The 61531-nt window shown below is 35.7% G+C and overlaps 2 protein-coding genes across 2 annotated transcripts in view; one reads left to right on the plus strand and one right to left on the minus strand.

The window, feature by feature from the left end:
* Window positions 1-2813: 2813 nt before the first annotated feature.
* EDARADD (EDAR associated via death domain) lies at window positions 2814-20278 on the minus strand. The gene is made up of 6 exons (XM_026669423.2): window positions 20036-20278; window positions 18357-18415; window positions 16923-16962; window positions 10677-10765; window positions 7147-7195; window positions 2814-3875 (listed from the first exon to the last, which is right to left on the minus strand). Exons 1-6 carry the CDS (start codon window positions 20064-20066, stop codon window positions 3499-3501), a joined length of 645 nt encoding a protein of 214 aa, XP_026525208.1. The 5' UTR covers window positions 20067-20278; the 3' UTR covers window positions 2814-3498.
* A 16599-nt stretch (window positions 20279-36877) lies between these two features.
* ERO1B (endoplasmic reticulum oxidoreductase 1 beta) overlaps window positions 36878-61531 on the plus strand; it is a 24939-nt gene continuing 285 nt past the window's right edge. The window contains exons 1-16 of the mRNA XM_026669416.2: window positions 36878-37279; window positions 40900-41019; window positions 42271-42354; window positions 44334-44375; window positions 45528-45610; window positions 46332-46405; window positions 50429-50549; window positions 50641-50687; window positions 51518-51529; window positions 52771-52797; window positions 55025-55117; window positions 55224-55470; window positions 57393-57462; window positions 58299-58385; window positions 60023-60156; window positions 60922-61531. The exon at window positions 60922-61531 is cut by the window's right edge and continues 285 nt beyond it. Coding sequence (XP_026525201.1) covers window positions 37169-37279; window positions 40900-41019; window positions 42271-42354; window positions 44334-44375; window positions 45528-45610; window positions 46332-46405; window positions 50429-50549; window positions 50641-50687; window positions 51518-51529; window positions 52771-52797; window positions 55025-55117; window positions 55224-55470; window positions 57393-57462; window positions 58299-58385; window positions 60023-60156; window positions 60922-60982 — 1413 coding nt within the window. The 5' untranslated portion in view covers window positions 36878-37168 and the 3' untranslated portion in view covers window positions 60983-61531. The remainder of the gene's footprint in view (window positions 37280-40899; window positions 41020-42270; window positions 42355-44333; window positions 44376-45527; window positions 45611-46331; window positions 46406-50428; window positions 50550-50640; window positions 50688-51517; window positions 51530-52770; window positions 52798-55024; window positions 55118-55223; window positions 55471-57392; window positions 57463-58298; window positions 58386-60022; window positions 60157-60921) is intronic.

The raw sequence follows: 61531 nt of genomic DNA on the forward strand, positions 1-61531 counted from the left end.
ATCTGCTTGGTTTTAAAATACCTGGCATATCACACACAAAAAAATCATTCCTTGTGAAAGTAAACAAATAGACTGTTCACTGAAAGAGCTTGTAATGGAATGAATTAAGCATTTTAAAACAATATCTGTTTATACGACTGTCTTCTCTGAGATGAAGTAAGACAACTGGAAGTGATTGTTTATAAGGTATGGCAACATATACATTATGCTAAGAAGAGACCAAAGTCTATAGATAGCTATTCCAAACCAAAGAGTTCTTTTGTTTATAATTACTATACAAGGAGCAAAAGACTTTGATTCTCAGTGAGAGGGTAAAACTCTGCATTCAGATCTTCATTTTAATAAGCCTCACTATATCCTAAACAGAGTGCAAATTCTAGGGTTGAGCATCTTCTTACGATAGTCTTTTAATGACTGAAATGCATATCTTAAATAGTTACAACAAAGTAGTTTAGAAAAGTAGCAGTAACTCTCTTAATAAAAACAAAAACAGGGTGAAAAAACAATTTTCTTCTAAAACTGTATATCAAAAACATTTAACAAACATAACAGATTGATGATACCAATACATACACAAAAATGCTTTGAACTCAGATCCATTACAAAAAAGGAATATATTAACAAAATTAGAAGTTTTAAAATTCAGCGTACTACTATAGTAGTAATAGAAAGTAATGCAATAATAGAAATGGCTTAATTTTCAAGCATAACTTTAAAGAGCTACAACTATAAAAACATGTGTTGCAATTAAGTATGCTTGGATTTAGTAGAATAGCCTAAAAGCTCAATTCCCCATAAATATTCTTCCTGATAGGAGCATTTTTACTCCAATTTTCAGTGACATTTTCCAGAGTGTATCATATCTGAAAATATTTCAACTGAAAACTCAGGTCTTTTCACACTTGAGATAGAAGCTTGTTGGAAAGTACATTTAAGAATTTAGGTTTTAGGACTGAATTCCTTACAATGAAGGTCTTGAACTCACATTTTCTTATAAGTTATATTCTAAAGCATGTGAGCAACTCTTCTACATTCCAGCATACAGTGTTTTATTTGCATTTTATGGTTATTTGTAATGAGATCAAACAATGTCTGAGTTTAACACTGAGCTGGCTTTCTGCATGCATTGTTGTGTGCTATAGAAACTAATGTGTTCACTATGCTAAGTGACTCCAATTCATTTAAAGATTAATTTCTGATAATATTTCAAAAGTATCCCTAAAATTATTAATAGATGATTCATAATATTTCATTATAATATTGTAGAGAAGATAAGTGCTTTGTGATACCTTGGAGTAGCACTAGTTCTCAAACTGTCTCTGAAAACATGTTTGAACATATTTTCTAATTGCTAGAGGGAATGAGCAATTCCAATTAACGTAATCACTCTTAAAATATTTTAATATATTATCCACATTTGAGATCTAACCACTTCAATTCAAAGGCAGATAGAGATTCTGCATACTCTGAAAAAAAGCACCCATCAAGGATTGAATCTTGATAATTCTATGATTTAAGTACACACTGGTCAGAATACTATTTATCTTAAAATGTGATGCTTAATACGGCACAAATACACTTAATTAGTATGATTATTATTATTGTTAAATGACTTGAAACACAGATTGTTGCAAACATCAGAAGAAAAAAGATTTGAATAATCCCTAACATGATAGATAATTTTAAAATGCAGTCTTAAATCAAGGGAATATACTTCTTGGTCAGAGATCTTGATACTGAAATTAAGCTGACAATTAATTGTGTAACAGATTAAATAAGGATTTGAAATGAAGTTACAGATATGTTTCAGAGTTGTGAGGTTTTATTTTATATTTTCTTAAATTTGAGCTTTAAGATCAATTTGGTACAAAGGAATTGTTGCCAAATACATGTTCTTTGACTGAAGCACCATCTCCTGCAAGGATCCACAAATACAAGTTTACATTTTAGTTACCATTTAGCCTAGTTTAGAAAAAGGGAAACCTTGTTACTGCTATGATAAACTTCCCTGACCTGCCATCCTCCAGGTAAGTCGGGCTATAATGACCAACATCTTTGCAGATGAGCACTACAGTCCAACACATCTGGAACACAATGGACTGAGGAAGAATGAAACTGGGAGCCAAAAACACTTGCTGATCTGCCACTTATCTGATCTATGTTCTATTTTTATTCCGGCTTTAAAATTATGATAGGGGCACTGAAGCTGCATTCATATATACAAATGGATTAGGTATTCCTTGTCAGCTCCAGATTTTGTCAACTTTGAAAAGATGCCTTCAAGAAGTTTTTCCTCCCCATCTAGCTTCGCCATTTTTAAAAATTACTGTTGCTCCCATCTATATACTTGTCCCTTTGGTTTCGGTCTGCATTGGGAAGGGTGTGTTTGTGTATATTCTTCACTTTATCACTCAGAGATGGCAGGAAAGTGGCAACAAGCCAGAGAAGTTTGGCAATTGCCTGGTTTGGCTGTTGCCTAGGGTGCCAAATTTTAGGGCATACCAGAATTGAAAAGATTTATATGCACAATAGAGTATAAAATGCATCTTTCCTCATTGTATTACAACCATTTCTTTCTATACATTTCAACAATACTTATGCACAAAGTCGGTTGAGTGGTAGTGAACATCACACCAATCAGGCATTGCAAGTTTCAAAAAAGAAATAATTATTACAGCTACAGACCTCAGGAAACTAATAATATTACCAAAGCAAGGGAAAAGTCTGATAGGAAGGTACTGAACAATGACTATCAACTTATCAAAGTTATATCCAGAAAAGCGCATTCTGTGCATCAGCATGGCTATTCAAGAGAGAAATATAATCATAGGTGATGCCACAATATGACTTTGGTTAGGGTGCCAAAATATCTAGAATTAGCCTTCCTGAAAGATGCCCAACAATGCCAACATCTGATGCTATATTTTTACAGTGTATGATTAAAAACATGGCTTATTTCTGTACTGTTCATATATATCTTTGGGTATAAAGTTCTCCCTTTCAGATGATGTCATATGAGACTATCCTAGTTCTGATTTGCAGTATCTTCTACTGGTTTGTTCATTAACAAAGGCAACCTGGAAAAGGGTAGAACAAGACCAAATGGACAGGTACAGGCATGGATTATTCCTTGAAGAGGACCTCCCTTTTCCTTCCTATGTTTAATTTCTATACAATTTCCAGTCAGAGAGAAATACAGGACAAAGACTGCTAAACAGAAGTAAATTATTATGCAGCTATCCTATATAGCATGCTGATAATTTTCATTGTTCTCTTATTGCTTCAAAAATCTGAGTACTGTAGACTTTGACATCTGTAAAAGACATTGACTTGATTCATAATTAAAGGTCATCCCTATCACTACAAATGGTAAGTACAATTTATGCTGTAAAAATAAGTATGCTGTCCTCTCCCTAGGAAAAGAAAAGACCTATGCACACCAGAAGTAAAGTCAACCAAGCCCCATTCTTGGTTTTCCACATTGTCATTTTTTCTCCTTTAAATGTTTTTCTGATAGGCCCCATGGCCTCTTTTTGGCCATTCCTTCTCCACCCATTTCTGAAGTATTTTTTCAATATCAACTCTTTGATATAATTTACAAAGCTCAATCAGCTGCTCCACAGTTCTGTCACTGTTCCGTAACAAAAATTCCAAGGTGGGACTCTGTTGTTTCTGTTCCAGAAAACACAACTCATCATAAGTCATTCCCCATTTGCTTGCAAAGTTTCTCCAGTTTTTCACTGTCGGGTGCGATGGATCCAATTTGATTCTCATCATATACAGCAAGTCCTCATCATTTAGTAGATCACCGATGGTTGGCTGGTGAGATGTACACAGAGAGCAAGAGCCATTTTCTGTACATGACTTCTTCAAAGCTAGAATTACAATTATATTAGGGAGTTATTCCACTGTTTTACATGCTTCATATGTAATAAGCCTCGTTCATGATGAGCTAGACTAATTCATTTCCCCATTTCCTCTCTCTACCTTCCTCTTGTTGCATATCCATTTGAAGCAAATATTTCTTGTTTCTTAAATTACAGTTTCCCATTTGAAATGATATTCTGATTATAAAATTGGCTCATTATATCTGCATTGAACCATTGGTTACTATGTGCTCCCCAACTAAAGAGGGCACTGATCTTTACTACACAAAGAGCAGATAGACATGTGAAACACCTGCATAGAAACATCATGATGATTTATTTTATATCTTTAATACTGTCCCCCGGGGTAAGATATTGAGACCAATATTGTCAGTACTCATAAGACTGGCTTTCTAAGATTACAAAGAGAAATGTTTCTTGGACAAGATGTTTTGAAAACTGAAACTGTTAAGAGGCTGGGCCCTGGATGATGTACCTGTAAAACATGTGCTTTAACTATTTTGCTGAAGCTACCTAAATGAAAAAGCACAAAGATTATTTTATAATGCAAAGCTGTGCAACTTAGGGTAGGCCCACGCTGTCCTTTATATTTGGCTTTTGGAAAGTTGTACCACTGAGAGCAATGGGTAAAGGTAAGGCTGGTAGTCTATTTTACTAAGCGTTACATTAAAGCTTCAGTCAACCAAAGCAGTGATGAGCAGTAGAGATCAATTTTCATGAGCTCATCTGTCAATGACCATGGTACAGGTAGTCCTCGACTTACAACAATTTGTTTAATGACCATTAAAAGTTACAACAGCACTAAAAATGGTTACTTATGACTGTTTTTCACACTTACGACTGTTGCAGCACCCCATGGACATGTGATCAAAATTCAGATGCTTGATAACTGGTTCATATTAATGATGGTTGAAGGACCCGGGGTCATGCAATCACCTTTTGAGACCTTCTGACAAGCAAAGTCAATGAGGAAACTGGATTCATTTAACAAATGTGTTACTAACTTAACAACTGCAGTGATTCTCTTAACAACTGTGGAAAGAAAGATTGTAAAATGGGGCAAAACCCACTTAACAAATGTCTCTTTTAGCAACAGAAATCTTGCGGTTGTAAGTCAAGGACTATCTGTATTGTAATTTGAAATACCGGTATAAGAGAAGTAAACAGTCATAAATATGACTTAACAGATACAATGAAAGAAAGAAAAAATATATGGTATGCCAGTGAAACTAAGGAAAGGAGAAAATATGACTGATTTCAATGAAGATGATCTCGGAGAGTGGAATATGGAGGTTTGCAAGGAGGTAGAAAACTATATATAAAAATATTTTTATTTTACTACTGCAAACTACATGTACTACATGCAGTACATAGACTGGTATGTCTGTCTGAAAGTAGGAAAAAAGGTATCCAGAAGAAATTATTACTGCATTCCATAAGTTGATATGAATGAATGGAGGAATTTAGAGAATACTGTACAGGACAAATTATGAGATGAATTATAATAGAAGTATGAACAAGGAGGTTTGTTGGATCAAATATGTAAAAAAGCTGTGAAGAAAAAGAATCATGTAACAAAATGACATGCAAAAATGAGTATGAAAGGTATTACATAAAGAAAAAGGAAATTACAAAGAATGTAGTTAAAGAATGCAAGAAACAGTTATGATGTCAAAGAAAATGCAAGGGGATTTTGATAATAAGCAGCAGAGTGAATGGAACTAAGAATAAAAATGATGAAATGACTTGGAATGAAAGTGAAGCAAGGGAATGCTGGAATGATTTCTTTAGAGATTTGTATTGATATATTGTAGGTTAAAATGAATGCTATACATTTAAATTGAATATAAATTGAAAAATAATGAGGAGCCATCAATGCAATGAAAATGTTGAAAAACTGTAAGACTGTAGGTATAGATGGTATAACTGGAGATATGTTAAAATACTGTAATTAGATTATGGAGCAGTGTGCAAATTGATACATGTATGTGTGAAAACTGCATCCGGGCCAACTTGGCTAGATGCTACTATAATTTCCTCACACAGCAGGATATGTGACTGTATATGGAATTGAGAACAAGGCAAAGACACAAAAATTGAATGCAATGGGAATGAGATATTTAAGAAGTGTATAGGTTAAACAAGAATAGAATCACACAAAAAAAGGAAACTGAATGAATGTATACTGTATATAAAAATGATTGACCAGCATGAAAAAAACTACAGAGATGGTTTGATTATATAGAGACAAAAAACAGGGGCTAAGTTGAAAAAACATCCTCAAAAGCAGACAAATGAGAAGTTTAAAGAAGGAAAAATTATGTATGATGTGATACAACATGATATATAATTGTGATTGAAGACTGTCATTAAAGCAAAGATTGTAGCATGCAAAAATATGGTGAGGTAAAATAGTGGTGATGTAAATGCATATAGTTAGGAGTTTTTTGTTTTTGTTATCTCTTTCAATTCTTACCTTTAGTTGCTACTTTGCATTCTTTTGCTGTATTTTGCATAATGTTGCTTAACCAAAAGGGAATAGTGGAGTATATATGTAAATTCATTTAATGAGAACTAAATTAAATGAATTACATCTACTTAATCTGATTACTTAATCTTTTTTTTTAAAGCCATCTTCTGTCTCATTAAATTTTAGATCAGTTTCCCTTGAGATGTTTTTAGTAAACTATAGTTGGCTTTTAGATAGCTAAATTCACCTGAGAGTTTCACAACACACTCTGGAGTAGTATACCATAAACTGTGCATGCAAATACAGTTCAATTTTAGATATTGAACAGTTTCATGACAACTTCAGGAACTGTTCCAGAGACCAGATGGCTTTTGGGGGCCCTATTTGGCCTCATGCACATGAACTATCCTTCTAAGTCTAATCAACTATCCTTCTAAGAAGCTAGGGTACCCACCTAGAAACGAAGTACAATAATACCAAACTTTCTTAAGGTTGCAATTTTCCAAGGAATGAGTTCCTCCTCATATTGTCATCCAATCTCAATTTTGTGCATATGGACTTTACAAGATAATTTCCTCATTATCATGCAATCATCAAGCCTGCTCTTAAAATCATTTCCCTATATCATCAGAGCACAGAGATGTTGTGATAAAAGGATCCATCTTGTCAACCATTGTAATGAAAGACTATTTCTTTCTACAGTAATAATTCCAAGCATCCTACTTAGAATTAAAAAAAAAAAGCTGGAATCAGGCAGTAAATACATTTTGAAAATGTGCAGGATGTTACCTGTAGGTGAATCACCAGCACAACTTTGAGTGTCATCATCTTCTTCTGGCTACAAACAAATACAGCCTTGCGTTAATGTCATGATACGAATTGAATTCAACAAATTATGCACCTTGAATCTAGAAAAACATGTCATGAATATCTCTCAAGCTTTGGAAAGGTCAAACCATTAAAAAAAACTAAATACTTTGAAGAAACTGTATTTCTATAGAGGAAGATTATCATAAAAGAGAGTCAACTTAATTCCTGAGTTCAGAAGGATTTTATCATGGTAAGATAGCCTTGAAAAATCTGCAGCAGATGCTTTTGCTATTACAAAAAAACCAACAAGCTTAGATGAAGAGATTTCCCTCCCCGCCACCCGCCCTCCCTCCCTCCCGCTCTTATTGCAGCTTTAAAGATGAAAGCAGGTGGGGTTTTTCCCTTGAGATATTTTCAGTAAAGTACAGTTGGCTTTTGCATAGCGTCATTCACCTGAGAGTATCACAGAGCACTCTGGAATAGATCATAAACTGTACATGCAAATACAGGTAAAGTATGCAGTTATATAATATGCTGTAACCAGACACCTTTACTTACCTATACTTAACTGCATTAGTACATCCATTCCAAAGAAGCCACATAGATAATTTATGTGGCAAGGCCATGACAACCATGTATACAATGCCTAATCTGCCTTTTGAGCTTGATCACAATTTGGAGATGAGGCAGGGAGAAACCCAACACCTTCAACTTAAAACCGTTTACACTCCATGTTTAACTGCACCAGGCGTAATGTTTCTGCAGTACCAGTTAGGCTAAATAGTGCATACTTTATACCTGAAATATTATACATGGTTTTTCCTTCTTTTCTTTTCTTTTTATTTTCATCAGTACTGCTTAACCTTAGGTGACTTCTTTTAGTTCAAGCAAAGCAGGTTGCCAAGTTAGTCAAAATGAGGGCCACATCAGTCTTTCAATGGCATGTGTTTTTAATTTTCTTTCTTTTTTATCACCAAAGTTAAAATACAAAACAGAAAAAGAAAAAAAACCAGATTAACAAACATATAATACTGACAACAGAGAAAAAATACCTTGTGTAGAAAAAAAATATCTTGTGATTCTAACATTAAACATTAAAAAAAAAATCCATCGCAGCTGAATGCTGAAAGATACATCAAAAAATAATATATACGTATCGGGTCTACAAATAATTATAATAATTATAAATGTCCCCATCCACTCCAGTCTTTAAATGGCATATAAAATAATGGAATAACTGATTTTGAAGGGACCTTCTAATTCAACCCCTGCTCAGGCAGGAAACCTTATGCCATTACAGTTAAATGGTTGTCCCATCTCTTCTTTAAAACCTCCAGTGTAGGAGTACCCATAATTTCTGGAGGCAAGTAATTCCACTGATTAGAGCAGGGGTGTCAAACTCACATCGTCACAGCATCATCATGTGATATATTGTGACATTTTTCCCCTTCAATAAACTGGGAGTGGGCGTGACCAGTGTGTGACCCATCCAGCCGACAGGCAGCGAGTTTGACAGCCCTGGATTAGATCTTTACCTCAAAACAGAGTGAGACAAGAACCCAAAATGAGCATGGCCATTGACAAAATCTAAAATATGTGAAAAATACAATTAAAGCAAAGAGCTTATTTACTTGAGACTTCAATAGATAAAAAGTATAGATTATCTAGATTTAAGCATAATATTGAATTAGAACTGTAGTGATGATACAGTTGGGAAAGTTAACACAGGAAGGGGAAAGGAGAGAATAATTTGATGAGAGGGAGGTTAAAAGGGCATTGTGAGCCCCCACCTGGCAAGGCTCCTGGGGAAATTAGGATTTGTCAATCTGATAATCATTCATCTGGCAACATTATAGTGTGAAATATGGAAGTAGAGGGGCAGAATTAAAGAGGGTGTATCAGGAAAATAGAGAAGAGGCAATAACACAAGTTATAGAAGCAGGAATATAATACAGAGGTAACACTGCAATATATTCATTTTATTTTCAGTGTTAAGACTTAAACAGTATTACTTCATGCACACACAAGAGAAACTATTAGATGATTTCAATAATCCTGATGTTTCCAGGGGGGGAAATCCTACACTGCAACTTGTTCACTATGCACAGATTGCAAAGGTAACTAAACTAAGCAATACTTGTAAAAAATAAAGTTTCTATTTGTCTTAGAATTATAATTTTTATCAGAAGCATCCAAATTTTTCTTAATTTTTATTCAGTTTGATAAAAAAACCATTTGACAAACAAAATCAAATTACCGTCTGTTTTTGGATAGTACACACCATCCAAGATACAATTGTATTGAAATATTATTAACTATAAAGCAATTACATTTAACAATTTTGTTAAAGAAATGCCTCTTAATAAATTGCAAGACCAGACAAAACTACAAATTTGTCTCACATGTGAGGGAAAGTAAGAAAATCCAGTATTGCCTAAAGGCAGAATATGGATTCCGCACATCTATTTCACTACTTAAGGGAAAAGAAAGAAGAGGCTGCAGCTAGAATAAGAATTTGCAATGCTCAAAATACAGCCAAAAAGGTGTTAAGTAAAATAACTAGGAATCAAAGCAGCTTGGTTCCTTTCTAGTGCTAAGCTGTACTATGTTGATTGCCTTTGGCTTGGGGCAAAATGTTGAACCCACACAATTGTGGTTTTAACAACAGATTGTTGTTTCAATTATCCTGTGGCATATGGAGTTGTATGAATGTGGTCAATAAGTTGCCAATGCTGCAAGAAATTTGTGGGCTGTAATTTTTTTCCATGGACAACTTGTGTGCAAACTTTTCATGCTTAGGTTTGCATTTCCTCAAGGATTTCTTGCTACATTGTAATGTGAATCTCCTACCTCTTAAGTTCTTAATTAGGGCCCTCTCTAGATATTTATTTACTAAAATATCATCTACTCTTATCTATTCTTCCTGTTCTAGACAGTTTACAACATATGGAACAAATCATCAATACAATAAGAAAATCCAGCAATAAAATCAAGAAATAATAAACAAAACAATTAAAAACTATTTTAAAAACCCTGCAGTTGCCATCATGTAAGTCTGAACTCTCTCTTAAAGACTGTTTTCTTGTCATCTATCATTTGATAGGTGCACACCTAACTTTGGGGCAAGCCATTTCAGAGGGAGGATTTATTATGAGAAAATCTATCTTGAATCCCAGCCTCCTCCTGTTTTCTTTCAGGGTGGATACTCAGGGCATCCTTTCTTTATTTAATAGTATAGATCAGGCAGATTCTACATGAAATAGATGGTTTGAAGATAACAAAGTGCCAAATTGTAGTATGCCTTTCCTTCACTCAAGGCAAAGAGTATCTAAAATTCAGGATTTTTTTCGTTGTGTCTTCTGCCCTCTTTCTATATTGTACTTCAGTCTGAAATAAAACTTTCCGCACTGACTTAGAGTAAACTGGGGAACAATACTGAAAAAGTCTTAATGTTGAAAAATAACAATAAATAATATTGACAAATATAGCATTAATAACATTTCAATTACCTGGTGTAACAAGCCAGAATCTGATGTTAAGCTTGTAATGTTAATGGATGAAATTTCCAAAGTCACTTTTTCTGTTTGATATTCTTCATCTACAAGGCAAATATTCTTCAATGTTAGTCAGGTTTGGATCTCTTGATCAAAATATTTCTAAAAAGGTTCTGTAATTCAGAAAGATTACAGTGCCAATTCAAGTAATGTATCAGAGCAAGAAAGAAAGCTGTAATACAGGCATACTGTTCCATTCATAAAATTTAGCATAACCAGTGATGACTTGCCTAAAATTCTACATACCTAAGATTACAGAAGGAACTAACCTGTGGGCACATTATCAACCATTGGCTTCCAGAAAGGATGTAATGAATGAAAGCCCTGTGTTTATACAGAATAAATAAGAAATTGCTAATCTCCATTGTGCTAATCTTCTTTCCCCTGAAATAAAATACCATATATCCCACTCCCAAACATTCAGTATGTCACACTTGCCTACTAGTCACCAACCAATTACATTTTATAACTGGCTTCTATATGAGTTGCAATAATTATTAATGATAACATTTATCTGAAATGTCATGTAACATTTCACTGGCTTCATTCCTGAATATCTAGTTATCACTAACAGGTACAAGAACAAAGCCAGATCTTTTAAATTGCCTGGGTGTGTCCATATACAATAGTTAAATCCAGAGCAATTTCAGGTCTAAGTATAGCAGAAAGAGAAGAGAAAGAGGGGAAAGAGGAAAAAGAGGAAAAATAAATTGCTGCTGAGACAAATCTTATAAAGATCAATCTTCCCCAAACTTGCCACAGTTGGGATTTACTCCAATATGTCTAAAAACTGTTATGGTGTCAATTTTGAGAGCTTTAAGTCCAAAGATCTGGAAATGCCCAGTTCAGGGAAAGCTAGTGTAGACCTCTAGGATTGGACTGTAACTTCCTGAATACAGTCTGCATATCTACATGATACCACTGGAGAAGACAGAACTAGATCTTCTTTTCCATAGTAATGATCTTAAGTCTACCTTCTAGTACATGTAATAAATATGTTACAATGACAATCGTTACAAAAACAAAATATTTAAAAACCTTAGACAATACTGCTTTATCAGAATAAACATTCATATATGTACAATGGAAATTTCTTCAAAATAATTATCTCTCTTAAGTGATTTCTCTCTTGCAGTTCTTTAGTTGTTTATTGATTGATTTTGGATACCATCTATATTTTTAGAGTAAGATGGGTTGAATTAGCAAGGACCATATCTAAAATATTACAACTAAATTTTGTGCTGTATGTCTGGACATAAAGTAGTTCCACAATTGTATGAAGTGACTGATGATATTCCTTCTGCTTCACACTATATTGATTCCTGCTTTGATAGGGTCTCTTAGCCTCCTGTAGACACTTTCAGTATCAGAATGAAATAAAAAAACAGGTGATCCATGTGCAATCCTCTGGCTCCCAGCTAATTCTTGGTTCCCAAAAATTCTTCTGTGCTGGATGTCAGAGAAAGTAGACACTGTAGTAAATGTTGTTGTGGACAGACTCAGAACAGAATCCTCCAGAAGTGCAGACAACTGCTTTGAGCAGAAAGCATGCCATCAGTATTCCTATCTATTCCCTCAATTTCAATAGCTGGATATTTAAGATTATTGGAAACTTAATACCTTAATTAGATCCCTAAGGGCGAAACAATTGCATGAATGTATAAATTACATTCACAACTTGCAAAAAATCACCAAAAGGCCCAACTTCTGAAATAAAACAAAAGTCTGGGATACATGGCCCTGAAAGATGAAGTGAGTTTAAATCACAAGGATGTGGGATATTTGCAGATAACTACCAGTACTGCCATACGCTTAGGATAGATTCATGATGCAAAAAATAGTATTCAATGGAGAATTCCAAATATTGCAAAGTATAAGAATTCATCTGATGGAGATGTAAAATAATATATTTTAATCCTCAAAGAAGTAGAGGTAAAACTTTCACAAAGTGACTTTATAAAACATCTTAGCCCTAATAAAAAACTTTAGGTTGTAGAGATCCAAGGCTTTATCTTTCTTCTCAAGGAAGTAGTGTCAGGAACACGATAATTGCTCCTTTGAGTATGAATTCCTGAAATTCCAAGCACCACACAGAGAAAATGAGGGATAAGTGAATTATTCCCACTTGTAGCTGAGTGTTGAACTCAGTGGTATAATATATACAGTATGCCCTATGATCATATACAGAGATTCATAGGATTGTTGTGTTTTCCTAAACTGACAAATGTATACAGTAGTAAACATCACAAATAAAACATCATGAGCTTAGGAGAAAGAACAATATTTTCAAAAATTGTCTGATTATCATCTTGGCACCTTTTATTAGATTTTGGTCAGTTATCACCTGTGCAGCCTAGTTATCTCTTATATAAGGTGTATAATATGAAAGACTTTGAGAGAAGCAAGTCCTGGATTAAGGATGATCCTTTTGAGCACAGACTGAAATTACTTTAATCTTGCTGCTGCTGTTATCCATCTGTCCACTGATGAAGCCCACCCTTCGAAGAGAGGGTTTTCAATACAATTCATAATGTTCTGAGAAATTTTTCATGAGAAAGACTAACAGACTTCAGCAAGCTAAGTACAAGAAAGACAACCATTAATTGTCTTGCTGTTGGCTTGGTATTTCATAGTATTGACCTGCCTCTTGGAGAGAATATAAATTTCAGAAGAAAATAGTTGTGGGAAATGACAGAACAGAAAGGTTATTGACAATGATGTTAGCTAGATAAGCCTAAAGGATGTAGTGCCAAAAAGAAGGCTGCTGGGAACTTCCGGTTTGCTAGCCTTCGGCGGCGGCAGGGATTTGCAACCGCGCGATCCCTGCTGCATTCGCCGCCAAGGTTCCCCCGGTCCATTTGGATCTGGGGGATATAGCTTCCCCGTAGAGGCAGCTGAAGACAGGGGGGATCCGGCAAGGGGTTTGGGGTTGCCGCAAACCCCCTCCCCAGCCGGCTAAACTCCCTTTTCCCGAGGCGGAGGAACGGCGGTCAGTAATGGCCGCCACGAAGAAAGCTGCAGCCGGGTAAGCAAGTGCAGGAGGGAGAAAGCTGGAGAAAGTGAAAGGTGCTTTTTACCGGGACAAGACAGGAGAAAGTGATTTGGAACCTTGAAAGCTGTTAAGGATATATTGTTCCTTGTGAGAGCCACAAGCTGCGAATACCCTAAAGGGGAAAGTTTTTTTTTTTCTTTGTTCTACTCTCCTTCCTAAAGTGACAGCGGGAAAAAAAAATCTTTTTGGCTGTGAGTGGGAAGGGAGAGTGGAAAAAAAAATCAGAGCAAAATTTGAAAATAAGGAGAAGATTGCCTAGAATTGCAAAGAGTTTAAAAACTTCCAAAAAATATATTTGAAAAGGATTTGTGATTACTTTAAACTCAGAAAGAAAAAGTGAAGAAGAAGAAGGTATTTAAAAGAAACAGTCTGTTTGGATTGTTTAGTGATTTTGGAACCTTTGGAAATTATTTCTGATTAAATTGGTTGTTTGGTGGTTGTTTGGAAAAACTTTTTCTCTACACAATGGCATCACCTGTGGATGGATTGGAACTTATATATCAAAAATATGAAAGAGAAAAACAAGGAGGGGAAGATGGACTTGGCACTATTTTTCAATACTTAGAAATGGCGGTTTATATTTATGCGAAGCAGAATGAGGATGATGGGGACAAAGAAGAAGAAGCCATCTTTGATGAAAAAAGGACTTTGATTGGAGACGGGAAAAAGCAAGAGAAAAAGGAAAAGAAGTCTTTAAAACCTGAAAAAACAGCCCAAAAAGAGAAGAATAAGGTGAAAAAGGGACATTATGTTAAGAAACAACAGAAAGGGGGAAAGCAGAATAAAAGGGAGGTGGAGAGACAAGGGGTTAAAGAGGACAAGGAGAAGAAGAAGCAAGGGAGAAAGGAAGGGATGAGAAGCTCTAATGGTGGGGAGCAGGATATTAAGAAGCAAAAGTTTTTCAGAGATAATGGATAGATCTTATTGTTAATGGGATTCTAGAAAGGTACATAAGATTGCATTTTTATATCTGTATTTAGAAGTAATTATAGAAAATTAGAAATAATATGTAGCTTAAAATGTGATAAAATATCTAACATAAATAAGTGAAATTTTTGTTAAGAAAAAGAGAGTACTGTAATGAAATATGATTCAAGATTGTGATGTAGGGGTAATAATCGTGGAAAGCATAAGTGTTCCCACAAAGGCATAATATTCAATTGAAATGGATAAAATGTTTAAGATATAAATGATTGTTAAAATTAATGATTAGAACATGGTATACTAGCAAAAAAATTTGTGAAATGAGATTTGAAGTAGAAGAAGGAGGAACATTTCAATGAAATATTGAGCTATAATATGTGATGTGGGGGGGGGATAATTATGGAAAATAGGGCTCTCATAAAAGTATGTGATTTAATTGAAAAGTAATGAGTTAAACGTCTAAGATATGAATGAATATCAATATTAATGAATAGATTTGTATTATTTTTGATAATATAGTATAATTTTAGAATGTACCAGACAGAATCCCAATGTATGTTATGTATTTTATATTAGGTACTATAAATATAAGGGAAAAAGATAAAGGCATCATCTCCATATAGTGTACAGGAGAAGTATTTCTTCTTTTTTTTAAAGAAGAAAAATAAATGATTGGCTGGAATAGAACAGATAAAGAATAATATATGAATTGAGAGGAGGAAAAAAATTGAGAAAATTTAAAGAAGAGGAGAAGTTATATAGAAAATTGAAAATGTTAATAAGATATGAAATGGTATGTAAAATGAATATGAAATTGAACTTGTGTCTGTACCAAGAGTTTTAACCCGGGACTAAGCAACTTTCAGAAAAGAGATTTTTTATGCTTTTATGTTTTGTGTTTATGTGTATTTATGTATTGTTTGTCTTGAAAATAAAACTTGTTTTTTTTTTTTAAAAAAAAGACTGCTGGAATAGGTAGTGTGATTCTTTATATCGGATTTCTTTCCCTCAGGATCCACAAGTTTTTTTTTTCTTTACTTGGACTGAAATGGGTTTATAGTTGAATGCTTAAATAAAATGTGTAGTTTCTTCCATCAGTTCTCTATACTGTACAACATCTATGGAACAGAAATTAACCAATGCTGTGTGCCCTTTGCAGATTAAAAATAGAAATGGCAAGACAGGTATGATAAATCAGCATCCAGAGTAATCTGGAACCAGGCTTTTAAAAAATCTTTGTAAATAAATAAATTAGGAGCCTAAGCACCTGCAAGCATCAAATGGAATGTTAGATTATCCATATCCTTTGAGTGAATAATCCCCATATCTAATGACATGGATAATTGCAATAAAATGAAATTTGTTTTCTAACATCAATGCAGTGTACTAATTGCCTACGTTCAGGTGCACTGTGATTAAGGTTGCTTGTTCTGAGCGGGGAGAAGATGAGATGGAATGTTGATACTGAACTTCAAACAAGCTTGGCTCACCACCTCCATGAGTGGTATCAAAACTGGAAGATGGGCCTGGATAGAATACTCCTTCCTCCTGCTATTTTCTCCATAATAACAACCCTCTGAGGTGAGTTGGGCTGAGAGAGAGAGAGAGACCAAGGTCACGCAGCCATCTTTTATATCTAAGGCAGGACTAGAATTCACAATCTCCTGGTTTCTAGCCTAGTGCCTTAACCATGAGACCAAACTATATCTATGGTGATGGAATTGAGCTACTAAGGTGAAAATGAACGATGGAGTGAAAACCATAAGATATTTTCTTAATTGGTGGATTCTTGGCCTTAGAAGATTTTGAAGGTCTCAGAATTAATAAAAGCTGGGAATTTCAGCAAATATATATGGAGTCAGTTTTAGAAAATTATGAAGTCTATGACATACAGTAAGATTCACTATTGTGCCCTATCCAGAGATGGTATTCAGTCGGTTCAGACTGGTTCTGGCATACCAGTAACAGAAATTTTGACTAGTTCGGAGAACCGACAAATACCACCTCTGACTGGCCTTGCCCACCCGCACCCGCCTTACCTCTCCAATATTCCCTTGTTTTTTAGCCCAGTTCACCAGCATTCCGACAGAGGTTGGTCTCTGAGCCCTGCAGCTCAAAGGTAGGAAAAAAATTGGAAACCAACCACTGACCCCATCTAATCCAGTTGCATATTACAATATTTTTTTTACAAAATAAGAACTGCAGTCATTGTTTTCTATTTTTACCTTTGGGTAATTCTGTATCTTGGACAGGATACTTTTCTATCTGTAGAAAAGAAGCATATTTTTATACAATTATTTTAGATACATTTTGAAACACCAATTATTTTGACCTATTAAGTTCTTTGTTCTGCTGAATTTGTAACCTTCCAAGTCGAATAGTCTCTCCCAGCTGTTCACTGAACTTGCCAAGTATTCAACAATTCACATGCAGTATTTATCCAGTCCCAAGTAGGAATAAGGAACCAATGAAAATTTATCAAGTCCCTTATCTGAAAGTTTAGCAGACATTATGAAAAATGTGAGATGGGTCTGCCGGTAAAGATGGCAATCTCACACCAAATTTTCCTTCCATAATTTGACTCAGAATCCTTTCACTGAATGGTTTCTAACACTTTCATCCCTATAAGATTTTGAAGTAAATACTTTTAAAGGGAGTGATTCTTGACGACCAACTTCATTCAAGATTCATGACACTATAATAAAAATACAAATAATAAAACCACTACAGAGGTTCTCAAACAAATCTTAGATAATGCAGTTGTATAATGACTCCAACTGCATTACTCACCATTGAGTTTTCTGGTTACAACTCTTTTTTATCCACACAAACCAATGGAAAGGGAATGCCCATTTGCCCATCTCTGAATCAACAAAACTATCTAAGTATGAATCATTGATTAGTTATAGTCATTTTCCTTCTTGATTACAGAGATTAACACATAGTGCTTTCTTTCTAGTTGTTACCATTTCAAGTAGTTTCATCAAAAAATAGGTGATTATTGAATAAAAGAAGAGTGCACAGCATCACTTTATAGAGACCTGTGTAACTGGATGAAACAGGCATTAACTTCCCATTACAACACTTTCTTATTATATTAAAAAACAGACAGAATTCTATAGTTTTTAGAAGTCTGAAACTCAGAAGTAACTAAATATTCTCTTCTTCAGCATTTTATGCAGTAGAGAGATGCTATTTGTGTGGCAAACTAATTAACTATTGGGAAGATCTCAAAGGAAATGATTGGGTAGTCGTGTCGCTAAACTTATTTCAGAGCCTGTATCTTGTCACATTTTAATTACTGAGCTTTTCTGTGAGTATGAACTACTATGCACAATAATAGAAACCAACAAGTAAAATAAGTAAATTAATGACCTAGTAGAAGTAATGTTTCCTTTGAATCAGTCTCAGCTTCTAATAGCTTCATGGATATATCTATATAGTTTTATTTGCAACATAAAAAATGTTGCCAATGCCTTCTAGTAGGATGTTTGTTCAACTTCACATTGTAGTCCACAATCCTTGCATTTTCTGGTAACCCTCATCCAAATGTTAACCACTCTGCTTAAGCTTTTCAAACTTAGTCAAGGTCAATTAGGTAGAATCACTTAGCTGGGAAAATAGCCACTACAACACATTCACAAAACGACAGTACTTACATTTTCTGAGGATAAAGTGCTAGGGTCAGTGTCTTCTACTGGTTCTTTAATTGCTTGATCTGCCGGAAACAAGCCGAAAAAATGTTATTAAGTTTACAGTCATCAATATTTTAGAGATATTTATTTATCTGTGCTTTAATTGCCTAATAATTACATACTCAGTTTGCTGCAAACCCCACAACAGGGATTCGCTTCTGGTTTATTTTATTTATTTATTTATTTATTTATTTGATTTGCCAATTGTTTACAAGATAATAAGTATAAGTGTATACATAGTTGTGAATACATGAAAAGGGTACATATAAGAAAAATAAAAGAATAAGAGAAACAATAGGACAGGGACGGTAGGCACGATGGTGCGTTTATGCACGCCCCTACAGACCTCTTAGGAAAGGGGTGAGGTCAATAGTAGACAGTCTAAGGTTAAAGTTTTTGGGGTTTGGGGAAGAGACTATAGAGTCGGGTAGAGTATTCCAGACATTGACCACTCTATTGCTGAAGTCGATTTCCTGCAAAACCCCACAACAGGGATTCGCTTCTGGTTTATCCCAATTGAGTGAACAATTCTAAAGAAAATGACTTGCTCTTGCATGTTCTTGCATAGGTTCATGACAGATGATCATCTGTCAGTTCAAATATAACAACTTTGCTCAATAAACAATAGTCTGGAAGCCATATTAAATAAAAAACAGGAAATATTTTTATTAGTTTTTATTTCACAAATGGTTTTAATTTACATCAACCTTTTAAACTATTTGAATATATAAACATCAGCATAAAACATCTTGAAACCATTTAAGTTGTTCATTCACATTTCAGTATTTCAATTTTCAACAAGTTCTATAAAAAGGGAGTCAGTTATCCTAGATTAAATATTGGAATCTCCTCCTAAAAAAGTGCAAATTATAATATCCTCTTTTTTTCCACTTTAAAGCTTTTATAATCAAAAATTCTCCCAGAGACTGGTATATTTTTTTTTTCCTGCTGAAGGATATAAAGTTGAATTAACAAAAGTTATAACATAAGGCAAACTTTTATAACAATTTTGCTACACATCAGAGGGATGCTGCAGGGCTTAATTTATTTAGCACTTGAGTGAATGATTCATCAGACTTTGAGAATATGAAGCGCTCCACACAAAAAAAGACTTAAAAAAACAACAACTCAAAAGTCATTCTCAATACAAAGCCCAAAATATGAAGACCACTGAGACGCTTTCAAAACCGAATTCGGGTGCCTCTGTCACTATAGTACGCGGGGGGTAATTTCGAGGAACAGAATTTCAAATCGGACAAGTCAGGGGACAAAGACTTTCATCTAAGAGGAACGCTGCCTTTGCCAAAAATAGCAAAGTAGCAATGCAAATATTAAGTCATACTAATAATATGAGAGGCAGAGAGCTGCTCGCCTTTGGCAGAATCCCGCCAACGAAGAGCAGCTATCTCCACACAGCCGCTGGGAGGATCATTGTCCACCCAGAGAATCCGCCCAGCCCCCTCCCCCTCCCCCCGCCGCACTGCAAAGGCCACTCCAGGGTCCCGCCTCCCTTGCTCTGCCCGGCCCTCCTTCCGGTGCCCGTGGTCCCCGTCTGCAAAGGGTGCGCAGCCCACCGCTCTCGTGCCTCTGCACTGAGGCGCGGCCGCCCGTTGCCGAAGACAGAGGCATAGCGAGTTTTTTACCTTCGGGCAGAGCGATGGCGGGAGAAGCCATTGGGTCGGCCAAGCCGCGGCGAGCTGGAGGGCTTTGGCACCTGTGGTCGGCCCGCCGTTTCCCTTTCGGACCCTGCCGCTTCCCCTACTACTTCCTAGTTAGCTATCGCTGGACGCCTCTGCGCTTCCCCCTCTAGCAGGGTGAGAGGAACCTTGGAAGGGAGCGGAAGCTGCAGGTAAACCCCGAACGAGCAGGAGAAGCCTGTGCGGGGCGGGGGAGATACGCTTTCCCCACCCCTCAAAGCCACGGCGGTCTGCCTAAGCTTGTTTTCTTCCAAGCTTTTCCGAGCTCCATTGGTGGCTTCTCAAAAAACGTGTGTGGCCCCTGAAAAATGCATTGTAGCATCAGTTTTCCGAGGCAAAGCTGAGTATCTTAATTGACTTATAGATTCTCCACTTGGAGGAGGACAATTCAGGGTGGAAAACAGCCATGGAAAACAATCCCTCCTTTTGATAAAGTTCAGATAGTCCTCGACTTACAACAATTTTTAGTGACCATTTGGCACTGAGAAAAGTGGCTTATGACAGTTTTTGACACGACTGTTACAGCAACATGGTCACATGATTTACATTCAGATCTTGACAACTGACTCACTTTTATGGTGGTTGTAGTGTCCCAGAGTCATGTGATCCCCTTTTGCAACCTTCCAGCAAGTGAAGCCTAACAAACGTGTTACTAGTTTTAAGAACTTCAGTGATTCACTTAACAAGTTTGGCGAGGAAAGTTGTAAAATGGGGCAAAACTCATTTAACAAATTTCTCACTTAGCAACATAAATTTTAGGCTCAATTGTGGTCATAAGTTGAGGACTACCTGTATATGAAGCGTCATCATTATTAACCTTTAACATAGGATAATGTTATAAAATGTTTTTGCTTAGCCTGCAGCCCGAAATAGATCTGTGACTAAGATCTCATTGATCCGGCTGAGTTGAGTTCTTAGTAGGCAAAGGACTGTGTTAAGAAATACAAGAAACTTTCAAAAATAAACTTTTTAAGAGCATATTTAGACTTGCGATTGAAATACCTGCCTACAGGGCTTGTAATTTTCAATATTTCTGCTTACACCAGTTTTTCCCAAAAACATTCCATAGCTTTCTCACAAACATTGATTTCATATAGATGATTTAATAGTACTCAGCATCAGCATCAAATAAAATATGTAATTGTGCGATCAAATGGTCATTAATACGACCCTAATAATTTACAGCCATAAGGCCTTTCTAAACTGAAATGCTTTCCTCTTAAGTTGGAAAAAGCTCTCCCAGCATAAATTTGCTATCTCCATTGCTGGGAAACTTGCAGATAATATTTAAAGTCACTGCAAACCTCTGGTTTCCTTCAAGTTAAAGGCTGGCACAGTCTTCTATATATACATACTGGAGCTGCACTTGATACTAGAGAAAATGTCATTTCAGCTAAGGCTGTCTCAGTTATGGGTGACCAATATGAAGACAATGTCATGAGAACATAGCTGAAAAAAGATGTTTCTAGTGAATTATTTATGCCATGATTATGTGCAAGTGGAGAAAGGCCCTACAATTCTTTCTGAAACTTGCTTCTCAAAGTTATCACATTGTGCTAGTAACATTTCCAAGGTCTTGTCTGGTTAAAAAAAAAAAAAAGCTTCAATCTTTGTTCTCCAATCAGGATTTAAAGTAGGTTGCATGCTGAAACCTACTTGGGATAGTGTGATCAGAAAACCAAAAGTAAAATGTGATGCATTATTTCATGTAAATTTACATACTTATTAAGATTAACTCATATCTTAATTTCCCAAAAGACCCAGGCAAAGGTTTTTTAAAAAGTTTTTTTTAAAGTTAGTATCTGGAAAGCTTTTTCTGTAATAAAGCAATTTTCAATAACTGGAACACTTCCTATTTCCTATTGTGCTGTTACATTGTATGCAAAATAATTTTCAAATCAAACCAAGTTACGCATGCCTAGTAAGCATTAGATACTCAGTCAATTGAAGATAGAAATAGTTTTTTTTTTCCTTCATCCCCATCTCCTATTACACTACGAGGACATACACAGCAACAGCAACTAGGAAAATGAATGAAAACCACACTGTTTAGAGACCTTTATTACTAGATACTATTTCTATGATTCTTGTTCTGTCAATTTTATCACACATGCCAGTGTTATATATGGTTTGCAAAAACCCAAATGACCACATGATGGCACTAAACAACTGCAGGTTTACAGCATTTATCTTCTTGCTAGACCTGGCTCATGGATATATGGTACCATATACGTTCCATGGACCACATTGACTGATGGCGCCATCTCCTGCTGATAAACTTTGCATTTTTAGAATGATTCAAAATTTGGTGTCCTAGGCCAGTGCATACTCAACCATAGCCTGAAGTCAACACAGCTCTTCGTTATTAGCTAGTAATAGTCTGGATTTTTGCAGCTTTGTTGTGATAGGCCTACTGAAATATTTGTGGAGATGCAATACGCTTTGAACACAACATTTAGTTCTCTTGAATATTCCGCTGCTCATGTTAATCTCCTTGGCTGGCTGGGATAGCACTCCTAGATTCTGAGGCATTATCCTGGAGTTGAGATTGTGGCTGGGCTCAGATCCCATCCTGGCAAAACCAAGATAATTTTCCACAACAATAAATAAACAAGTATAATTATTTTTTATTTTGATTTGATTTGATTTGATTTGTCAATCGCTTACTTACAAGATAATAGATATAAGTATAAACATGAGTAAGAATACAGGAAATAGGTACGAATAAATGGGGACAATAGGACAGGGACGGTATGGTGCACTTATGCATTTGGACTCACTGATTTAATTAGGTTCTCCTTATCTAATTTTAGGACTTGTACAGAATAACATTTTAAGTCATATTTATGTAGAAATACTAACAATCCAAAAGCGTTCACATATTTTAAGTATCACTATACCTACATACAAAATGTGCACACTATCTATTTTCGAAACTGTAGGCAGTTAACAATGAAAAGAATAAATATTGTAGAACGAGCAAAGCCTAATCCCATTTGTTTTTAAAAACCCATACCAATACCATAAATAAAAACATTAACAAAACTTCAGAAATCATCCTATTACTAGCATGATTTTCCACACTGTCTGCAGAATAATTTGGTCTTAAATGACTATGAGCAAGATCAGCAGATTGGGATCCACACAAATGCCAGGATGTCAGCTGCTCCACAAATGTGGAAGCTGCCGCTGAAGATTGCCTTCAGGCCACCAATCCCCTTCATCCCATTATCCTCAGCATCTCCTCTCTGGGTGAAAGCACAGGATGGAAAAATTGATTTCTTGACTGATTGTGGAAAAGTTAGTCCTGAAGATACAGAGCCAATGCAGGTTAACATTGCCACTTAAATTTGACCTGGAAACCTATTGATAACCAGTATTGCAACCATAGCATTGAAACTATACTGGTAAACTTACTCACCCGCATTAGCAACTAAGGTGCTGCATATTGGACTAGTTTCAATTTTCATTTTCAAAAGCAGCATAATAGAGTGTATTGTAATAGCCAAATTGCATGCTGCAGATATTATAAATTATTGGCATAAGCATATCTAAGGCAGAAAGACTTGCAGCTTCCATACTAACTATTCACCCAGTTCATTAAGCATAGTATCCTCCTTCAGTATGCAACCATTTGTCTTCGTTGGTAACACAACCCTCATCCTGATTTCTCCATTAGACATGTCCCTGGATTGAGTGTTGCATAGGATTGCAACCTAAATGATTCATTTGAAAAACATTTATGGCAATTGTTGTTACACAATGTAGTCTTCATGACATAATTGTTTCTACTCCTGTTTTTTCTATTCAATGAATGTTAAGCCAAAGGAACAAGTAAGTTATGGATTCCTTTATTATAAATACATTTTTTATCTTTTTTTATAACAGCTGCAAATGGAAATGTTTTCATGTCTATTTTATGCACTTTCTAAGTCATGAAGGTGCTCATTGATCTTTATAATTTCCATTTTTGAAATGGAATGATTTGGAGATATCACTTTTCCATCTGCAAAATTATATGACCTGTCTCTATATCAGGGGTCCCCAACCCCTGGTCCATGGACCGGCACCAGTTCACGGAGTTCCAGAAACTAGGCCCCAAAAATAAGTAAAGCCCCATCCATGGAATGCAGGTAGAACACAAAACCACACCCCCTCTGGTCCAAGGGAAAACCTCTCTCCCTTGTGCCCAAAAGGTTAGGAACCACTGGCCTAGATTGCTATGGAGCAGCAATCCTATAAACCAGCATATTTGCTGGAGTATACACAATCCATTGAACACATTTTCAATAAATAGTAAATAGGAAAAGACTATGTCTATAGTTTCCAGAATCTTAAAGGTGAATTATAAAATCAGAAAAAGTTATAGATCTGATTTAGAATTTTGAAATAAACTGAGTGGGAAACATGAATAATATCATTTTCAGTAAAAATTATGCTTAGATTTTCACTGTATAATGCCAAGCCCTCTGTATCAACAAATAAGACAGTGCCCTCTAGTGATTCTCAATTCAATAATACTGGCAAATATAGAAAATTGTAGTTTTGGGCTTAAAAATAAAAATGGCTTCAATTTTTAAACCAATTCCAATCCATAAAATGTTATTTTATTTAATAAACTTTGATAAGGAATTTTATCAAAGACTTTTTTAAATTCAAAGTTTACACTGTCAGCAAGATATTCTCCAGTCATGGATCTAGATTAGGAGAGTTGATCTTTGCAAAATCTATCCTGATTTTTTCTTTAGGAGGAAAAAATGCTTGTGTATTTTTAAATTATTATTATTATTTATTTCAACATACTTGGGACAAATTAAGCAGACCAGCCAATAATTCTCAGAGCTCCAATCATTGGTGCCAATGATAATTATTATTATCATCTTCCTAGGACTGTCAAGTACTTTAAATTGCATCTGGAAGTCTGTTGGTAACCAGTGTAGAACTCATAGTTGAGGTCTAAAGTAATGCTATCAACAAGCTAACATATAGGCCACTGCACTCGGAACCAACTGTTTTCAAGTCATCTTTAAAGGCAGCCCTCTAAGAGCGCATTGCAATAATCTATGTGGTAATGACAAGGCCAGAGTTATTAGCAAGATCCTCTTGCCCCAGATAAGATCTCTAGAAGATGAAGTGGGCAGAAACAATGCCTTTACATTGCAGGTCATAATATTCTACAGAAATAACTATGACTATCTGAACTGTTTTAAAATTCTTATTGAAAATATAAAGCATTCTCTGTTACTTTGTTATTTGTAAAATTAACATAATCAACAATTACAGAGAAGGTATAGAAATTGTACCTTACAATTTTAAGTAAGAAAGTAATTTTATTGTGCAAAAACACTTCTTTAAACAATGCAATAATTTGGGTAAAACAATCCCTTAAAATAATGAATTGTTTTACAAGGGGAAAAAAAAAGCAGTTTACAATTATTTAGAGCAAACTCTAATGATTGAATTATTAAATGACTGAAGGAAATTGAGAAAAATCTTACAATGGTAAATTAGGTTTGTTTTATGCCTGGTACTTGAAGATAATTCACTAAAGAAAAAAAACCTATTAGATCTGCCTACAAACTGTAACAGTGAACATTTGAAGAAAAGTAATGTCCTACCTTCGCTCTATTTGTGTATCAGAATACTCTTCATCCAGCACTTGTAAATAACATCAAATGAAGCTTTTTACTTTAGAAACTAGAAATACTACTTTCCCCCCAAAATTAATTGGCCTGTTTTCATTTACAAAAGGCCTGCTCTGCTTAAGGCTTTGCCTCTTCGGGAGGCAAAAGGATTGTGGATCTCATAGAGTTACGTTGTTAAATATTTTGTAACCAACTATCCAGCCAAAGTGGAAAGACTGAAGCATCAATCCTATACCAGTATAGACTTGTCATAAGCATCTTTTAAAACATACATTCATAAATCCCAGGCAGAAATATGCAGAAATTGAGTTTATTTTTTTTTAAACAGTTTATTAGTTTTTACAATTAAAAACAACCAACGATACATACACAAATAAACGAGAGAAAAAAAGAAGGAAGAAAAGAAAGAAAAGATTGAAAAGAAAGAAAAAAGAAAAAGAAGGAAGAAAAGTTAAAAGCATTCTTATTTTTACAGTTTGCAAGATCTTTTTTCATAGCCTTTGATTTATGTCATATACACACACCTATTCTATACATATATCGCTATCTCATTATTATAGGTTAATACTTTCCTCTTATGCCTTATGGTATATAATTTATCTTTGATCAATCCAATTGTACCAACAATTCCAACTATCATAATATAGTGAAGTATCTTAGTTTTTTAGTGCCAAAGTCAGTTTGTCCATTTCTGCACATTTTGAAATTTTATCAATAATCACTTCATCTGGTGGAATTTGATGTTGTTTCCAATATTGAGCAAAGGCTAATCTGGCCGCGGTTAAGATATGTATTGTTATGTATTTAGCTTTTTTGGAAATTTGTTTGTCAAAGATCCTTAGTAGGAAGGACTCTGGTTTATATTCGATCTGCTCTTTTGTAATTTCTTCCAACCAAGTTTTGATTTTCTTCCAGTAATTTTGGGTTTCTGTACATGTCCACCACATATGGAAAAAGGTTCCTTCTTTTTTTCTTGCATTTCCAACAATACGGACTCATGTTGGGGTGCATCTTCGCTAGTCTCGAAGGAGGGAGATGCCATCTATAAAACATTTTATAAAGATTTTCCTTGTATGCTACCGATTTTGTGATCTTATTATTCCTGCCCCAAACTTTTTCCCATTCCGCTAGTGTAATACTACGTCCCACGTTCCGACTCCACGCAATCATATTCCCTTTTACAATTTCTTCTTCTAATTCTGTTTCTAGTAAATAATTGTAAAATTTTGTTATGTTTTTTTTGTCCGGTCCTAATAAAATTTTATCTAATTGTTGAAGTTTGTTGTTAATTCCAAATTCTTTCTTGTCTTGTTTGTACCTACTTTGAATCTGAAGGTAAACCCATTGATCAATTTTTTGTCCCTGGTCATGAATTTCCTGCCTCGATTTCAAATTTCCTTGTGGGTCCAATAAGTCTTTATATTTAATCATTTTAGTAATTTCCAGATTGTTTGGGTGAATCATCGCCTCCATTGTTGAAATCCATATTGGTATTTTTATGTAATGTTTTTTCCGTATTTTCTTCCAAATTGTTAGTAGCGCGTCTCTAATTAAATGTCTATGAAAATATTTTTGACTGGTTTTCCCTACATCCCATAAGAAAGCGTGCCACCCCCTTTGTAAGTCGTGGCCTTCTAGAAATAATATTCTTTTATTAGTTAAATTCACCCAGTCCTTCAACCAAACTAACGAGGTGGCCATATAATATAACTCCCAGTTTGGGACTGCTAACCCTCCTCTGCTCTTCATATCTTGCATTGCTTTTACATTTTTCTGGGTTTTTTCCCTTGCCAAATAAATTTGAGGGTTATTTTGTTAAGTTCTTCGAAGAACTTTTTGTGTAATTTAATTGGGATCGTTTGGAATATGTATAGAAATTTGGGGAGAATGTTCATTTTAATGGTGGCAATCCTACCTAATAGTGAAATTTGAAGTTTACTCCATGATTCTAAATCTTTCTTTACCTGATGTAACAATTTGTCATAATTATTTTCTTTAAGTGACTTACAGTGTGGTGTTAGCCAAATTCCTAGATATTTCACTTTCTTTGTCACTTGTATTTCCATTGTTTCTTCTAATTCTATTTTCTGTTTTTCTGTTAAATTTTTGGTCATTAATTTGGTTTTTTTCCTGTTTATTTTAAGTCCTGCTACTGCTCCAAATTTTTCTAGTTCTTTCATCAATTTTAGTCCCCTATCTATTGGTTCTTCAATGAAGAAAATCATGTCGTCCGCAAATGCTTGCAATTTAAATTCCTCTTTCTTAACCGTTAATCCCTTTATATCTGAATTTTGCCTAATTCGCGTTAATAATGTCTCTAATGATAATATGAAGAGCAGAGGAGAGAGTGGGCAGCCCTGTCTCACTCCTTTTTCTATCTTTATTGGGCTAGTGTGTTCCCCGTTTATTATTATATTGGCTTGTTGTGTGTCATAGATAGTTGTTATAATATTTTCAAATTTGGTACCCAGATTCAAATTATAATTTTTTTGAATTAAAAATTGCCAATTCAGATTATCGAAAGCTTTTTCTGCATCTAGGAACATGAGTGATACTTGTCTCTCAGGGTGGGCTTCATAAAATTCTAGTACGTCTAATACTATTCTTAGATTATTCTTTATTTGCCTAGTTGGAAGGAATCCGTTTTGATCTTCATGTATATACAAGTTTAGCAATCTTTTTAATCTGTTTGCTATAATAGAAGTGAATATTTTATAATCGGTATTTAGGAGTGAAATCGGCCTGTAATTGTTTATATATCTGGGATCTGTATCCTCCTTCGGGATCAGCGAAATCAGCGCCCCCCCTCCATGAGTCTGGCATCCTGGCTGCTAGTAAAACGTCATTAAAAACTTCCAACATAAATGGTCCGATTTGTTCTACTATTCCCTTGTAGAGCTCCCCTGGGATTCCATCTGGGCCCGGGGTTTTGTTATTTTTCTGGTTGTCTATTGCTGATTTCAATTCCGATTCAGTAATGTCTTTATTTAATAGTTCTGCCATTTCTTCCCCAATTACCTTATCTTTAACTTCATCTAAATAGTTCCTTATTCTATCTTCACTAACCTCTTCTTTTTTGTATAGATCTTCAAAGTATTTATGAATTATTTCTTTTTTCTGTTCTATTTCCTGGTATATATCTCCCTTGTTATCTATTAACTGGTATATCATTCTCTTTTCTTTCTTTTTTTTTAATTTATAAGATAGCCATCTTCCTGGCTTGTTGGCATGTTCAAAATAGGTTTGTTTAGTCAAATTCAAATTTGTAATCATTTTTTCTTGTTCAATTAAATTCAATTTATGTTTAGCTATACTTATCTGGTTTTGCAGTTTTGTATCTTTTGGAGTATTCTGTAGTAGAGTTTCCAGCTCCTTAATTCTTTGTTGTAGTTTATTTTGTTGGGAATATTTTTCCTTATTTCTCTTGGCATTATAAGAGATTGTTATACCTCTTATTACCGCCTTCATTGTATCCCATATATTTTGTTTTGTAGTTTCTCCATTATCGTTTTCTTTTATAAAAAAGTTTAATTCGTCCTTTAATTTATTGATGTATTCTTTCTCTTTTATTAATTGAGTGTTTAACGTCCATCTTTTCTTTGGTTTTACCCTACCCTTCCATATTATCTGAATTGGGTTATGATCTGCCCATTCATTGGGCAAAATTTCCACTTCTTTTATTTCGTTTGCTATTTCCCCATTCATCCATGCCATATCTATCCGTGCCCATGTTTGGTGGGGATTTGAATAGAATGTAAACTGTTTTTTCCCAGGATGTAGTCTTCTCCATATATCTGTCAAATTTAGCTCTTTCATCATTTCCCTGCATTAACATGGGGCTATTCTTGATCGTTGGGCTCTGGAGGGTTTCCTCTTCGTTGCAGGGGGGGTTGCCTTCCCCACCCTATGATCCGAGGTTCCCCCACATCGGCACGGGTCTCTCCAGGACTCGAGCACCCCGAAAGATTGCACCAAACTCAAGAAAAGGTTAGCTGAAACCACAGCAGATTTCTGCCCCTCTGCTCGTCCTTGCCTTGCCACCGGAAGCTCTCTGAGAAATTGAGTTTAAATTCTCCCTTGATCTAACTGTGAGGTAGGATAACAATAAACATAGTGTTCCTCTGATCCTATGATGTCCTGCAACTAATGAATAAGAGCAGGTTCAAACAGGGGTCTTGTCCCTTAAAAATGCTGGGAATTGCAGACAAAAACAGTTGAAGGAACTTTTTAATGGCAATTGCATTTCCAAAAATTGAAACATTGAGAGACACAATATTTTCCCACTTTGGACTATTATATTTAATCACTCTTAAAATACAGATATACTAATCAGTCCAATATATCATTCCTATATTAAAAATGAAATATGTTCTGTTCCCATTACCTTTTTATTTTTATTTTGCTTTTATGAATTATTTTTATTTGGTTATTAATTGTTATTTTTACATTTAATATCTTTCCCATACTCTGAACAAAATTGTCCTCAATCTGCTATCCATCAGAGGTATTAGACTGCATTTTTCATACCATTTCCAGCCAACTTGGTCATGCAAGATGGAAGTTGTGGTTAACAGTTGGAGGCACCAAACTGTACATAATGTTTCAGCATGTGTTCTTTTATACTTTTATACTTTTTCTTTCTGCAAAGTCATTTCTGTAGCAAGTTTTTTTTCCTGATGAAGCTTTTACATCATGATGTGGTTTAAAATTATAATTGTGGGCAGCAAGATGTTATCACACAGAACATAGTGTTGCTTAATGTTTAAATGATCATTGCACTCTTACTAATGATTAAGCAGCATGGGAAGAGGAGTTAGATCTATTGATTTACACTGTTTACTCGGTAAACTTTAAAACTAAATACTATATTTTAAGTACTGGTTTAAACTCTTTTTACAATTTAGATTTTCAAACTATGTGTACTATTAAGAGCTTCAAACATGCATTGCCTTGTTCCTAAAAAACTTAATAATATAAAATAATAAATTGACATGCACTGGAATAATGTTCCTAGTTTAAGAAAAATAGTTTATTGCCATGATGAAAATGAAATAGTGTTTAACATAAAGATCTATTCTGGAGGCACAGAATATAACTTTATGTTCTGTTCTCTTGAGTATCATTCAAAACTCAGGATATTTTTTCCACTGATAGAGCGACCAGAGAAGGGTGAGAGGCATTACGTTGCAAAAGGTTATCCCATCTATTACATACGTGTTAACCTATATAATAAAGCTAATTCGAGTATTATTGCTCTCAAGGAGTTTCATATTTGGAAAGAATAAAACACCAGTCATTATAGTTTATTCCAGCTGGATTGAGTAAATGGCTACTTTAGGTGCATTCATAGTTATGTCTGCATTTTTATTTCTAATTAAAAGTTAAATAATTTACAATGTGTTATAAATTTAAAATTTATGATTCTTGACTCTTGATGAGTGTATCTTTTCTTTTATGTATATTGAGAGTATTTGCACCAAGACAAATTCCTTGTGTGTCCTATCACACTTGGCCAATAAAGAATTCTATCTATTCTATCTATCTATGATTCATAAATAATTTTCTTCTAAATGACTATGTATACACTACACAATAGTGCTTCCTATGGGCTTCAAAAAGTTAGAGAATAACTGGATAACAACAAACCGGGAAGAAAATTCTAACCTTTTAATGGTATGTACAGGTGAAACTCGAAAAATTAGAACATCATGCAAAAGTTCATTTATTTCAGTAATGCAACTTAAAAGGTGAAACTAATATATGAGATAGACTCATTACATGCAAAGCAAGGTAGTTCAAGCCGTGATTTGTCATAATTGAGATGATAATGGCTTACAGCTCATGAAAACCGCAAATCCACAATCTCAGAAAATTAGAATATTGTGAAAAGGTTCAATCTTCTGGGCTCAAAGTGTCCCACTCTAATCAGCTAATTAAGCCATAACACCTGCAAAGGGTTCCTGAGCCTTTAAATGGTCTCTCAGTCAGGTTCAGTAGGAATCACAACCATGGGAAAGACTGCTGACCTGACAGTTGTGCAGAAAACCATCATTGACACCCTCCATAAGGAGGGAAAGCCTCAAAAGGTAATTGCAAACTAAGTTGGATGCTGTATCAAAGCACATTAATAGAAAGTTATGTGGAAGGGAAAAGTGTGGAAGAAAAAGGTGCACAAGCAGCAGGGATGCATGCAGCCTGGAGAGGATTGTCAGGAAAAGGCCATTCAAAAGTGTTGGGGACTTTCACAAGGAGTGGACTGAGGCTGGAGTCAGTGCATCAAGAGCCACCACACACAGACGGATCCTGGACATGGGCTTCAAATGTCGTATTCCTCTTGTCAAGCCGCTCCTGAACAAACAACAACGTCAGAAGAATCTTACCTGGGCTAAAGAAAAACAAATCTGGTCGGTTGCTCAGTGGTCCAAAGTCCTCTTTTCTGATGAGAGCAACTTTTGCATCACATTTGGAAACCAAGGACCCAGAGTCTGGAGGAAGAATGGAGAGGCACACACTGCAAGATGCTTGAACTCCAGTGTGAAGTTTCCACAGTCTGTGTTGATTTGAGGAGCCATGTCATCTGCTGGTGTTGGTCCACTTTGCTTCATTAAGTCCAGGGTCAACGCAGCCATCTACCAGGAGATTTTGGAGCACTTCATGCATCCTTCCACAGACAAGCTTTATGGGGATGCTGACTTCATTTTTCAGTAGGACTTGGCACCTGCCCACACTGCCAAAAGCACCAAAACCTGGTTCAGTGACCATAGGATTGTTGTGCTTGATTGGCCAGCAAACTTGCCTGATCTGAACCCCATAGAGAATCTACGGAGCATTGCCAAGAGAAAGATGAGAGACATGAGACCAAACAATGCAGAAGAGCTGAAGGCCGCTATTGAAGCATCCTGGTCTTCCATAACACCTCAGCAGTGCCACAGGCTGATAGCTTCCATGCCACGCCGCATTGAGGCAGGAATTGCTGCAAAAGGGGCCCAAACCAAGTACTGAGTACATATGCATGCTTATACTTTTCAGAAGTCCGATATTGTTCTATGTACAATCCTTGTTTTATTGATTGCATGTAATATTCTAATTTTCTGAGATTGTGGATTTGGGGTTTTCATGAGCTGTAAGCCATAATCATCACAATTATGACAAATCACGGCTTGAACTACCTTGCTTTGCATGTAATGAGTCTATCTCATATATTAGTTTCACCTTTTAAGTTGCATTACTGAAATAAATGAATTTTTGCACGATATTCTAATTTTTCGAGTTTCACCTGTAGTATTTATCTAGATTTCTACTATCCAGATAAAGTAACTGTATAAACAAAACACAAATACCAAAGGGAAAGAAATAAATCAACAGTGAGTGTCCATTTCCAACACTATTATTTTTATGTAAATTCATAAATATTACGGTCCTTGTTTTCAGCTCTATAGTAGTCTCAAATCACATAAAATGAAAAAAAAAGTTACACATTAAGGAAACAACATTTTTCAACATTCACGGAATAGTTTGCATTATGTTAATCAGAAGCAAGTGAATATTATATTTTGAGTATCTGAATACTGACTATAAAATCTATATTCTGACTACTTTGACATTTTGTCGAGAATTTTGTCAACAAAACGTCTGTTTTCATTATAATGGAAATTTCAACTAAGTGATATTAACACCTGAGATTATTTTAATGTACTAGTATAAAAGTTTCTGAAATGTAAAGACAATGCTTAATATAGTGATATAAAGAATTAGTTAATTTGAGATTTAAAATATTGTCCCAAAGGTGCTTTTTCAAAAGATACCTGGACTTTGTTTTTCCTTGAAAACATTTTGTTTCTCATCCAAGTAGCTTCTTCAGTTAAAAAACACCCTTGAGACAATCATGACCTGGATGACTAAAAATCTCCATAGATACTTAAAATATTCCATTCATTTGTTATAAAAGTAATCTTTTAAATGAGTCTATCCTTTTTTGTACCTGAGTTTTCTCCTTTACTATTTAATTTTCATTGAAGCCAAACAAATTAAGAAGTACCGCATGGAAGAGCACAATGGTGAATGATTTCAATAGTCTATTTAATATTCATAGAGATATATCACAAGTGAATGAGTTCAACTAAGCAACATAGCTATTAAAGAGAGCTTCACTGCTGAACTATATGTACTAAAATGTAAGCAACTGCACCCTCCAGGAATTGCAGCAAGTAAAAAGCTGCTTGCATCCCATTATATGGATTCTACACCATTAGATTCACAGGACATGATGAACATGTTTACAGGTTACTTTAAGTTATTCAAGTTGTTTAATAGGGATGCACATGCACCATTATTTTACTCTCTGTCCCATATAACTTTTTAACTAGTCACTGGCTTTTCTAACAAAAAGGTATAACTAAGGCTGTTCTTTTTGGCATGTACACACTGTGTTTGAGATCTTAGAAAGAAAAAAATTGTAGCAAATATGAGATGGATAATGAAGTGAGAAATTAATAAGTTTACTTTTGCTTTATCACAGCAAAGCTTTTATGGTTGGGCCCAAAATGTTAAACTTTGAGTGCATGTAAAATTTGATTTTAGTTTTGATTAGAAATAGACCCTTTTGGAGCTCTGTTCCAGGCGCAGGCTGTTCCACTGCTTAATAGCATTTATGATAATGAAATTTTTCCTTATTTGCATTTGGATCTCTCTCTGTACAGCTTCCATATTTTTGTTTTACTCTTGGGCACTATGCAAAACCTTCTGTGATATTTAATGTTTAATAAAGCAAAGGGAAGAGGTGGAAAAGACAGCAAAGCAAATTCTAAATTTAAGAGCACATGACCTCTTAACTTCTGAGATTTAACAGCCAGATAAACTTTTAAAAAACCCAATTAATATAGTTATATACTCCCTTACTGGACCACTCAATGTTTTGGTCTATTAAAGAGACAATCAATAACATCCCACAGTAGTCTATGTTGTAGAATTCAAGAAAGTAAGAATTTAGTTCCACATGCAGTAGAGAAAAAGATAATGAATGCCTGAATTATGAGAGAAGAAACAGATGCACGCACACACACAAACACACAGACATACAGAAGTTGTTATGGCCAATGTACTAGAGTTTAAATAGAGTTAGATTACCCTTGACTTAGATTGACAATAGTATTGTGATCTGTATCAATTATTTAAAGGGCTCAGTTCAAAGAAGGATCAGTATGGTTTTGTACTTAAGACTGGACTTTGAAGAAACAGAACAGAAAGTCTATTGACACTTTTGAATATTGGTATGGAAGAAGTCTTGAAATAATTCCAGGGATAGCTAACATAACAAATAAATGGATCATCAAAGAAATCAACTCATCACTGGAGGCAGACATTTATTTACTTTTCACATTTCTGTATTGCGGATCTCCCTCAAAGATTATACTTTAAACAATTACATGAAGACAGAATTTCTGGACAAGTTTGTAATGCCAGGAAAGGTGGAAGAGGACAACCATCAGCATTAACTCAGCTGTAGCACCAATGCATGCACCACTGGAAAACCCAAAGGACCAATATGGTGACAAATCCTCATTAAAAAAAAATCTATTTAACTGCTAAGAATTAACATTGACTGGAGAGCATAATCAATTCATGTTTAATGGTAGTCTAGCAGTAAGGAGACCCAGATTCAAGAGTTAAGGACACTGTTACTAAGAATAGGCTGAGAAAAATGTGCTTGCATACAGAACAGCAGAGAAAAGGGAAACTATTGGAATGATAACCTGTCTGGAAATATTTATGTGTAATAGGGAAAGTAACAGGTGCATTTTCAAAAACCTGAAGTTATCTTTAAAACTATCAAAATCAAGCAAACAATAAATCTATAAATTCACCATGGCCTTTGTCCAACACAAATGCTCAGGTTCAAGAAAAAGTATGGAAAAGAACATCTATGAAAATCTTTTTCAAAAATCAAATGTTTGCTTTTTCTCTACAAATGAATCAAGCATCAACTAGGTTAAGGCTGCTTCAGGATATAAACTTTATTTAGTATTATGTGGCGGCTTCTGGAGCAGCACATCATCTACACCGATTATACATAGTTCTCGACTTAAGACCACAATTAAACCCAAAATTTCTGTAGACAAGTTGTTTTGCCCCATTTTATGGTCTTTCTTGCCACAGTTGCTAAGTGAATTATTGCAGTTAAGATAGTAACACAGTTAAGTGATTCTAGTTTCGCCATTGCCTTTGCTTGTCGGGTTGCAAAAGGTGATCACTTGATATCATAAATACATACTAGGCATCCAAATTTTGATCACATGACCATGAGGATGATGCAATACTCATGAAAAATGGTCATAAGTCACATTTTTCAGTGCCTACGTTGTAAGTTGAAGGCTACTGGTGTTTTGTTTATATGCCACCCTCACAAGTGGGAAGTTCATAAAGAGATATTTCTTCATAATTGATTATCCTCCTTAAGCACACTAACTTGTGTATAGAAAAGTTTTGTTGTTGTGTACACAAGACCTTTAAATACTTCAGAATTCCACAATTGCAACATATTTCAAAGTTTCCATCTTTGATGTGATATTATTCCAGTGTTTTGTAACCACAAAATAATCCCAAAAGCTGTTTTTTTTAATCAGTATTCTAAAATTGAATTGAACATCTGTTAATAGAATCCCTAATATTTGGAAAAATAATAGTGTATGTAAATATTCCTAAACAGCCATGAGGACGAAACCACCTATAAGCAAGTGACATACTGCTCGCTGTTACATACTGATGCGAAAGAATGTTGTACAGAAATAGGCAGGAAGAACATATTGCACAAAAAATGCTTCCCCAAAGCTAATCACTACCTCGCCTTTCCCGCACCCACCCCAAATCCCTCTAGAGACCTTTTACCTTCTGTTGACGGTTATAAACTACCTCCTCTTGTTTTGAAGGTGCGCGTGGTTCTTTCCTATTGGCCACTCTCTTCGCCCCTCCCCTTTCGTCACTCGAGTTACGGTACTGTGGAGACCGAAAGATAAGCTGACGGGAAGGGAGATGGTTGGTGTACTACGTTTCCCAAGAAGCTTTGCGCGGGGCGAAGCTCTGTGATTGCTGCTGCTTACTGCTCCTCCTCCTCCTATGTAAAGGAAAGTGCTTGCTGGCGAAGCGAGCGCGCCTCTTCTCCTTTCGCAGTATTGTGTGTGTGTTTGTCTGTGTGTGTATGTGAGGTCTGGCACCTGGAAAGGAGCGAGGGCGGCGGCGGCGGCGGCTGGAGGAGGGGAGCGCATCCACCCGCTCGCCTGACAGGTTCCTTTCCCGGCAGAGTGGGGGATTGGGACAGGGAAGGCATCCCCCCCCTCCCGCCCAGCGTGGCCGGCGGACACCCTGTACTCCTGGCTGCCCAAAGGCGGCGGTGCGGGGCACGGTCCCCTCAGGTCCCCCGGCGAACGGCTTCTGCAGCATGAGCAGCAGTGGAATCGTCCGGAGAACTGCAGCGGAGAGGGATCGGGCGGCGCAGCTCTTGCTGGCAGCGGTGACTCTTGGTTGCCTTTGGTGTGCGATAGAGGCCCAGGTGAGCCGAGTCGCCCGTTGGGAAGGGAGTTCGGGGAGGAAAAAGCCATAGGGATGTGGAGTGCCTTAGGGTGTCAAAACCCTTTAGTTGCTTCCTGCTGGACTTGAGATCGGAGAGTTGCGAGAGAAAGTGGGTTCGTCCTCTACTCACTCGCTGAGACCTCCTGGAAATCTCTCCTTGTGTGTGTGTGTGGGGGGGGATGCTTCTTTGCTCTAGGTTAGCAAGTGTTTAATGCTGATTTGTAATTAAGCCGAGATAATGTCAACTAGGATTATATTGTATCTTGTAAGGAAAGGAGCAGAGACAGGGAGAATGAAGGACCTTTTATGTGAAAGTTGGGTGGGGGGGAGCTCTACTGTATTTCTGTGTAAGTGAAGTGCAAAACTTGCTCAATAGAGGAAAGAGAGCTTTGAGTGCTTAATATTTATTATCTTTTGTAAAAGCTCAATGGGTTTTGTAGAAACTCCGAATTATGTCATGAAAAAGTTTATTTAAAAGTCAACAGAGTGAAGAGCTATGTAGCAAGAGCAGTCCCATCTTTCTGGCTGTTTGATCCAGTTCCCTCTTTGGGGAAACAGGTGCTTCTAAAGAAAGCTCACTCTCCAAGGCAGTCAGACATAAGGTGAAGGATGTTTGCTTAAAATGAAAGATTTTTACGTAAAGCCCCCTGGCCTTATTCAAACTATTGAGAATGTTTTTGAGAAACTTATTTTTAACCGTGTTTTCGTATTAGAAATATTTTTGGGTGGGCTTTCTTGAAATGTAGACTATGAATACACAAAAAAGTATGAATAGTATCGCAGAGTCTGTTAACTGTCTAGAGACAGTCTCCCTCATGAATGTACCTGTGTGGCATGCAGATTTATAAACACAGTTTTATAATAGCTGTCTAAAATAACATAGGAGCCATTGTGTGAAATGAGCTTTACATTTGTCTTTAGTTTTGTTGTATAGAATACTTTTTTTGGCGAAACTGTCTTCAGAACCATATGCAGCTGATTTGCGAAGCTTATAAGCAAGTAAATACTTTTATGGTAAATCATGCTAATCACAGTGGGATTTTTTTCTCCAGAACCGCAAGAGCTGTGGTGGACTACACAAAGGCCTATGTAGCCTATCTACCTAGCACACAAGGACCATTCCTTTGTCACAATTCAATCTGCGTATCAATAGGAAGACCACAAGCAAGCAAAACTTGAGTCAATGTTCTCTGTTTTATTCAACAATAGTAGCCTTCATTAATATGCCTCTTTTTAAAAGGCAGTTCAAGTTCATATCTTGCAGAGACAAATATAATATATGGTGTTATGAAGAGATATTGTCTCTTTATCTATTTTGAGTCTAGTTAGTGCATAATTGGAAGCGAGTATCCTTATTTTTTCCTTGTAAAAAGGCTACGTTTCTTTGCTTTGAAGGAATGTGTGGTTATTTCTTATTGGTTGTTCATTAAAGCACTTTAGGGTTTTAGCTCAATCTGCCCAAATTCTAAATAAAACTGGAAATATTCTGGGGACTTCTACTAATTTCATACTTGCCAACCTTACACAGAGCTAAAGAAATTTAAAGTTGGTAGGCCAGCATTTCTCAAACTTTTTGCCATCATGAAATGTTTGGAAAATGTAATTAAATTAAACAATAAAACAAAGTAGGTGAATCCTAGGTTCCTCATAATTAAATGTTGCCATCTTATGGGACCTAGGAAATGTGCCCTCTCTGTTGTGGCACTAATCCTCTGAATAGTATTTATGATTTCATCATTTCAAAACAAGATGGGTGGCAAATAAATTTAATAAATAATAAATAAAAATTTATATATCACACCTCTAAGCAAAAACATGCTCATCATTCTTGAAAACAGGTAGGAAGGCAAGTCTGAAACAGCAAGAAGCTTTGTTTAGCTTACTGTCAATATATCAGAGGGAAAAGAATGAGGCAATGAGCAGGCTGTCAGGGTACACCCAGAGATGAGAACTGAGGCAATGAATGGGCTTTGACCTGGGCCATCAGATGGACTTCTGCAGACAGTTGCAACCACCGAAAATCATTTAAGTACTGTTGTAAAACTTACAAATTGGAGATGAAAGAAGGCTTAGTAGATCTTTTTTTTACCGTACTTATTTCCCTAATATTTACTCAACAGGCTCTAAAGCAACAGCATACACCTTTATTTGAGAATTTGAATGTATAATCCTTTTCCACAGAATACACTATCCCTCATAGCTATCTTTTTTACTATTACACTGTTAAGCTTTGTGTAATGTGCCAGGGGTCATTTTGTTGCTAGGCAAAAAGAGTTATTTTCCTATTTGCAAATTAATGGAGATCAAACTGTAGATCCACATTTGCCTTCATGTTAGCTCTGTAGATATTCAGTCAACCTTGGCATTCAAAATGGTGGCTACAACTGGGTAACATATCCAAAATGGCTTCAGTCATATAGACTTGACCACTATTTCGACCTTTTTGACACCTGTAGATGCCCTTGGTCTTAGCCACGATACTCTTCTTGAGTACAATCTCCATTTAAGCTTTAGCATTTAAATGTTCATTTGAGTAGCATATTTTGTCCCCTCCCCACCCCAATAATCATGTGATAACTGGAGATTGTTGAAGTATTTCCATATGTTGGAAATACTTTTTGTCTAATTAGTTCATATTAATTGATATCTAATAAATACTTTATTCTTTTAATGTTTGCGGTGCAAGAACAGGACAAATGTTTCAAATATTTTAACATAATACTGCTTATTTCAAATTTAGCTACATTTTGAATTCATTTCATATAGTTAAACATTGTATAAAATATTAATCTACATACTACTAAAACTCTCATTGTCATGACCTTTAACTGGGAGAAAGAGTGTATAGCAGGGCAACAATTTTTGAACCAAGCCACCTCAAATGGACTAACTTACAATATGTGTCCAAAATCCAAGATTCCTGATTCCCAGCAGAATTAAAATTGGAGAATTATGGCTGATTCAGTACTACTAACTGCTGCTGGGCTGATGCAATGGTCATACATTCTTCATTTTCAGTGTTGTGTAACAGTTTCCCAGCCATTGGCAATCCCTCACTCTTTCCCCTACCCAGCAGCAGCAACTACTTACCCTGCTGGAAAGGAGAGGGAAGGGGATTTTCAATGCTCCCTTCCAAATTCCCACTAGGAAACTCAATAGGAAGAATGGCAGGAAATCAGAAATCACTCCTGCACCCACTGCTTTTTTGTCCGCCCTTGGTAGTTCTGTTTCTGTAGGTGAGGAAATACCTTTGAAATGATGACTTAAGGGTTGTCTAGTGCTAATTAGTTACTGTGGTTTAATACTGTGGATAGTTTACACAAATAAAGACATACTTTGTTTGACAGATGTGTCATTATAATGAAGAAAAGGAAGATCAATTGTGAAACATTTTCTTTTTATTTCAAAGTAAAGAGACCAAACTATGTAGTTTCTCTTTTTTAGTTTTAGATTTTATAACATAACTAGATCAATTAAAATAGCTAAATTCCTACCTAAATTCCTACCTAAATTCCTAACACCTCTTACTATTTTTAATTCTTCTTGCAGACTAAATCTCTAGTGTAAATAATGTTTCTAGCTGGGTTTTTTTCCCCCTAGGTAACAGGATTACTTGATGACTGCTTATGTGACATAGAAAGCATAGATGACTTCAACAATTTTAAGATCTTTCCCAAAATACAGAAACTTCAAGAACGAGACTACTTCAGGTATTACAAGGTAAACTAAAAACAGCATATTATTATAAAGCTGGTTGAAAGCTAGCTTTAATTCTCCAAAGAAAGGAATGAAAAAATAAGAAATAAGATGTAAAGAAATAAGTAAATCTTTAAACATTTTTTAAAAAGAGATCCAGGCAGTGGGGCAAAGGGAGGACTAGGGCTACGCATTTACTAGTGTCTCTGCAACGCATTTACTAGTGACTCTCCTTAGGCAGCAGCTGCATCACCTGGAACAGGGGTCCCCAACCACTGGTCCGTGGACCGGTACCGGTCCGCGGAACAAGTCCTACTGGGCCGCTGGCTTGTTGGCGCCGCCATCTTTTGATGAAAAAGTGCTTCCGGTGAGCTTTTCCGGTAGAAAGCTCACCGGAAGCACTTTTTCATCAAAAAGATGAGCGGCGCCGCGTCGTGAGCTTTTCCGGTAGAAAGCCATTTCTACCGGAAAAGCTCATCGAAGCGCTGGCGCTGCTATCTTTTTGATGAAAAAGTGCTTCCGGTGAGGTCACCGGAAGCACTTTTTCATCAAAAAAAGATGGCGGCGCCCAGTTGATGCCGGTACCGGGCCGCGGCGCCCAGCTGATGCCGGTACCGGGCCGCGGCATAAAAAAGGTTGGGGATCACTGCCCTGGAAGGTTCCTTGGAGCTGTTTCCGGGTTCTCTGGGTGTGCATGAACAGATGACCCTTTAGGGCAGCCAACAAAGTACTATAAAGTGACTGTGTATAAATGTGCCCAAAGCAATAGGCAGGGAAAGCCTTCAAAGCAGCTGCATGAAGCTTGTGAACAAATGCAGCTGCCTAACGCATTCTGGAAGGTCATTTGTAGCAATGAAAATCCATTGAGGGTGGAATGGATAACATTTGGAAACATCCCACTCATGGCAAGATATTTGCAAAAGTTGCTTAAAGGTAACTACTAACTAGTTTGAAACCTATAACTTCAGATAGTTTAAAAAATTATACTATTTTTCTTAGTGAATTAATGAAATACACTAATTATATAACTGAAGGACTGAAGGGAAACCTAACAATAAGTAGCAATTTGTTTGCTGGAAATTATAACTGTCAAATTTTAAAGATCTTTGGCATGAGCTGTATTTCCTCCTCTGTTACAAAGAAGCTCTCAGAAAATCTTATAATTATTTCCAGTGAGCTTTTCCCTTTTTGTTCAACTTGTTTAATCTCATAATTTTAAAGGCAAAATGCTTCTTGGATGAATATGAATGACATTTTAAAAAATTGTTATTTAAGGTTAATCTGAAAAGACCATGTCCATTCTGGGCTGATGATGGCCATTGCTCTATCAGAGATTGTCATGTAGAGCCTTGCCCTGAGGTAAGTTTCAAAACAGCAGAAAGCTGAAACAATATTGTATTGACTCTTGTAGCCTTGGTGTACTTTGTTTGCTTGTGAATGTTGGATTGCAGTTAGGTGACATCATTCGTGACGGTGAGTATGAGGTTTTCTCACAGTTTATATAAAGTAGTTTGTCCTGATGGTATTGGTTTTCTCCTTGGTTTAATGGTTGATTGGAATATTGCTCTCTGCTTGATTGTCTGAGTGTTGGCTGCTGGAAGGGATATGTTCTGGTCTATTTTTATTAATTGATTTGTCTTTATTATTGTTTATTTATTTGGGAATTTTATATGGCCACCTCCACACTCATACCGTGTTTCTCCAACAATACGGCCTCCACCAATAGGAAGCCCCAACATGTTTTATTGGCATAAAATCAAATTAAGCCCCTCCCCCCAAATTAAGCCCCATATTAAACATGCGAAATGGGGGGGAAAGCGGGGGGGGGGGGCTTGCCGTTAGGAAGTACTTTTGTTGCATGCCCGGATATGGTGCTGCCTGCGTTGGTGGGGCACTTCATATCGGGAGACCTTCCACCGTTGCTTTCCCTTCTCCCTTGCTGCCGCGGCGTTAGAGCAACGCTGCGGCGTTTGGCGCAGCCACGTGCGGCCAGTCAGGGCTCCTCCCTGCAACCGGAGCCCTGAGGAGACACTTGGCTTCAGGCGTTCCCGTCTTCCCTTTGCTTTCGAAGGTAAAGCGAATTATTTTACAAAGCCTCCCCTGCCCGAGAGGGCAGCCCAACCCCACGTTGCAGGGAGGAGCCCTGACTGGCCGCACGTGGCTGCGCCAAACACCGCGGCGTTGCTCTAACGCCGCGGCAGCAAGGGAGAAGGGGCAGCAAGGGAGAAGGGAAAGCAACGGTGGCCCGAACCCGAAGGTCTCCCGAATATCCAAGCTGTCGCCGCCCGCCCACCCACCCGAGGATACAAGGTGGGGGAATTAAGTCACCCCCAAAAAGACGTCCTAGCCGTTTTTTCGGGGGTCAAAAAAAAATAAGGCCCGGCCTTATTATGTGAGAAACACGGTAGATATAAATAACTAAAGGTGGCAAACTTATCTAACATTCCTTCCTCTTCCTATTTTCCTCACAATGACAATCCTGTGAGATGTTGGGCTCAGAGAGGGACTAGCTGATCCTGACCCAGCCAGCTTGCATGCCTAAGGTGGGACTAGAACTGACAGTCATGCAGTTTCTAGACCAGCACTTTAACCACAAAACCAAACTGTCTCTCTATGTGATCAACCTCTTTTTGTTTCCTTCTTAGTTTTTTATTGTCTCTTGAGTGGTATGTAAAAATGGTTTATTTTTATTAATAGCTATTTTCCCTAATCAAGGAACTGTCAAATGAAAATTACACCCCTACCAATATTGGCAACGCAAGCTACTGTAGATAAATACCCACATTCACTATCATTGATGATAATATCTAGGTGGGTAATGAAACATCTATAAGCAAACAACCAGGCTCAGAGAATATTAAGAACTCCACAGTTCAACCCTGAGCTACATATATTCTCGTCCATTGGATTAACTATTCTGCTGGCAACATAATGTTTATTGTTACTGTGAGGATTTTGTATAAGTGGATGTCAGTGACAGAATGAGGATTTAAATGCACATTCTCTTGCATAAACGCTGTGTAGATTTTGGGTATAGTATAAGTTCCTGATATAAATGTTAATTGGATTTATCATTTTTTCTTAAGCATTTTATAGGTAAATCCTTTGCCTTTGGTTGAATTTGACTGCCTTGAAATAGACATGCAGACATCAAAACCTGTCATAATAAATGAAACTTTCTTAAGAGTCAGTTTATTTGTCTGTGGAATTAATGCACAATTAGTCTTCCTGACTGTTCGGCTCCAATTCTGAATTTTCTTTAGTTTATTTATTTTGGGGTTGAAAATTGCTTGAAAAAAAGTAAAGATAAATGCTTATATTATCTGTATTTATTTTAGAGTAAAGTTCCAGTTGGAATTAAAGCTGAAAGTGCTAACAAAGTAAGTAATTTCTTTCAAAATAATCTTAATGCCCTCTCTTACATATGGCAAATAGTAAATGTATAAAACCTAGAGTTTGCTGTCCACTCATGCCACTTACAAATTCTTATGTAACATTGTGCTATGTTACTCAATGGTGCAAAACCAGGGCCAGCATTCTTCTTGCTGTTTGTATATTGCTTTTCTCTTCTAATAGAGAAGAAGTTGTAGCTGGCAGTAGTATATTTCATTATGCTGCTTGATCATAGAAGCAGAGTTGATATTCTTTCTTTCCTCCCTCCACCCACACCCGCCTCTTTTTATTTCTGTTTTCAAAGGTAGCAAGAGACTAAATAGAACCATTCCAAATAGAACAAAATAGAATAGGAAACTGGTTAAAAGATAACATGATATAAATTTTGGCTTAAAAATAACTTAAAGAAATAATTATATTATTCTATTGCTGTGTTAGTCTCTTGAAATAAACAGTTTTGCAGTGCTTTTAAAGCTCAGGGAACTCCTTGTATAATCTTCATATTTTTAAAAAATATATTCATGTCTGAGTCTTATGGGACTAAGGGTTTTTGATAATTCTTTAGTACAGTGATCCCCAACCTTTTTGACGCCGCGGCCCGGTACCGGCATCAGCTGGGCGCCGCGGCCTGGTACCGGCATCAGCTGGGCGCCGCCATCTTTTTTTGATGAAAAAGTGCTTCCGGTGACCTCACGGAAGCGCGTTTTCATCAAAAAGATGGCGGCATGGTTTCGGTGAGCTTTTCCGGTAGAAATGGCTTTCTACCCGGAAAAGCTCAGAAAGGCTGCCGCCATCTTTTTGATGAAAACGTGCTTCCGGTGAGCTTTCTACCGGAAAAGCTCACCGGAAGCACTTTTTCATGAAAAAAGATGGCGGCGCCCAGCAAGCCGCGGCCCGGTAGGAGTTGTTCCGCGGACCAGTACCGGTCCGCAGACCGGTGGTTGGGGACCCCTGCTTTAGTACAACGAGGGATTTGGGGGAACACATGCAACAGAAAGTTCAGGATTTGGAAGAGATAGTAATATATTGAAAAATTAAGTACTATTTTGAAGTCAGTAATACTTTAGATAAATAACTGGCAAGTATTTATCTAAAATATTGTTATTAAAGATACAAAGATGACATATTCTGTCTTTCAGTATTCAAAGATAGCAAACCATACCAAAGAACGTGAAGACTGTGAACAGGCTAACAAACTGGGTGCAATTAATAGTACATTAAGGTAATTATACTTTCAGTATTAGTGGAAGGCCTAATTCTTATTTAATTTAATGGTTCTCTATATTTTTATTCCTTATGTTTTGAGGAAACAAAATAGTTTCATATTTGATGTATCTTTTGTTTGACACATTTGTATCAGTTCAATTTAAATTATACATGGGATGAATGTATGCATCAGAGAACTGATAGATTCAACAAAATAACTGCCTTAATTTCTTAAAACTGTACTCTAATGGGATATATAATAATGAATTTCACTCTTTGATTCATCACCTCTATTTTGGTCAGATGGTTCTAGTATTAGATGTAAACTTTCTTAATTTTAATGAGCTCAGGAAAAAATTATACAGCAACAATAATGAAGAATCATTAATTGCAACAGATGTAGCATAAATATGTAATCTAATTCTGCTGCATCTGTACAGTAACTGTACAACTCTAATGGTTATTGCAAATAGTTATGAAAGTGGTTGCTGATTCTCTTACTACATGAAAAATAATGTAAGTGTCTGCTATTCTCATTCTCGTATCTTGATCTGTTTAATTTTAATCATTAGTGTTAATTTATGAGCGTCTGTGAAAGCTTGTTGGGACTATAACATACTTTTTTCAGGCTCATCCTAATAATGTGGAATAAACTCTGATTCCTATGGAGGTTGAGAGTTATGTAAAAATTAATAAATTCAGTCCAGAACTAATATTTTAACCTCTTTTTCACATAGTAACCAAAGTAAAGAAGCTTTCATTGACTGGGCCAGATATGATGATTCCCAGGACCATTTTTGTGAATTGGACGGTAAAATTTGAGCCAGATTTTCTTCACTGTGTAACTAAGTAAACAAAGTTAGAATAAATATCCATGTACTTTAAAAACAGAATATGTTAAATGCTCTTTAGAATAGATCCATTTGTAATAATCCCCCAAATGTAAATAAACATTTGGGCTCACCATCTGTAATTGTTTTCTTATCTAATGTGAAGTATAACATTAATCGCAAATACTACTAATCCAATATGTTAATCTAAGGGGAACCTGATTGGCAGAATAATTATGAGAATGGAAAACTAGCTTGGAAATTATATTCAAAGTGATCATCAAAGATTCTTCTGTGATTAAAATTGAAATAAGATATTTAATGGGCTGCTATAAGATACAGCCAGAGATGCATATTCTCCAACATTTTAATTAAGGTTTGGAATACTTACAAAATTTCCACATATGGCTACAAAAAAACAAGTGCAATTTCAAACTGCACCAACAGAAATGTTTTCTGTTGTTTCCAACAATCATTCTATTTTTTTCTGTGCTTTGGTGATACCCTATTTTCATATCCAGTTTTGGACACTAATGGCACTTTGTCCTCCAAAGAGATATGAAAAGATTTGGCAATATTCTGCCTTGGAGAAAAGATTGATAGGACATATGATAGGATTCTTCCAAGTACATGAAAAGATGTCACATAGATGTATAGTATGTTGCTTATGGTTACATTGCTTTTTTTTTTTTAAACAAATTTTATTAATTTTCAAAGACAATACACAAACAAACAAAACATAAAACATAAAAACATAAAACATCTTTTCTGAAAGTTGCTTATTAAGTTTTAAGCAAACAAATAAAACATCTTATTTGAGTACAGCATAGTTCCAGGTTATTACATTTCCATACAGACACAATTTCATATGCATATTCATCTTATGTATTCAACTTCATATCTTATTACTCTTTTTCCAACTTCTTACTATTTCTCCCTTTACTTCTCTCAATTTTCTTTTATGGTTATCTCATTTTCTTCTTATTCAATTGTATTTCTTTTACCTAGATTTCTATATCTTTTTATTCATTGTACTTATACTTTCATCTGTCTTATTTACAATTTCATATGTTCTCTTCCAACATTCTTCCAAAATTTTATTAATTTTCAATAAACAAACATAGTCAAAACAAAACACAAAACATGAAAACATAAAACTTCTTTTTGGAAAGAGGCTTAGCCCTGGGTTACATCTTTTTGTACAGACATAAATCAAATTCATGCTCACCTTATATACCATTTCATATCTTATTTAACATTCTATATTTTCTATATGTCTTCTCCCCTCTTTTCACTCTCTTAATTCTATTTTATTTATTTCATCTTAATTTAAATCATTATACTTGTATCTTTTGTCCGTTCTTTTTCAATTATCTATTTATCTTTTCTCTTTAATACAAAATTTCTCCTGTAATCACTGGTTGAAGTATGACGCCTTTCTATCTTTCTCCTAAATTTAACACTTAAAATAATATATAATTTCCATTCTGATTCTGCTTAGTACATTCTATGTACTACATTTTAAAATAAGAAAATAATAAATTTATAATATAGTTAAAACAATGTTCCATAGCAAATTAAACTCTATCATTAAATCTTAGACATTTTACACATTCCCTTTAATATTTTATTAACTCATATAATATTCCAATTTTCTAACTCTATTTCAAATACAAATACTACAATACAATCTTATGTACTTTTGCAGAATCTCTTTTTTAATTGTATTTTACCCTTTGTCTCTGAAAAAAACCTGTTTCTTAACATCTTGTTTCAAGCCTTCTCTTCCCTTTTTCCCTTCCTTTCTTGTCGAATCTAGCCTTTTTACCCCCCCATCTCTTAATCTCCGCCCTCTTAGTCTCCCCTCTCTGTTATATTCCTCTTTTCTGTTGTTTTTTGACATTGTATCGATTTTTCACCTTATTTTTCCCTTTCTTGGTTGTTTTTTTAAATCTTTAAATCTCCATTCTCTTTCCCTTCTTTCCCTTTTCTTCCTCAACTAACATTGTTTGTTCATTAAAGATGGCTTCTTCTTCTTCATCCCAGCCTTCTTGTTGTTGTAATTCCTGGTAGGTAGAAATCGCCATTTCTAAAAAGTGAAAAACAGATCCAGAAGAGCCCTTGCCTTCTTGTTCCTCTTCTTTTAGCTTTTTGAATTCCATTTTCAATTCTTCAACAGATAATGCCATTGTGAGATATATATTTTTTAAACAACCCAAATGTTTTTAGTCTTTCAAAAAATAGTTTCCAAAAATCCCAAAGTCACCAAGCAATCCAAATCAACACAAACTGTTTCATTTAGCACTTTCTTCTTTTTATACTTTCTCTTCCTGGGGTAGAATTCAATTACAAAGTTCCAAAATGTATTTTTTAGAAGTCTTATTGCAGTTTATCTCTGATCTTATAAGCTCCAAGCAGTCTCCTCCAGCAAAGTCTTAATATAAATTCTTTACCTCTCCCTTCCCACTTATAGCAAAAAGATTTTAATTTTTAATTCCAATGTTCAGAAATCTTTAATATCCCCTTGGCTTTAATTTTCAAATTTAATTACCTTCTGTTGCCAAAGCGGGTTTTTCCGATTTCCATCTGCTATCTCCGTAGGGAAGGAGAGTGAGAAAAAACAAACTTTCCCTTTTCACTTTCATCCGCCGCTTTTACGATCTTCTTAGGGAACAATGTATCTTTTAAAAAGTTGAATTTCCAGGGTATTTAGATGTTACTTGTTGTCCCGGTTCAGCCAAAAACTTTCACTTTCTCAACTTCCTCCTGCACATTCTTGTCTGGCTGAAAGCTTCTTTGTGGCGGCCATTGCTGACCACCGCTCCACCGCCTTTGGAAAAGGGAGTTAAGCCGGCTGAGGAGTGGGGTTGCGATTCCCCCAGACCCCTGCCCAGATCTCCCCTATCTTCAGTTACCTCTACGGGGTAACTATAGCCTCCAAATCCAACTGGAACGGGGACACTCCAGCAGCGAGTGCAGCAGGAACCACGCACGATCGCGGATTCCTGCCGCCACCGAAGCCTTGAAAACCAGAACTCCATGGTTACATTGCTTTTATATGTGATTGTTTTCTTGGTTTTTGGCAGATACAGTTATATTGAAAAAACATGAAAATCAAACTGGGGTCTTTAAGACTCAGAGAAAAAACATACATTTTTAATAATTATTGTAGCAGAAGTAGCTCATTACTTTTTCAACATTTTACAATAAAAGTTAAAACAGACTTTCTGTTGTATTTATTTATTTAAATTTCATTGCTGCCTAATTAACTCTAAACCAGGTCTGGGCAGCTTACAATATAATATTAACACAGACAATATAGAACAAAGCCAGATGAGAACTAATCGCTCAATACAAAAACAGAGACATGTACAGGTAGTTCTTGACTTACAACAGTTCATTTAGTGACCGTTCGAAGTTACAATAGCCTTGAAAAAAGTGACATATGAGCATTTTTCACACTTACAACCATTGCAGCATCCCCATGGTCATGTGATCAAAATTCAGCCACTTGGCACCTTTCTCATATTTATGACAGCTGCAGCGTCTTGGGGGTCTCGTGATCACCTTTTGTGACCTTCAGACAAGCAGAGTCAATGGGGCAGCCAGATTCATTTAACAACCATGTTGCTAACTTAACAACTGAGGTAATTCACTTAATTATGGCAAGAAATTTCATAAAATGGAGCAAATTTTATGTAGGGGTCAATTGTCATCGTAAGTTGAAAACTACCTGTACTTTGTTCAATTGTATATAAAAATATAAAATAAAACATAAATATGTCACATTTAAAAATTTTTTACATATTTATCTTTAATATCCATTTTATTTACAATATTCACTTTTACAATGTAAAAATATGAAATGCAGAGTGTTAATTTCTTCATAAATGCTTTTATATGCTGTTGTTGTAATTTGGTCTTTTACATTAAGACAGCTGTTTATACTGAATGTTACGTGTTCCAATTCATAATTAAGCAGCACAGTTTTTCTTCATTATTAGATGAGAGATCACCTGATGCTCAATATGTGGATTTGCTCTTGAATCCAGAACGATACACTGGATACAAAGGGCCCTCCGCATGGAGAGTATGGAACAGTATCTATGAAGAAAATTGCTTTAAGTAAGTGAAAATAGAGAGCAAAATTCTTTTATATTGAAATTTAAAATTTCTTAAATTGCCGAAACTTACATTACCATACTTTTCTCATTAGGCCACGATCTGTATATCGTCCACTAAATCCACTGGCACCAACCAAGGGTGAGTCATGCAATCTTTTGTAATTGTAATATAATAATTCTAAATATTAGTTAAGTAAAACATTATTATGTTTTATTGCACAGTCAGCCAGATTTTTAGAATGGATTTTGCATTTTTATCCAGCTACATAGTCTTTCTCAAGGATCTGGAGTAGGCTGATGTTATTGTTTGATGGCATTAGAGATATTGTCACTAATATTTTTATTATTATCCAAGCTTTTTAAATGTCTTTGTTCAACTCAACTTGGCAAATATACATTCATCTCAAAGACTTTGAGACCTAGCTATATATGATCAGCAATTACATCTGAAAACACAGTTCTGTAAATAATTCCGATTTGAATGAGAAGGCACTTCTTTATAAGAAATATAAAGTTAAATCAATAAGTATCAGAAATAATGCAGTTAAATTTTCAGTTAAATCAATAAGTATCAGAAATAATGTAGCTTGTCCGATTTAGTTTAAAAAAACCTACATCCAATCATCTGTACTCATTTTATGTTGTTTAATTAGATATTTTTATTCTGGGAGGTGCAAAACACATTCTTTTAAAGTGATCTATAACTTGTAACAAAAAGCAAGAAAAAATAACACATTTTTAAAAATCAAGTTCCTTTGCAAACTTGTGCCAGTATTCTCCCATTTTATTATGGATGGCAAATATATCACTGTTTGAATCTTTAACTCTTGAGAAAAATAGTGTTGGAGTTAATTACAATCAGAAAGTTCTGACCTTTTTAAACAGACACATACAGTATATTTTTGATATTCTGTGCAGAAATAAAGATGGAATAAATTATAATATTTATCTTTTATAACTTTTTTTCAGGAGAAGATGATGGTAAGTTTTTGTGACATAGTATTCTTTCACTGTGTTATTTAAGATTCTGGAAAAAACATAATGAGCGGGAAATTCCACAGGATTACAACTTTATAATATTATCACTGTACCTAGTGAATAAATTTCAGTGAGAGATATAAAGTAGGGAAGAGAAAGAAAAAAATTGCATAGCAAAAGTTTATTGGTTATATTGGAACACAAATGTTATCTAGGACTACTAATCCTTTTCTCGTGATTAATAGATGCTATTAATAATTGATGATATGCATACACAATTGCCATGAATTCTGTAATTCTCTAGGGATCTTTATTAAATTTGTGAAGTCCAGCAAAGTAGATTAGAATCAGAATAGAATAGAATAGAATAGAATAGAATAGAATAGAATAGAATAGAATAGAATAGAATAGAATAGAATAGAATACTTTATTGGCCAAGTGTGATTGGACACACAAGGAATTTGTCTTGGTGTAAATACTCTCAGTGTACATAAAAGATACATTCGTTAAGAATCAAGAATCATAACGTACAACACTTAATGTCGTAGGGTACAATCAGCAATCAAATCATACTAGGAAACAGTCAATATAAATCGTAAGGATACAAGCGACAAAGTTACAGTCCTACAATCACAAGTGGGAGGGGATGGGTGATAAGGAGTGATGAGAAGATTAATAGTAATAGTAGTGCAGACTTTGTAATAGTTGAACAGTGTTGAGGGAATTATTTGTTTAGCAGAGTGATGGCTTTTGGGAAAAAACTGTCCTTGTGTCTAGTTGTTCTGGGGTGCAGTGCTCCATAGCGTCATTTTGAGGGAAGGAGTTGAAACAGTTTATGTCTGGGATGTGAAAGGTCTGTAAATATTTTCACAGCCCTCTTTTTGACTCGTGCAGTATACAGGTCCTCAATTTGAAGGCAGGTAGGTAGTAATTAAGTTTTCTGATGTTCTGTTACATTCCAGGGATCCTTATATAAATTCTGTTACTATGACTTGCTTTGAAATAAGCGTAAATCAGATTTAAAACATCTGAACCGTTTTTTCAACTTGAAATAAATATTTAAGAATGCTAAATGAGCAACAGTGAAGTGATACATCAAGATTCAGTTTTATCACAAAATTTTAGATGAAAGGGCTAGATAATTTTGATACATATTTTGAAGTATGCTGTGAATTTATAGATTTTCAAAGTATTTATTGATATGTCTAGACCTTGTTTGAAATTAATTATTTTTGTGTTCACAGGAGAATCCTTTTATACATGGCTAGAAGGTAAATTCGGTATCATCAAAATTTTAATGAAAACTGCAAACTCTCTGTGCATTAAGAAAGTTCTGTGAAATTTAAAGATTAAAGAATGCATTCTTGTTCAAGGAAAAAAATGTAGTAACAGTCAACCTGTTGGCTAAAAAAACTTGCTCATTTTGCAAGACTTGATCATTTTTACTAAATGCTTTCAATGGTGAAATTAATGTGTACCATTAACTATGGATATGCAAAACATTTAAAAGACATGCCTTGCAAATCATGTTAATTAAAGAAAAAACATATCTCTCTTCAAAGTCTTAAAGCAACCATGGCAGCCTGTGCAGTTCTTTTGAAGGCTGTTCCCAATTCTCTGCATGTATCTGCCAGGATAGCATTTGAAATAATGCTTTAAAGTTTTAGCCTTTAAAAGGATATGGCTGGCTTGATGTATCCAGAAGTGTTTCACTCACTCTAATAGGCTTTGCAAAGCACCTGTTTTAAATGCTTTGCTCAACTGTTTTTTTAATCTCCAAGCTTGAGGTCAAGGGTGTCAAACTCAAGTCGTCACGGGGTTACATGATGTATCATGACTTTTTCCCCTCTCCTAACGCAGACATGGGCGTGGCCAATAAGTTTGACAGCTCTGCTCTAGGTCAACTTTGCATAGGAGCCATGTATCACACTCACATAGAAATGGAAAAAATAGTGAAGTGATTACTACACTTCTGAATGAAATACAATAGTACTGATTTTATTATTCAAATCAGGTGTATAAATATTATCTAAAATATTACAATATCTCCTATACTCAAGGTATGTTTTATCAGTGAATTGCTTTGATCAATTTCTCTAATCTGGCAAAGTTCATCCTCTTTGGATCCATCTTGTATGGTTTAAATATAAAACAAAACCATTGTTTTCCATTATGTGACAGAGTGGTCAATGTCTGGAATACTCTCCCAGACTCTGTGTTTTTTCCCCCAAACCCCAAAAACTTTAACCTTAGACTGTCTACTATTGACCTCACCCCTTTCCTAAGAGGTCTGTAGGGGGCCTGCATAAGCGCACCAACGTGCCTACTGTCCCTGTCCTATTGTTTCTTTTATATTTTTTATTTTTTTTATTATATGTATCCATGTATTCATAACTATGTTTTTACTTATACCTATTATCTTGTAAGCAATTGACAAATTAAAAATAAAATTAAAAAAAATAAAAACTGTAATGAACCTTGGATCTGACTACTACCCATTTCTGTTCTTTGCAAGCTAAAGAAAAAGATCTATTAGCATTTTTAACACAATTTACTTTTCATAAGATGTTCTAACTTGGAAACTAATTAGTGGGAATAAGGCAGAATTTGAAATAATGCTTTATTCTCTAATTTTTCAGTTTAGCTTTGAATGAATGAAAAATATTTTGCCAGCCATAGAAAGCTTTCAATCTGCTAGAGCAGTGGGTCTTTTTCGTCACTATGGACCCTCTTTAAATACCTTTTATGGTCACAGACCACCAAGACCTAACTAAAAAATTAAATCATCTTCAAGCCTACGCGGACTGTGATGACATCATTGACCCCAGGGATCCACAGGTTGAGAACCACTGAGCTGTAGGGGATCCTGTTAATACAAATGGACAGAAGAAAACTTTACCGATACTTCCTGCAATGATCTGTGCTGTTCTGGATAATCCCCATTAGTTCTCCAGAACTCATCTCCATAAGTTGCAAAAGTTGAAGGCATCAAAATTTCCCATTTCCCTTTGGGATATTGCCAGTCTCAAAAAGCAGAACTTACGCCCACAATTGAGCCCAACATTTCTATTGTTAAGTGAGATATTTAAGTGAATTTTGCCCCGTTTTACGACTTATCTTGCTACAGTTGTAAATCTGCAGCTGATAAGTTAGTAACCTGGTTATTAAGTGAATTTGGCTTCACCATTGACCTTGCTTAGCACGCGACCTTGGGACAGAGCAACAGTCCTTGCTTAGCATGTGACCTTGGGACACAGCAACAGTCATAAATATGAGTCAGTTGCCAAGCATCTGAATTTTGATCATGATCATGGGGATCCTACAAAGGTTGTAACTGAAAAACAGTCACAAGTCACATTTTTCAGTGCCAATGCAACTTTGAACGGTCACTAAATGAATAGTTGTTAGCCGAGGACTACTTCTATAACAAAATACTTTCTAGCTAGATTATTGAATTATTTTCTAATTCAGTTTTAACAATATTTTTATCCCATCTAGGGCTTTGTCTTGAAAAACGTGTATTCTATAAACTTATTTCAGGACTTCATGCAAGTATCAACTTACATCTTTGTGCAAACTATTTACTTGAAGGTAAATTGCCCCTTCTCTTTTTATTATTGTGGGAAGTTAATTTTTCCCCTATTGCCATAAAAATAATTTCAATATTTACTTTAAAGCAATGTTTTTGTTTGCTCAGAAACATGGGGAAGACCTCGTTGGGGACCTAATGTCAAAGAATTTGCCCTTCGTTTTGACCCTACTGAAACAAAAAGTGAAGGACCAAGACGACTAAAAAATTTATATTTCCTATATTTGGTGGAATTACGTGCATTGTCAAAGGTTGCATCATACTTTGAGCGTTCAGTTGTGGACCTTTATACTGGAAATTCACAGGAGGATACAGAAACTAAGTCTCTCTTGTTAGAAATCTTCCAAGATACAAAGTAGGTGTGCTTTTCTTCTCTACCTTTAGTATGTATTCAGATACAGATAAGTGAATTGTCTGAAGTTGATTTCAGAAGATGTTTAGGGAAATGCAGGAAAATGAAAGTACTAAAACAGACTTTCACATATCACATTAAACTATTGTTTAACCATAATGTATTGAATCATCCTCAGTTAGCTGGGTTTCTTTAATAATCTAATTAAATTATTAATAATTAAATAATAATTATAAATAATTTAATAATTTAATAATCCCAAATCTTAAACAACAAAGTTTGCCTAGCAAGATGTGGGAAGCAACTTGAGAATCCAAAGGATGTTTGCAATGGAAAAGAAGCTTTCCAGAAAGGAAAACAATGAATGTCAGACAAAAGACACATTTGAATCAAGCTGCAGTTTAAATTGTGCAAATAATTAATATCTGTTTTCTTTTAATTCAAAAGAAAAAAGAACACAAGGCTTTAAGTAGACTGTGTACTATTGATCTTCTCACCTTAGTCACATAGTCAAATGTCTTGAAGCAGATAGCCAAGTCTTCAGGATTATGACAGATACCTAGAAGAAATGCAGGTGGCCAAAGAGAGCCAAATGAAACATTATGCTAAAATCACACATGTGGTTAATAGCTACAGGAAATTGGTTTTAGGTTGCTGAAAAACTGGCTGGTGCTACACTCAGCCAATATATAAGAAAGTTGACTATTTTATCCTTTTGAATTTTTGATTCTTCCTTTGAATTACTTAACCCCAAAGATAAAATGTTTTGATTAGAAATGTCAAATTATTGAGAAAGGTACCATGTCAAGTGAATTCAGTGAGCTAGTAATCTGTTATATTGTAATGCTTTTGTGGACAACTGATGCATTTTAGAATGCTGAGTCCTCTGTGTTACCGGATGTTGGGGTCATAGAGAGTAAGAGAACAGCTAGAAGGTCTGGGTGAACTTCAATAGGAGCCCTAGTGGCGCAGTGGTTAGAATGCAGTATTGCAGGCTAACTCTGCCCACAGCCAGGAGTTCGATACTGACTAGCTCAAGGCTGACTCATCCTGGAACAGTATATCTAAGTACTATAGCCAAGTGCTATTGCTATTCAATAAAAGGCATAGGGAATGGCCCTGAGGGAGAGAAGGAAGAACCACTAGCAAGGAAATGGTTAAAGTAGGTGGAATTTGAACTTGGGCCAAGAAAATAACTTGAGAAACTCTCTCAAAGAAGCACGTTCCAAGTTTAGATAAAGAGGGAGGACAAAAGACTATCAGACTTGCAAGATTCTGTTACTGTAGCTGTTAACAATAAAAGCAATCCTAGCCTCTGTGGCATTGGTTTCTTAAGTCTACCGTGTTAGGCTGACAAATTCACTCTGGGGACAATAGCTATAAGTAGCAGAGTTGTTAAAAGATCTGTCAGATATCATGATGTGCATATAGTAAGTAGTTTTGGAGGGAGTTCTTTCTATATCTTTTGAATCATAATATTCTCTATTATCAGAAACTTAGTTTATAATTGTGTTTATTTCTGTTTAGCAAGGGAAGGGATTTAGTGACTTACTACAAAGCCCATAAGACATTACATCAGATAAGAAAAGGAAGAGTTTCATAAAAGAGTTGGAGAGAAAGACAAAATTGAGAATTGTGGCTAAAACTGCTATGTAATAAAGAGTTTCATGTTATTATTTCCTTTGAAACATTTGTTAAGAATCCTTTGAGAAAAAAAAACATAAAAGTAACTGTTTTGCAGTGCATATAGAATTGGACAAACCATGTAACTGGATGTGCCTATAACATATGTTTTGGTTCTTGAGCCGTATTTTAAACAGTTTATGTATTGTAGATATTTCAAGTAATTGTAGAAAGTGGAACATTATTAGTAGTATCCAAACAGTTTTGTTAAATAAGTCTAATTCATTATTTAATTTATCTAGGTCCTTCCCTATGCATTTTGATGAAAAGTCCATGTTTTCCGGAAATAAAAAGGAGGCCAGATCTTTAAAGGTAAACATAGTTTTTACATTGACAATTTATATAAGTTGCACAAATGAAAGACATTTTAAATTAGATTAAATCATGTTTCTTTACTTTTGTGTGTGTGTTTGATTATTTTGCTTTATATTTGAGGCAACATCATGAGTAAACATCAAGCTACTTTTAAGTTCTTGCAAGTAATATTTCAGAAAAGTCATTAGAATGTAAGATACTGGATTAATGTAAGATACATTAATCAGAATCTCTGTCATGCTATCTACTTGCATAATTTTGAGTCAACTTCTTTTTTCTACTGTTATAAATAAAGCTATACTTTATAGCTTTATGGTAAATGCCAATTCATAAGCTTTTTTACTACATGAAAAAATGAAACTTTTTCTCTTTATGAGAATATGAAAGAAACGCCAGGAGCAGAAGCATCCAGGGGCAGGGATCAAATGATGGAACAAATGCATTTATGTCATTCCAATGCAAACTCCACCTCTTTTTTAGATATGTTGTTCCACGCATGTACAAAAGGTGCAGAACTTCACTGCAATGTTCATTTCATCCTTTTGATAACGTATCTTTTTCAAAGCCAATAGTACTTAGTGAAACTGACATAAATGAATTTATAGAATAACTATGGATACTCCCAGCCAGCTTGCCATCAGTTTAAAAGTGGTTGCAAACTATGGTTTGAACTAATTAGTTTGAAGGCTTAAATGGTTACCTCTAAAAGGAAAATGATACACAAAATTAGGAAAGAGAGAAAAAACATTGAGAGAAGAGAGTGTTGGCCCACCATCATTAGACTCACTAATTCCATTAGAAAAAGATTTAAACATGTTTTTCTATATTGGTAGGAAGAATTCAGATTGCATTTCAAGAACATATCTCGCATAATGGATTGTGTTGGATGTGATAAATGTCGGTTATGGGGAAAATTACAGGTATGTGATATTTTTTCATGTTTTAAGGTTAACATTTTTACATAGCAAAACCGTTTCTCACACCAGGTTGACTATTTCCTATACTCTGCATCTCTAAGGCCGGTTAATATCCATATGGTAAATTTTAGCTTTACTACAAAGCCAGATATTTCACATTTGCTCTATTATGACATTCAAGCTATGCAAGTTGTACATAGCATTTCACCAATTATATAATACAATTTCTTTATAGTAGGAATACATACCCTATTATGCAAATATTATTTGTTATTTATATTAAAATACTGCATAATAACACTTTACACTTATACCATGTTTCCCCCAAAATTAGAACTAACCAGAAAATAAGCTCTAGCCTGATTATTTAGTATGCTCCTAATATAAGCCCTACTCAAAAAATAAGCCCCAGCTAAGGTCGTCATCAGCTGAGAGTGGGTGTGAGTGGGCGTGGCCAGCACCAGAGGCAATGAGGGCATGGGGGCCAACAGTGTCCAGGAGCAGCCGCAACCCATGCAGCACATGTGAGTTGATTACCTGTCCAAGCAATGGGGAGGCACGCGATCCAGACACAGGGCCATGTGAAAGCCAAGAGGCTATGAGACGGAGTGGGTGGGTGGCCGCGGGAGGCTCATCTTCATGCAGCAGAACTGGCAAGCAGAGGCAGAGGCATGGGGTAGAAGGCAGGCATCCAGACATGCCACGTGGGCCGCAGGCAAGGTGAGAAGCAATAGGACGGAGTGGGCAACCAGCCTCGGGAGCCTTGTCTTTGCATTTCTCGGCTTGCCTGCAACCTGCATGGTGCATCTGGATCATGTGTCTCCCCCCACGCCTCTGCATCTGTCTGCTGCTTGGCCAGGTAATCAACTGCACAGGTTTCACAGCCCCAGAGCACATCAACTAAGGGGCTGGCGGGCTGCAGCCGCTGCTGGACACTGTCAATCCCCGCGTACTCACTGCCTCTTGTGCATGCCGGGAGGTGGGGTGTCCACTCGAACTTATCACCCTGATATCATGTTTCCCCGAAAATAAGCCTTAATTCTTATTTTGGAGCCCCCTCCCCCAAAATAAGGTCTTATTTTGGGAGAAACACGGTATACTGCTTCATAGTGCCTTACAGCACTCTCTGAGCAGTTTACAGAGTCAGCATATTATCCCCACCAATCTACCAACCTCAGAAGGATGAAAGGCTGAGTCAACTTTGAACCAGTCAGAATCGAACTTCTGGTAGTGGGCAGAGTCAGCCTGCAATACTGCATTTTAACTACTGCACCACTACGGCTCCTTTTCATTCCTTGAAAATGAGATTTTAATTCTTCATTCAATAATTAATTTAATAAACTGAACTGAAAACAACAATATGCATTTAGAAAATGGAGACTAGTCTACTTTCTTTCGTCTCTGTTTTGAGGTGAATGAGAATGAGAGGATTTTGTTGATATAAGATCTGCCGCTACCTGGAGTTAGTTATGACTTTACTCCGTGTTCTTGGTCTGAGTCACTGAAATAGAGATGATAATTGGCTTTCAGATCACTTTTGAGAGATTCGGGAGTAGAAATTATTGCAATGTAGAAATGCCCAAAGTTGTTAATGAATATATATTGTACTCTTGCTATTTAATATATTGGTTCTCTTTCAGACTCAAGGTTTAGGAACTGCTTTGAAAATCTTATTCTCCGAAAAAGAAATAAAAAATCTTTCTGAGAACAATCCATCCAAAGGTTTTCAATTGACACGGCAAGAAATAGTTGCTCTTTTGAATGCATTTGGAAGGTAAATTATACTTGAGATTTGTTATAGTTATGTAGTGATAGGCTGGGCTTTTTCTTCATGTGATAGGGACTTTAAAAATATGTATGTATGTATGTATGTAGTCCTCAATTTATGACACAATTAAGCCCAGAATTCTGGTCACAAATCATTGCAATTATTTATTTGATTCAATTTTACGATCATCTTTATGACAGTTGTTAAGCTGGTCTCCATGATTGTTAAGTGAATCATGTGGTCATTTAGCAAATCCAGCATATCTAATGGGTGTCTTTTATTGTTTTCTGCTGAATACTATAAAAATTGTTGCAAATCACAGTCACATGACTGTGGTATGATGGAAATGGTGGTAACCAAATATCTGAAATGAAGTCATGTGACAATGGGGAGGTAGTACCTTAGTCGTAACTTTGAAAACAAGTTTGTAACTAACTGTTTTCAGTCCAGTGTATCTTCAAGCAATTGTTAAGCTGCCAATTGTTAAGTCAGGACTACTTGTATTTTCTCCAAAAGCTATAATGTCCTCTCAAGGTAACTTACACAGTGCCAACATTCACGATAATAGGGAATCCAGTCCATTTTAGTCGAATTAAATAATTACAGAATTTAAGTGCATCAGACACACACATGAAGGTGGATGAGATAATTATTTTAATGAACTGCAGTACTAAGTTTTAGATCAAATTGGTATTTCATGCAGAATGAGCTTCCTTCTTTTAATGCTGAACTTCTGTAGACTCAATCCTTCTTCCCTTCTCTTTCTCACAGACTTTCTACAAGTATTCGAGAGCTACAGAATTTCAAAGTCTTATTGCAACAGAAAAGTTAACGAATGCTTTGTACTTATTGGTAGAAGCAGCCACTAATTTAACACCAGACAAAATGAAGCCAATCTGCATACACGACTGTTCTAGAAGGGCAAGAATATATATAATTCCAACTTGAATATTTAAAATAGAAAAGGTTAAGACATTGGACAAAATATTTATGGATAAAATACCTGGCTTTAATTATGTAAATTATGCTTGTTTTCAATTGTTTCACTATTCTTACTCTCTACTACTTTTGTTTCATCATCATTCAAAAGAAATGTTGCCTCTCTTGCTTTACATCACCATGCAAGAACCTCATCCAGGCTGTGTTGCTCACATGGAAAAGATTCTTGCAGTGTTTCCTAAAAATACCTGGTGGAAATGCTTTTTTAATATTTATTTGGAGGAACTGATGATATGTAAGAAAAATGTTTTCTTGCATTTGTATTTCATTTTTCTGTTACAGTCTCTTTTATGGCCAGTAAATATTTTACTAAAATATCCATCCAGGGGGACTAGTTATTGGGGAATCTCAAGTTATTTTTGTGTTTGCCTCCTTGCCCTCT

The sequence above is a fragment of the Notechis scutatus genome, chromosome 1 (genome assembly GCF_049901735.1).
Source record: "Notechis scutatus isolate UNSWTSFEM ecotype Mainland chromosome 1, rNotScu1.2, whole genome shotgun sequence".
NCBI classification, from domain to species: Eukaryota; Metazoa; Chordata; class Lepidosauria; order Squamata; family Elapidae; genus Notechis; species Notechis scutatus.

What these genes read in the sequence shown, in the direction of transcription:
- EDARADD (XM_026669423.2), bottom strand. Translation starts at nt 20,066, where the DNA reads ATGGCTTCTCCCGCCATCGCTCTGCCCGAAG. An exon ending in GCACTTTATCCTCAGAAAAT is followed by an intron (nt 16,963 to 18,356) that starts GTAAGTACTGTC and finishes TCTTTTCTACAG; the next exon opens with ATAGAAAAGTATCCTGTCCA. An exon ending in TGCTGGTGATTCACCTACAG is followed by an intron (nt 3,876 to 7,146) that starts GTAACATCCTGC and finishes TTGTAATTCTAG; the next exon opens with CTTTGAAGAAGTCATGTACA.